Source organism: Muntiacus reevesi, chromosome 1 (assembly GCF_963930625.1).
Source record: "Muntiacus reevesi chromosome 1, mMunRee1.1, whole genome shotgun sequence".
NCBI classification, from domain to species: Eukaryota; Metazoa; Chordata; class Mammalia; order Artiodactyla; family Cervidae; genus Muntiacus; species Muntiacus reevesi.
The window spans coordinates 267,018,247-267,090,335 of NC_089249.1; the positions used below are offsets into that span (position 1 = coordinate 267,018,247).

Sequence of the window (72,089 nt, forward strand, 5' to 3'; positions counted from 1 at the left end):
CAGCCCAACTCTCATATCCATACATGACTACTGGAAAACCATAGCCTTGACTAGACAGACATTTGTTGGCAAAGTAATGTCTCTACTTCTTAATATGCTGTCTAGGTTGGTCAAAACTTTCCTTCCAAGGAGTAAGTGTCTTTTAATTTCATGGCTGCCGTCACCATCTGCAGTGATTTTGGAGCCCAAAAAGATAAAGTCAGCCACTGTTTCCCTTGTTTCCACATCTATTTTTCATGAAGCAATGGGACTGGATGCCATGATCTTAGTTTTCTGAATGTTGAGCTTTAAGCCAACTTTTTCACTCTCCTCTTTCACCTTCATCAAGAGGCTCTTTAGCTCTTCTTCACTTTCTGCCATAAAGGTGGTGTCATCTGCATATCTGAAGTTATTGATATTTCTCCAAGCAATCTTGATTCCAGCTTGTGCTTCATCCAGCCTAGTGTTTCTCATGATGTACTCTCAAGGTCTAGTGGATGTCAGCTCTCTGCCATCTTGGACCTATTTGGTTCTAATCAGGTCATGTGGTGGTGTTGGGTTATATTATTCTTTTAAAGGTTGTGCCCTTGTCATGACCTAGAGGGATGGGATGGTGGGGGGGGGAGGGAGGCAAAAGAGAGAAGGGATATATATATATATATATATGACTGATTTGCATTGTTGTATGGTAGAAACCAGCATAACATTGTAAAGCAATTATCCTCCAAAAAAAGGTTGCACCCTGCCCTCTTCCCTCCTGTTTCACAATGGTCTAAGGTGCAGGCATTGCCTATGGCAGAAATGGTATGTGTTATTTTCTATCCCTGTGCACTAAATTCTGTCCCAAGAGCCTTGTGTCACATTGCACAGTTCAAATAAAGAGGGACAAAAATGTATCTATATCAAAGACCTCAGCACTCTCAACATTTCGGGTGGACTGCTTCGGTGGGGAGTGGGTACAGTTCTGTGAACTGTAGGATGTTTAGGAACTTCTTCGACCTCTGCACACCAGATACCGGTCGTACCCTCTCCTCTCCCCCCAGTTAGGACAACCAAAAAGGAATCTCGACTTCACCAAATTTCCTCTGGGGTTGGGTAAGGGTTGGGGATAGGAAGAGGCATAATTGTCCCTGTTGCAAATCACTGGTCCATACGTATGAACATAGATGTGTATTTATTTGAAATTATTCCAGAAATGTTGCAAATATCCAAACTGACTTCTCTGAAAATTATTGAGATGAAGTCACAGAAAGACTGAATGCTTTTGAAGGTATTCTACAACAAAGTTTCAGTTTGTGTGCAAGTAATAAGAAAAAAAAGAAGTGATTAGGAAAGGGAGTTCTGTCCATTATTATATTTTATGTTTTGTTTTTCAAACTGAAATTTCTATATGCCTTCTATTACTACAGGAGAAAAATCAACAAAAATAATTTTGCCTGAATTTTGTAGGAAGGTAGTTCTCAAGGTCTTCTTTCACCTCTGACATAATGTCTAGGAATGACTAAGTCGTGCTCCTGATTTACATAACATTTCCTTAAGAGCAAGCAGGAACTTTGCAAATACAGATACAGGAGTAGCTTAGAAGAATTTTAACTGTTGATGATTTCTCCTTCTTGAAAGCAGGATCTGAATATTTTAGATTCACATGAAAAACAATTCAGGCTTAAGGGCATTGGAGATTCCACCTAACACTTTCTAATTGAGGACTGGCAAAAAGTTGTATTGAATAGATTACTTGCTATCTGAAAATCTCTGAATTTGATTAGCTGTTGAGATTGCACTGGGGGAAAAAAATCTAGCCTGAAATTTGTTTTTTAAACAGCTCATAACTTGCTTTAACAATGGTAACATTCAATTAGTGTCAGGATTTTAATATCACTGGTCTGACTGAGAGTAGATCTGCTAGGATTTTTATAGTACAAAAAGTTTTCCTTTCTCACTGTCCCCTACCTCATCCTCTCCCCAAGTCAGCACAGCCAAAAAATTGTCCATGTGGCAGACCACTCTTAAAGGCCTCCTGGCAGGAAAAACTCTTGGATTTTGTCCTTTCCCTTCCATGTTCAAATGATTGATCTGTGCTTCAGTTTCCAAATCATTATTGGCAGCTAACTGGAGTTTAGGAAGATTTATTGTTTTTAATTTAAAGCATTGCATTCTGAACATAGATTACAAAATATAATCGTAGACAGAGCTCTTTCTTAAACCCCACGCACTTCAGCACCATCGAACAGTCCAGGAGCTGCTTTATGGTTTTCAGCTTCTCTCCAGGGTATATTTTTCTTTCAAAGAAATATTTACTTGCAGTCCAGCAGGGGTTTATTTGAATCTGAGCTTATAAAAGCTATGGGATCAAGCTAGAATTCCCTGTAGGCACTTTCAGATTTTAAAATTTGGAATTTTTTTTTTTTTTTTTTTAATATGTTGGGGCTTCCCTGGTGGCTGAGCAGTAAAGAATCCACCTGCAATGTAGGATACGCAGGAGACTTGGGTTTGATCCCTGGGCCAGGAAGATCCCCTGGTGAAGGAAATGGCAACCCACTCCAGTATTCTTGCCTGGGAAATTCCATGGACAGAGGAGCCTAGCAGGCTATAGTCCATTGGTCTCAGAAAAAAAAAAAGTTGGATACAACTTAGCAGCTAAACAACAACACTTATTGTTTGTTTGTTTTTTTTTTCATTTATTTTAATTAGTTGGAGGCTAATTACTTTACAATATTGTCGTGGTTTTTGCCATACATTGACATGAATCAGCCATGGATTTACATGTGTTCCCCATCCCAATCCCCCCTCCTGCTTCCCTCTCCAACACTTATTGTTTTAAAGTATTTAATCGGTTGTGCCAAGTCTTAGTTGTGGTATGTGGGATCTTCAATCTTCATTTCAGCATGTGGAATTTTGAGTTGCAGCATGTGAACTCTTGGGCTTCCCTAGTGGCCCAGTGCCTGCAGTGGAGGAGACCCGGGTTCGATCCCTGGGTCGGGAAAATCCCCTGGAGAAGGAAATGGCAACCCACTGCAGTACTCTTGCCTGGAGGATTCCATGGATAGAGGAGCCAGGCAGGCTACAGTCTGTGGGATCGTGAAGAGTTGGACACGACTGTGAGACTAACTTTCACTTTCGTGTGAACTCTTAGTGGCAGTGTGTGGGTTCTAGTTCCCTGACCAGGGATTAAACCCAGGCTCCTGCATTGGGAGCTTGGAGTCTTACCCCCTGGACCACCAGGGAAGTCCCTAAAATTTGGAAAGATTTTGATCACTCTTTGACACCCTTGATCCTTGAAGCTAAACTCTGAAACTTAACCTAGAGATAATCAGAATATCTTGCATTGTGTGCTTTGCACATCAACCTAGCAAAAGCTTGTCACTGTCTCCAGGGGCTGATACTCAGAGGTGCCATACGTGTGATAGCAGGAGAGCATGTGTACAATGTGACTTTCCCCCTAACGCATACAGTCTGTGTCTCACACGGCTGCAGTCCCTGCCACAACCGGGGCAATCAAGTTCTTCCTTCGTAGTGATGTTCATTAAAAGGAAACAAGGTCTTTGCTATGTCATTTGACATTTCACAGGCACTGGGGCTTAGAGAAAAAATACACATAACATTCCACAGGTGGCAAATACTGTCTTGAAATTGAATCCTGGGATTACAGGAAGCCTTAAAAACTCTGGTTCATGATAAGATGCTCACCGAAGCAGAGGCAAAATGTTGCAGTGCAGAGAAAAGACCTGTCCTCTAGTCCTGTGGGAACTGTGTGCACATGTGTGTGTGTATGCATGCATGTGTAAATCTTTTAGCCTTTCTGATTCTGTTTGCTCTTCTATGAATAAAATCATATTCTTAGAATTCCAGATGTCATTGATGGGAAGATGCACCATAATTTTCAGGTAAAATTGAGAATGAAAAAAAAAATGATGCCAAGTAAACCGACAAATCCTTTTATCATTTAGAATTATTAATTATTTTTGTAGTTGAAAGAATTCTTTCTGATTTAGATATAATTTTTTTCTCAAATTTTACTCATGTATACAGAAAAAGGAAAATGGAAATAATTAGGTAAGATATTCCTAACATTTCTTTGGTATTAGCTTTTCAGATTCACTTTTGAATCAGATTTATCAGTGCCTGTTGATGTGGAAGCAGCATTTTTAAAAAGAATATGTTTCTGTTATTATACACTTCCCCCCAAGCTTCTGACATCTATTAACAAGTTTTTACGCTGTAGCTTTTTTCATCTTACCAAAAGGTATCAACGGGAAGTTTCCAGAAAAAAGAACAACTCAAGTGGGTCTGAAATGATATGGGTTTGGAATTTTCCAGTCTGCCATCAGAAATAAGTAAAAGTGTATACAATTGCATCCTGTTCCCTTTTTGACTAACAAAAATTGCAAAATACTATCCAATTTCAAAGTTGCTAAAATGTGAAATAAAAGTATGTTTCTTAAAATGTTGATTTAAAAAAACAAATGAGGTGGCTCTGAGTTTGTAAAATGACTTAGCAAATTTTAAACATTATGCCTATGTAATGCTTTTTTATTTAGTTATTTCCATGTTCACTTGCAATAATAAGAGAGGTAGCCATGAAGAATATTATGCCTGTTAGGTTTTGGAAGAGAAATATCAGACTCAGAGTTCAAGGTTGCTCTTTGGGGAGTGTTATTTTTAGGGATCCCCAGCCAGAGCCTCAGAAATTCCAAAGTATTTACATTCTTTTAGGGAAGACGTGTGTTAAAAACATAAACAGCCTGAAAACAAGGATATATTAATCTATGAGTAGTCAATAACACCTTGGGTTAAGGTTGTTTATCAGAATAATTATGAAATTGACAGTCCAGTTAGAGAGGAACTAATCCATAGACATGTAATAATAAGGGAATAATTGGAAAGTAATACACCTTAATGGTTTTGAGATGGACAACTGATTCTGGAAATCTTTTCCATATATATCAATTCATATTTTCAGGATGTTTAAAGAAAATAATTATGTATGTAAAAAAAAATGAGGCTATAGTAGCACAGTGGATAAAGAATAAGTGGTTTCCTTAACATGACTTTTGGAAATTTCCTATACTTGCTTTATCTCTCACCCTCCCTATCCACAGTGGTGATGATAAACATATGTACATGCGTCCACGTGCATGCCTTTCACTTTGTTCTCTGTGACTTCCATCGTGGTTGTCAAATGAATGGTGCTGTTTCTGGTGTCACATCTAGACACAATAACACTGAAGACAAGAAGATAGGATGTTTCTTTCTTCTGTTTTACTTTAAGGGAGAGGAAAAATGAGCCAGATGCCTCATGGCTCATTGATGAGAGCTGAATCATGTTCTCTTTCTTAACCCATCACTGGCAAGAGGAGAGGTTTCTTGTGATCTCCTTCCCAACTAGAATTCATTCCGGAATCACTTGTAAGGGATGGATGCCCTGAGTAGATAGGAATTCTGTCAACACAGAAATAAGTGGGAATGCTTATAAATTAGACCACTTAACAGTAATGCTGTATTATCCCATGAGATTTTTAGAAAGCTAAATGAAAAAAAAAAAAAGAAAGTTAAATTATATGACTCCTGTAAAGTACTTAGTAATAATGATGGCAATGACAAACACTTTTGTGATGCTTAGTGTGTGTAGTACCTTGTCCTAAATTTATATATAAATGTGTATACATATATATATATATATGGAGAAGGACATGGCAACCCACTCCAGTGTTCTTGCCTAGAGAATCCCCATGGACAGAGGAGCCGATGGGCTACAGTCCAGGGGATCACAAAGAGTTGGACACGACTGAGCGGCTAAGCACACGCACACACACACACACACACATATATATATATGCACATATGCATATGCATATATATATATATATATAGGCATACATATACAGCTTTTTATACATAGCAATTCTTACAAAAACCCACAAGGCACTTGTATTATTGTTATCTCTGTTTTACAGATGTGGAAACTGGGCACAAAGAGGTTAAATAACTTGCCCAGGTTTCACAGTTTTTAAGTGGCTTCACCAGCTTTAGAATCCTGCAGTCTGGTCCAAGAGTGCATGTGCTTAATCATAATCTTAAAAAATAGAAGAGTTCAATCCCTGTTAACTGTTTCTGGCTTCTCCTTGGACCTAGGTTCCTCCAGCAAACTTTATAGTGTTTTCTTGTCTTCTTGTTCTGAAGGAGAGATAGATACATTTTTAAAAATATAATAGAAGAGATTTGAATATAAATTTAATGGAAGTGTTTTTCAAGCTTTATATCATTACCTATAAGGGGGCCAAAAAATTCTTTGATAGGTAATGACCAATATTAAACACACACACACACACACACACACATAGTAGGATAGAATAAACCAGTGAAATGGAATAAAAATGACACGGTATACTCCATAAAATAACTTTTGTCCATGTTTCAATTATATGTCTGCTCTGCATATGTTCTAGGTTGCCAAGTTAAATGTATTTCTTATTTTAGATTGCTGTCAAAAAACGTTGGAAAAACCTACTCTATAAAATCTTGCTACTCAAAGTGTGAACCAATCACTTTGCAACGTTTGAGATCTCCTTAGAAATGTTAATCTCAGGTTCCACCCTAGACCCGTCTAGACCTTAGAGTTGGTCTCTGCAATTTCACAGGACTTCCAGGCGACTCTCATTTCCTGTTTGGAGGTCAAGGAACTCTGTTCTGGGGACTTCCCTTGTGGTCCGGTGGTTAAGAATCCACCTTCCAATGCTGGGGATGCAAGTTCAATCCCTGGTCAGGAAACTAAGATCTCACATGCTGCAGAGCAACTAAGCCTGCACTGCATCAACCGAGTTCACACATGTGGAGCCCAGGCACCACAGCCAGAGCGGTGGTCACACACCGTAACAAGAGCCCATGTGCCGCCACCGGGACCCCGTGAAAGCGAAAGCCGCTCAGTCGTGTCTGACTCTCTGCGACCCCACGGACTATACAGTCCATGGAATTCTCCAGGCCAGAACAGAATCCTGGAGCGGGTAGCCTTTCCCTTCTCCAGGGGATCTTCCCAACCCAGGAATCGGACCCAGGGCTCCAGCATTGCAGGCAGATTCTTTACCAGCTGAGTCACATGCAGCCAAATAAGTAAAATATATATATATATATATATATATATTTTTTTTTTTTTTTAAAGGAGCCCTATTCTGGAACTGGCCATCTTCTGCCTAATGACGTCTGTGAGGGCTCGTCTCAGCTGTGGGGGAGAGGAGACATGAGGGTAGTTTGAAAATGATGATTCAGATGGTCTGCTCCTCTGGCTCCTTGAAGATGACTTCTCTAAAGGATGAGTGGGAAAAATGGCTCACTGACTTTCTTTTTTCCTTCTTTCCTCCCCCTATCCTTCTTTCCTTCTGTTGGACTGAACACTGATTTTTTTTTTTTCTGACTAGTTCATTTTACACACACACATGCCCACACTCCATATACACACATTTTCAGGTTCTCTTGAAAAATTTGGAAAATCTGACAATACAAGGGGCAATATTTCTAATAGCAACACACCTGTGGTGCTGAGTAGCCCCCGTGCACTTTGAACAGAGCAGACTGATCCTCAGTCGTCTCCAAGCCCCTCCGTCCACAGCCGACTCACGCGTGGTACCTGCTTGGACCCTGGTGGCATTTGATTTTGTATTACCTGCACTGCATTATTCCGGTGTTAAGCTTTCTTCATAGATCTTAATCTGCAGTCATTAGATCTTCTGTGGACTTGCCCACTGAAAATGACTTTTAAAAAATTAGGCTTCTGACCCCTGAATCAGCAAGAGAGTTTAGTTAAGAGTGTATTATCACCACCATGACAAAAAGACGTGATTCTGGATCTCTTGTGTTTACAATTGTTTTTATGCTGTTGACTCTCATTCGACTGCTAGGAAAATGAGACCCCGGCTTTTTTCGGTGGTTTTTACAATTGTTTCCTTAATTCTTCTCATTGGAATTTTGGTCTTCCTGAGGCAGGAGGTAGATGGGCCCCAGGCTGAACAGCTGAAGTTTCTCCCCAGTGGACAAAGACTCCAAAAATAGCAAGAAGGGGAAGAGTGCAGCCCTGCCCAGATAAGAGATAAAACACTACATATTCCTCATTCTTGAGGTCAAGACCTTCCTGACTACAGGTGTGCAGAAGGGTTTCCTGGAGGTCAAATGAGAAGGGCCATAACCTCATAGTAAGTGATGTTATCCTACCCATAGTCCTTTTCACTAGAATCCAGACAAACCAAACATGGACTCAGAATCAACAAAGCAAGATAATTGGCCAAAGGAAACCTAGGAGAAATGCTCCATAAAAGTAATTCAAACTACCACAAGGGCGCCACTCTCTGAGCCCCTGTCTACCCACATGTACTGTACTTTTTCTTCCTAACAAATACTTTACTTGCTTCACTACTTTCCATCTCTATGTAGAAATTCATTTCCACACAGCTGACACACGAGGGCCTTATCACTGGCCACTGGTCCCTGGTGGTCGAGCGGCCAGGATTCAGCGCCCTCACTACTGCAGCCTGATCTCAGCCTCTCTGGCAGGGAATTGAAATCCTGCTTCAAGTTGCTGCAGGCCACCTGAGATCACTTCTAATACATGTCCTTGCTTTGCTTCTTCAATTGTTCATTCCGTTCTGTTTATTTTATCAGAGACTTTAGTTTGTTCTTTGAGGACAAATTTATGTAATTTCTGTTTAATGTACTCAGAGTAAAATGCCTCAGGCTGTGGGATGGGCCGGCACTTACAGAGAAACAGTGTTGGAGGGTTAGGACAAATGCTCCTACAAAGCATTTGTGGGATGAATTGGGTTGGATACAATTCATAAATACAAAAGGAGAAGGTCTGAATTTTCTCTTGTGAATAACAGTTTTTTCATTGTAATGGGCTTAGCGTTCCTTTCTGTAAGAAAGATGTTTCTGGTTGCAAGTATTTGAAGGCCAGGCTCACACTGCCTATGAAAGAAATTTACCAACTCATAGAACCAAAAAGTTCAAGAGGTCAGGCTTCAGGTGTCATCTGATCAAGGTTCCCTCTCTATTTCGCTTCTCTCTCTCAGGTCTGCCCCTCTCTCTGAGTCTGCTTCCTTTTTAGCCTGCCTTCCTACACAGTAAATAAATAGTTGAAACAATTCCACACACAACAACTTAATGTTGAGGGAATATCTGTCTTGACAACACTGTTGAGAGCAAGGAATTTTCCCAGAAATTCCCACAAAATTCTTCTTCACAAAATTCCATCTGGTCAGCATCAGATCATTTATACATCCTTGAAGGAGTCACTGTGGTCAAGGTAACAAGACCAAGCTAACCAAGGCTTTGTCTTCATTAAGTTCATTCGTGTGCTGTGCTAAGCTGCCTCATTCGTGTCCGACTCATTGAGATCCTATGGACTGTAACCTGCCAAGCTCCTCTGTCCGTGGGGTTTTCCAGGCAAGAATACTGGAGTGGGTTGCCATGCCCTTCTCCAGGGGATCTTCCCAATCCAGGGATTGAAGCTGTAGCTCTTGTGTCTCCTGCATTGACAGGTGGGTTCATTACCACTAGCGCCACCTCATACCTCATGGCTAAGAGGTCTGCAGTAACAAAATAAGGTAGACTGGCTGACTTAAACCACGGAAGTTAATTTTCTCACAGTTCTACATGTTGGGGAGTCCAAGATCAGGGTACTAGCGTGGCTGGGTTCTGTGGAGAGCTTTCTTCTGGGTTTGCAGAAGACTGCCTTTTTGCTGTTTCTCCACATGCACAGAGAGAGAAGGAGGTGGGGGGAAGAGAGAGGAAGGGAGAGACACACGATGAGACCTCTCATCCTTACAAGGCCTTAGTCCTCTCAGAACAGGGCCCTACCCTTAAGACCTCGTTTACCTTTAATATCCTTCTGAAGACCCTGTCTTCAGATGCATGACTTGGATTTTATGGCTTCAACACAAGAACTGGAGAGGGCAGGGCGCATTCAGTACATAGCAGTGTCTAAATGTTAACTATTGCCTGGTGTTTTTTGAGCATCTGTCCTGGAACAGCTGGATCAGGCATTATGAAGGTTGAGAGTAGGGTGGGGTGGGATAAAATACTCACAGGGGAGCTAAGACCAGGATATCATAAACTAGAATAAATGCTGAGGAAACTCCAGAGTATCAGGGATCCATGAGGGCTTGGAATGATCCAGAAATGAAAATGGGGGAAAATGGGATTTTAAAATGGGTGGAAAGAAGTAAGAATTGGGTGAGAGGATGAAAACCTAGATGAGGAGGGTAGCAACAGGAATGGAAGAACAGGGATATGGACCCTGGAGATCTTACTGAGAAGACGGAGAAAACTTCATAGAGCTTACTGGCATGGGGAAAACCTCAGTAACTGAGGCAAGGAGTCAATGGGTGAGGAGAGCAATTCTTTTTAACAGACATCAGAAATTCCAGATAAAGGAAAGGTAATAAGGGTGGGGGCAGGTTAGGTACATGAGGAAAGACGAGTTCTTTTTGGAAATGCCAACTTTTAGGAACTGAAGACTTTACTGAGTAAAATGTCTGTAACGTCTTTGGAATAAGAGCAAAGAGATGGGGGAAAGTAGGATCGGAGATAATGGTAATTTGAGTCACTATCATAGAGTTGATAGTTGAAGCTAGGGAAATGAAAGATTTCTTTGAGAAAATATGTAGAGAGATGTATGGAAAGCAAAGGACTATTAGCCATCTTCATTGCCCTGAGGGATCTAGCAACAGCAAATGGGCTAGTGGTGTAATGCTATTGAAATTTTAATGGGTTTAGTTCTGATTTTTCTCAGGGTACACACTTAGTGCCACATATAATGAATATTTGTTGTTTGACTTAATGATTGAATGACTAAATTTTAGAAGTTTCAAATCCAAAATGCCTTGTGGGCATCAGGGAAGATTTGGAAGTCAAGGAGCTTTCCCACCTCCACTGAACTGAGTGCTGTGAGCATTATTTGTTACTCAACCCTGTGACTCAGACGGTAAAGAATCTGCCTGTGATGCAGGAGACCAGGGTTCGATCCCTGGGTTGGGAAGATCCTCTGAAGAAGGGAATGACATTTCACTCCAATATTCTTGCCTAGAGAGTTTGATGGACAGAGAAGCCTGGCGGGCTACAGTTCGTGGGGTTGCAAAGAGTCGGACATGACCGAGCAACTCACACACCCATGCACACACATACACACACTGAAGAAGTGATTAGCTAAAAAAGGGATTAATTAGTTCAGTTTTCAAAGGAGTCATCTGACTATGAGACCAGTCCAGGTACATTCACTGAGACATTCTCAGCGGGCAGGGAGCCTGGGAGAGAATAGCACAGAGGCGCTGGGCTATGACCTAGTTTTCCCCTTGGAGTCAGGTCCCGTCTCCTGGGCCCGCCGTGGACTCTCCCCGTGGCAGTTCCACTCTCACTGACCTTTCTCCTGTACCAGCAGCTGCTGCTGACAGTCGGGCTCTGGCTCCCTCAGTGAAGGCAACACTTAGTGGTCTGCCTGAAACTTCCTACTTGTCCCCTCAGAGCTCAGGGCCGCCTACAATTGCACCCAACCACTTCTGCCTTCCTACTTGCAACGTTTAGCACTATAGTGTCTAGTTCTTGAGGGGTCCTTGTGAGGATGAATGAATTTTATGCTGACTGGGGGCTTTCTGAAGACAAAGCCTCGGTTCAGATAAAGGGTTCACTGATAATATGTGCAGCGTTACAGCAAAATCCCAGGGCTTTAAATGTACACAATCCTGGATGTGAGTCACAGGTCTTTAATGGGATAGATGTGTGGTTTGAGACAGTTGCTCAAAATTTTCTCTCTCTCTTTTAAAATAATTTTTATTTCTCTATTTTTGACTGTGTCGGGTCTCCGTTGCTATGAATTGGCATTCTCTAGTTGTGGTGAGGGGGTGCTACTCTATTTGCGGTGCATGGCTTCTTATGGTGGTGGTTTCTCTTGATGCAGAGCGTAGGCTCCAGGGCACACGGACTTGGGTTCTAGGGCCCAGGCTCAGTAGTTGAAATACTCAGGATTTAAAATACCGGGCTCTAGGGCGCAGGCCTAGTTGCTCCATGGCATCTTCTTGGTCCAGAAATTGGATCATGTCTCCTGCATTGGGCAGGTGGATTCTTTACCCCTGAGCCAACAGGGAGGGCCTTGATCAAACTTTCTTGAAGACAGTTTCCCCAACTAAAAACTACGACATGTAATAGCTATCTTTGAAAGTGGCTATAAGGATGAATAAGACAATGTACATAAAGAGAGCTTGCAGGGTACCTGACACATTGTAGGAGCTTCATAGGTTGGTATTTGAAAGACAGGCCAAAGAAAAGCACACGTGTACCATTTCTACACTTCACAAATCATTCCACGTGGGCTTAGGGAAAAGATGAAGGCAGACAGACGTACAATCTTTCCCCTAGTTTAGGAATGTGACCAGGTTCTACCTGGTCAGAGTGTTTCAATTTCTATCATGTTATTTTGTAAGCTAGTTCTTCAGCGTATGGAAGAATGGTACCTTAGAGAATGAAACGAGTTAATAGATTTTCCTCAAATTGGAGCAATTTTCTTCTTTATTGAATCAGGAAAGCTAACTGTCAAAGAGGCATAGAGTGGTGTAGTTAATGCCCTAAGGTAACAAAACTCTATTATGTTGTATTCCATTAGCACCAAGCGAAGGGTATTTTTGAAGGAAATTTCACTGTGTAATAAGGGGAAATTGTAGCTCAAACTTTATCCTGCATTTTCCCGGGTTTTTCTACTTTGTACCGTAGTAGCATTGTCCCAGATAGAAATATCCTAGGTGCACTTTTTCCCCTTGAAATAATCTAGTGTTAACACTAAATTGAAGATTATCTTTGAAGTAAACTACCTTAAGATGAACAGAGAAATACTCAATTTCCCTTGACTTATCATCTATCTCCCTCCCTCCTTTTATGGAAGCCAGGGTCACTAGTGTCTTCACCCTAAATAAGCAGGCAGGTGACCTTGCAGCTGCTCCTGTGTGTGTGCATGCTAAGTCACTTCAGTCATGTCCAACTCTTTGTTGCCCTATGGACTGTAGCCTGCCTCTGTCCATGGAATTCTACAGTCAAGAATACCAGAGTGAGTTTCCATTCCCTTCTCCATGGGATCTTCCTGACCCAGGCATCGAACCCTGGTTTCCTGCATTACAGGCAGATTCTTTACCATCTGAGCCATATCTCGGAAGCAGCTGCTCCTGAGTATTAGCCAAATCTTCTCCAGAAGAAGTTCTACTCTATTCTGACTCATACCAACTCAGACTCAGTGGCTCTTTCTATAAATTAATGTTTGCTCTCATAAATCTTACAAAACTGAATATATTTCTCATTTAGTAGTCATATATTAAAAATTTAAAAATTATTCCTCAGAGCATTAGGAATATGTATTAAAACAGCTCAATAGTAGATAAAAACACAAATTTTTGTGCGAGAATTGAGAATTCTAGTTACTTTAAATAAGAAAGGCTAATCCCTTAATAATCAAATCACATAGTCTGAGTATGTGGTACTCTGAGAGCAGGGTCACACCTGAGTTCCTACCCACTGGGTAAGAAAGAGGTTTGTCTACAAGAAACTGCAAAAGTCCTGGAAAAGTTTCACTTTTACTGTTGAAGAATGAAGAAACTGAGGTACCAGTCTGTGGCCTATCAGAAAGTGCGGTGCAGGAGGTGAGTGGCAGATGAGCTAGCAAAGCTTCTTCTGCCACTCTTCATTGCTCCAGGGAAGATCCCCTGGAGGGCATGGCAATCCACTCCAGCATTCTTGCCTGGAGAAGCCCACGAACAGAAGAGCTTGGTGGAATACGGTCCACAGGGTAGCAAAGAGTCAGCCATGACCGAATAACTGAATGTGCACACACAATGCACTACATACTACTACAAACTATTTTTGAGGGTGAAATTCAATTGTACAAGTTTTAAAAGCTACAGTATTGTTTTTGTAACAATATAAAATCTTAGAAACCCTAGAGTCCGAACACAAGGTATTTTCACTCCATTATATCAGGTAACCCAAGTAGAAAGGTATTGTTGGAAGTGTCCCCAAAGAGTTCTTTTTCTTAAATGAGGAAACAGGAAATGGGGGCACCAGAAAACTCAAATGACTTGTTCAAGTTCATTCACCTTCTTGGTGTCTGTGGATCACAATTTAGGTTTCTTACCTCTCAGATGAATTCTTGCCTACCACAGCCTCTCAACAGGCCCCCCAAAAGTGGTAGCCTTTCCTTAAAAATGATATATTGTGATGATGGTTTCATTTTTGGTGTGAAGGAAGGTGTTATGGGTTGAATTTTGTCTCCTAAAAAGATATGCTGAAGACCCGATCCCCAACATCTCAGAAAGTGAGCTTATTTGGAAAAGGCTTATAGCACCACAATTTGAAAGCATCAATTCCTAGGTGCTCAGCCTTCTTTACGGTCCAACTCTCACATCTGTACATGACTACTAGAAAAACCATAGCTTTGACAATATGGACCTTTGTTGGCAGGGCTTCCCTGGTGGCTCAGATGGTAAAGAATATGCCTGCGATGAGGGAGACCCAGGTTCGATCCCTCGGTTGGCAAGATCCCCTGGAGAAGGAAATGGCACCCCACTCCAATATTCTTGGAATATTGGCCTAGAATATTCCACGGACAGAGGAATCTGGTGGGCTACAGTCCATGGGCTTGCAGAATCAGACACAACTGAGTGACTAACAGAAACTGGGCTAGGTGAGTCCTTAATCCGATATGACTGTGTCCTAATGAGAAAAGAGAGTCAGAGAGAATGCCATACGAAGGGAGAGAGACACATAGGGAGATGATGGCCATTAGGTAACAGTGGCAGACATTCCAGTGAGGCATCTGCAAGCCAAGGTAGCCCCAAGACTGCCTCCTACCACCAGAAGCAAGAAGAAGAGAGAAAAGATTTTCTTCTTTGGGCTTCAGATGAAACATGGCCCTGCCATCATTTTGTACTTCTAGCCTCCAGAACTGTGAGCGAATTAACTGTGGTTGTTTTAAGTCTCCTGGTTTGTGGTACTTTGTTAAGGCAGCTATAGGAAATGAATACACTTGGCAGTGTAACATGGCAATTTATTTGGCTTTTCCGGATCAGTCTGCTCAAGGACTCATAAAAGCTCTGCAGTCTGCGGCATTTGTCTACGGGTTCCCTACACAGCATGCACTCCCATGGCTATTTCTTCTCTAGGGTTTTGTAGGATTGGTTTTCCAAATGGAAGGAAAAATAGTGAAGGGGAGGGAACATTTTCTCCTCTGCTTTTTGTAATTTTGGAAGGCAGCTATGTGTACCACTATACCACCAACGCTGCTATTGTAATTTTGGAATTGACGATTTGGAGAACAGCCTGTGTGATTTTATTGTTGTAGTATGGTCTGGGTATGCTTTTATAGGCTGCCAGCATACTGTTTGTTTGCATGATCCTCGTGCTGAATTTGAGTTTCCTATTATTTTCCTAATTAGTCTAAACATCTTGGGTACACTTTGTGGGATTCAGACCTGTCAAAACGTCTAGATTATCAAAGTGGGCCTTGCACTAGAAGATGGAGATGCTGATTTTCTAAAAAAAAAGAAAAAAAGAGAGCAGAAACTGGCTCATTCTAGCATTTTTTTTTTGCATTTATATCATTGTGTAAGCTATTAATTCATTTAACAAAAATGACTTAAATCTGAATTCCTATATTCAATAAGGATCAGATAGCTTTTGGCAAAAATTCATATCATCTAAAACAGTAACAGAGTAATACTTTGACTTTCACTATTTGTATCATTACCATTGGATCTATGAGTTGGCAAAATTAACACCATCTTATAGGATTAAAAACTAGGAGAGTATATTTTAATCTTTCACATTCTTCTGTTCACTGGTAAGACTATGTAACTGGGAAACAGACCTCTAAATTATACAAAATGATGTTCTCATTGTTTTAACTTTATTAGTGTTCCCAGAGACTTACCAGTCAGTGCCCAGAGGTAATGATTATTGTGTTTAGACTGGAAATTAATGTTGAGAACTTATGTAAGTCTTGAATTTAGAACTAGCAAAAGTCCACTTCCAGTTGACTTAGCTATGACTTATCAGTTATTTTTTAAAATAATTTTCTTGATTAGGGAACACATTTTCTTATCTGTAAAAGGTTTATTTTGGCTGTACTGGGTCTTCATTGCTGTGTAGGTTTTTCTCTCGCTGCGGCGAGCAGGGGCTACGCTCTTCTTGTGGTATTCGGGCTTCTCCTGTTGCGGTGCATGGGCTCTAGAGTGTGCGGGCTTCAGTAGTTGTGGCCTGTGGGCTCAGTAGTTGTGGCTTGTGGGCTCGAGAACCCAGGCTCAGTAGTTGTGGTGCATGAGCTTCATTGTTCCAAGGCATGTGAGATCTCCCAGGACCAAGGATCAAACCTGAATCTCCTGCATTGTAGGCAAATTCTTTAGCACTGAGCCACCAGGGAAGCCCCAGAAACTTCTTAATCTAGGTGTGAATCGCATCAAACTATATACTTTTGACATATAAATGCTAGGAACTATTCTAAAGCAACTTTATTGCTTTTTGGCTCTGTATAATATCTTGACATTATTTGCGTACGTTGGCATTTGTGAAGCTAGTTTGAAAAAAAGTTCTTTTATATTTACCTTTGTGCTGTTCCACAGTCAGACAGCGTTACTGGTTCCCTTTCCATTTGGGCATGTGCTTTTGGATTTTTAAAATACTAGTTGTCCTGGACTTTTCCATATTCGTGTATATACATCTTCTGGTTATTTTCCTAAAAATGTTTTTTCATTGTAAGATTTCAGACTTACAATCCTCAAAAGTCAAAATAAAATTTATCAAGTTTTTTTTTCTCATGACTTGAAAAATGTATTTCCCCTCTGTATTGATTTATATCATGAAAAGGCAAAATCAGTCATGGAAGAGCTTTGAGAAATGCTGATTGTAGATGTGAGGGTTCTAAAGGTATAGTAACTGCTAGCATCTCCGTAATTACAAAGATCTGTCTCAAAAATATCAAGCCATGAATACGCTGTGGGATTTGAAATGGCAGGTTTATTTTTCACTTCTTAAGTGCCCCAAATCCTCAACTCAATTACACCTTGGTATTCATGAGAACAAATTTGCCTATTGCTTCCATTTTATACTTTTGTTTCATGGGCTGGTTTCTCAAACTGTTGTCCTTACAAATTACCTGGGAGTCATGTCAACAGGTGCTTTGGGTCAATACTCTGAGACAGATCTTGATATTTTCCTCTTCTCAGATGATGCCATTATTGCTGCTTTGAACAACACTTTAACAGTAAAAATATAGTGATCTTTCCCTGTGGCTTAGCTGGTGAAGAATCCGCCTGCAGTGTGGGAGACCTGGGTTCAATCCCTGAGTTGGGAAGATCCCCTGGAGAAGGGAATGGCTACCCACTCCAGTATTCTGGCCTGGAGAATTCCATGGACTGTATTGTCTATGGGGTTGCAGAGTGGGACATAACTGAACGACTTTCACTTTTTTCTCTTCTGGAAACCAAGTTTTCAGAAATTTGGGAAATCCATTCTAGGTAGCATGGAACATGACCAAGGTACTGGTCAATTAGGAGTTTCCCTGACAAATGTCTTGGGGGCTTAAGGTAACATTTCTTCTGTGAGCTATAAAAGCTGAGGCCATCTTTCCTGACCCATCTAACAGAGAATGAGTCTGATAAGACAGACTAATGGTAATACAAACAAGGTGAGTGAACAGAGCTAAGTGTATCCTTATAGTATTTGGATTTCTGGATCCAAATGTGCTTAATACAGTTCATCTCTGGAATTACTATTTAACATGTTTTATTTAAGCTAGTCTGAGTTTCTCCCTGTTACAATTTTCAAAAGTCCTGATAAATATACCAATGTTGACCATTCAATAAATTAATGACACAGGTAACTTGCTAAGTAAGCTGAAACTCTAATACTTTGGCCACCTGATGCAAAGAACTGACTCATTGGAAAAGACCCTGATGCTGGGAAAGATTGAGGGCAGGAGAAGGGGATGACAGAGGATGAGATAATTGGATGGCTTCACCGACTCAATGGACATGAGTTTGAGTAAACTCCGGGAGTTGGTGATGGACAGGGAGGCCTGGCCTGCTGTAGTCCATGGTGTCACAGAGTCAGACACGACTGAGCGACTAACCTGAACTGAGATGATATAAGAAAAGATTAGACCCAGGCAACTCACTTTTATGTAACTTGAGGCATGTACTGAACTAGAAGTATTCAAATGCAAATTTAGAAGTAACATGGTTAATTTCCAACGTTTCAGCAACTGACATCGAGCATCATTACTTTTTCACTCTGTAGATGAAGAAATCAAAATTCCATCTTGTACAAAGTTTTATCTAAAGTCAAAGAACCCAGAACACAGATGTTCCCTTCTCATGATTCCTCTCCTAGTCATTTTTACTTCCTTATTGTATTAAAATATTGTGCAGACTGCTTTTACATAACAAGGATGATAGTGTGTTGCTATAAAATCGATTGTATATGTCTCTTAATGTCTCTTTGTAACACACTTCTTCCATGTATATATACATTTTACAATAGGGGAGAATCATATAGTAATGTACATATACAACTTGATAGCTCATCCAAGAGTATATAAACACTGTTAAAGAAGATAACTTCTACGTGATTCCAAATGTTACTTCTTAATGTTACAAATCACTATAAAATCCAGACATTCTTTGAGGAAAAAAAAATGTTTTAACATTTAGAAGAATTGTTTTAACATTAGATTAATACAATTTCTAAATTTATGTGCTCTTGAAATACTAGAAACTTGGGACACATCAGAGAGAGGAATTAGTACCTGAAAAGTGAAAACATAGCTGGTTCAATTTGGTTCATATATACATGGAAACATATATCAAACTTTTAAATTTTATAAAAAAAGCATCTATCACTTAACGAATTAAGTAAAACAATGATAATTTATATTAAAAATTCCTCTACGCCTCTCAAGATCTAGAAACAATTCTTATCCAGCATGGCTTAAAATAAGAATTTAATTGTAGTCTTTTTTTTAACTTTTTGGCCACGCCACATGGCTTGGAGGATCTCAGTTCTTCGACTAGGGTTGAACCTGGGCCACAGCATTGAAAGGGCCTAATTCTAACCACTAGACCACCATGGAACTCCCTAATTGTAGTCTTAATAGTGTTTGCATGTATGATGAGTTACTGAAATGATTAAAATTCAAATAAATCTCCAAACAATTTTAGAAAAAAGAAAAAAAAAAAAAAAGAAACACTTTTATTTTCCACAAGGAAGAGCAATAGGAAAAATTAAATCATTTCCCACATGTTGTTTTCTTAAAACAGCCTACAAGGACATATTCAGCACCAAATAAAAAAGAAGAAAAAAAGATAATTACAAACAGCCATAGAATATAATCTATAAAGCAAACATTTAATATTGCACTTCATTTTGCTAACATTTTGGATTTTACTTTTCCTAATTGAAAAATCAGGAATCTATCTTTGAATACTGGAATACACCTGTGAAGCTCACATCTTATATCAAGAATTGACCAATATTTAGAAAAGAGTAATGCCTCTAAGTAAGAAAGTAAAGGAATAATGGGGGAAATAAAACTTTATTTGATAAAGTTTTATATATTTAAAATTGTATTACATTTTGTGACCCAGTGCCAATTATTAGAATATTGGTCATTCTTTCCTCATGTGTTATTTATAAGAGTACATGGTGATAAGTATTCCAACGCTATGCATATCAACAATTGTTCCCTAGTCAGTTAGACGTAAGAAGAGAGAAAAGAAAAGGGATTTTCTGACAATCCCCCCCCAACCCCCAACGAAAATAAAACCACCAAATGCCCTTTATGCCAAATATTCCATTAGCTTCTTTTGAGGGGGACATTCACAAAATGATTTAACAACAATAAAAAAATATTTCACCCCCATTTCCTTATTATCTAGTATTAGTTTGCTACGGGAGCCCAAACCCTTTAACCGAATCACTTAAAACGCGATTCATTTTTACATGGGCTTTCTTCACCCTGTCAGCATTTTTCAAACATGAAGTGTCTTCCATGTTTTCTTAAAGGCCACTTATGGAAAAGCCTGTTTGTTTTGTATGAAGCTTTAAGACAGTATTTAACCAGGTCAAGCACCAAGCCAGAGTTACTATTATTTTCAGCCACTTTATTAACTGTGGGATTAAATGGCAGGATAGATGTAAGACCCATTTCACACATATGTTGCAACATCAGAGATGCCGATTTTCATTAAAAAAAACACAAAAAACAAAAAACAGAGCCGTAATCCTTCTAAAATAAAGACATTCAGTACACTTGGTACCTTGGAAAATGCAGTTTTAAGGGTCTTCATGAATGCTGGTATATTTATGAGTCAACTGGAAATTATCTTTCATACATTCTGTAATTTACTGATGTGATCGTTCTTCATAACTATATATACTCAAAGTGAATGATTTCTCTCGTTTAGCAAAATCTTCTTTAGGTTATGGAAAAAACATACTTTTGTTTAAAAAAAAAACCAGAAAAATATAAAAATTACTATTTCAACAAATAGTCTAGTATTTGTGATTTTGACATTCTATACTTTTATAATATACTGGGGCTTTCAAGCTGTCAAGCTTGAGCAGGACAGGAGATGTATAAAATGAGCTCTGTCATAATCTGAACATACATATTCCTGCTCATGGAAATACCCTGCACCAGCAAAAATGATTTCCAACATATGTGTTTTGGAGGTAATTAAGTAACTCTGTATAAAAATAAATGCACTATCTCCTCCTTTGCAGTGACTGGAAAACTTTCATACTTTTAAAATAATAATAAAAAATAACAATAACTTGTAAGAGCAACAGCCCTTAACTCTTTGCTGGTGCCTGCCATACTGCCTATCTTGACTCCATTTCTCAGCTCTGCTAGCTTCTTCTTATATGTAATGATAAGAAGGGAATGCGGGTGGGTTATCACTTTTGTGTATGTCCCTTTTTCAAATTTCCCTCTCCAAAAAGCCAACCAAACAAACAAAAAAATAACTCAACAGTGCAACAAAACACAAATAGCATTCCAACAGTTTGGCAAGTGATGCGTTCACCTGAGATTAAGTGATTTTAGGCAGTCAGTAACAAAATGCTGCTTTGCTGTAATAGTAGAAAGGCAACAAATTCTTAAAAGAAACCAAGAAGGTATACAATCTTGACAAAGTCTCTTATTAGCTTCCTCCTCTCATCTCTTTTCCCACATATCTGTTGCTTATCTACCACAGTAGGCTGCAAACATACAGCAAGAAGGATTGGCTTGAAGGCATTTGATGTTTGTAAATAAATCCACAATAGGATCCAAGCTGAAGAGGTGATACATGGTCAGCCTAGTAGGACAATTCTGAGCATGTGCATACGCAGGTAAAGTCCAGGCTATATTAAATAATAAAAAAAAATGTCAGTGCATTTTTTTTTCATGTTAAAGTTTCTTTCAAAGCTTTCTTTTGTTCCTTGTTGTGCTCACCACAAACAAGTTTTAAAAGAGTATCAAGAGTCTGGCATAAATGGAAAAAAAAAGCTGTAGTGACATTGAACCGCACAATGTAAGCATTGAGCATGTGCAAATTTTCAAATCAAAAGGAGGAAATCATCCCTCTTTACAACGTGGTGTCTTGACACGTATGACCATAGGCTAAGGAGACTGCTCTTAGTATGTGCCAGTTTTAAAGGAGAAAAGCTTAGATCTTCAAGCAGGTTGGAGCAGTCCCAGAATGTTGCTGTAGGCTTCTAAAGCGTGATCACTGGTTGTTTCATGTTTGCCATTTTTCTGGGCAAAAGCTATTCCACTTCCTCTGAAAACATGTCTCCAAGATACTTCTCTGTCCTCAGCCGGGAAGGGAAGAGATACAGTTCGGAACCCACATCAACTTGATTTAACCAAGTATTCCTTCAGCGAGAGGGGCAAGATGGTCTATCATCGGCTGACTGATCAGGATTTGGATCAATCTAGAAAGGGAAAAAAACAAAAACAAAAACCTGAAAACCGAAATTAACTGATAGCTTTTAGTAAGGATGTAGCAAACAGGCTAATGTTTTGAATGCTGTAATCAGAAATCTGATTACATTGAGAAATGTAATCAGAATGAACATAAAGGGCTTGTATGTGGAAGAAAGAGGATTAGTATCATTTATGAAGTACTTGCTATTCAATTACTAGATTAACAACTACATTGTAAAGGTATGCCAGGATAGTTTTATTTGACAAAAGCTAAGGGTAATATTTTATCAGATAACAGGAGCTTTATTCAGCATTTAATAGAACTTAGGACTTAAATATATACTGGCCAACATTTTCATAGCAATGATTTTCTCCTGTAAAGTTTCCATTTCATCTTGTTACAAAAAAGTCAACTGATGTTTTCCCTAGGCTTTGGGAAGAATGTAGTTGTGTAAACAATGTTCTTGGTGCTTACTTAAGGTGATAGCTCCTAAGAGTAAAGCTCCAGAGAGGGCCTAGGAATAGTGTGCATCAATAAATAAGAATGATGAACCCAAATGCTCCAGAGGCATCCCATTTTGCCTCTTTCTGTAGTGACTTTCATATGCACTTACACTTTTCTTTTTAATGACTATCCTTTATAGAAAAAAAAAAATTCAAAATAGCTTTAATACAATCGAGAACTCCCCCATCCCTAAATGTGGCTAGATGTTAAACAATTAAATCATATCCTGAACTAATTTAGGCTTTTAAAAGTTTTATATTCCTTTATTTAGCTTTAGTTCATTTTAAAAGAAGGTAGAATTTTATGACAAATTGCTTAAAAGTGGATACTTAAGATTGCCATTCTTTAAAAATGCCTGTTGTACAACTAGGAAGCCTCAGATCAAATCACAAACGAGGGACTTATTAATAAGCAAGACAGAAATGTCAAAATAAAAATGTAGTGACAGTATTTCTAAAAAGTGGGAGGATACTTTTAGCATTTAATGAAAAATTTCATGAACTGAAATAGTGAAACAAAAAAACTATGTCCAAACAAGAATTTGCAGAGAACAGAACAGATTTTGGAACATCCTATAATCAATGAATACAGTGGATTTCATATTAATCACATCCAAAGGAAAACTGACTCTTCTAGTCATGGTATTAAGGCGGAAAAAAATAAAAGCAACTTGTTGAAGAGTGAAACAACCCTCTTGTTTCTTGGGAGTAGTATTTCACTGCAAAATAGCTGTCTAAACTATAGCAACCAAAAAGCAAAAGCTGATTCTAATGATTCAAAAAATTATCTGGTAATATATTATTATCAAGACCAATTCTAGAAGTCTCTTACAATGCATACTACATATATGCATATATATATATATATATATATATATATATATATATATTCTGAAGTATCCTGAAATTGCTGGATTTCTTCCCAACTCCTTTCCTTTGCGTATATTTTTCTTCCTGCCTGGAATATTCTACATTTGAAAAAACTTACTTTTTAAGAATCAGCTTAACAATCACCTTCTCGGGGAAGCCCCTCCTGATTCTCAAGACCCAATAAGCTGCTCCTTAAATGAACTGTGCATTCCTATCACGTTGTTATGTAATATTTTGCTTCTAAGTTTGTTTTTTTCTCACCAGTCTATATGCTTCTCCCAAATAAGGGCCATGTTTTATTCATATAAGTGCTCAGTTACTTGAGATGAATAAAAATAATCTAACAGTGTAGGAATGCTGTTTAAGTACGTTACTGCAAATGTTATTTTCCCCTATCACTGAGAATGTTGAAATACGAAAATTAAAAAGGATGACGAGTAAGATAAATTCTAGCTATTTAATCAATGGCTGCAAATGCTAGTTCTACAGATGCTTTAAAATATTTATTCCTTTAACTAACATGTTACAAGCATGGGGTTAGATCATTATCTTTATTTATCCAATAATATAAGAGACCAGTCCAATGTCTGGGTGAGACTGTATTGACAATCGTGACCTAACTTTTAATCTGTTGTTCAAAATTATTTACTTCTCTCTTACTATGATATCAAAACCTAATTGTATTTTCAGAAACTCTGCAATACTGCTTACTAAAGAGTCAGCCCATTTTGTACTTGAGGGTGTGATGCTTACCTCTGAATAAAGAGGTGGCGGCAAGAAACGAAACTCTTGAATATATGCAAACAGTGGTCCTTGAAGTGCTCTCTCAAAGTCATCACAAGCACTTGCTGGTGCAAGATTGTTCCGTCTTTGTTCCTCTGTTACCACTTCTGCATAGCTGGGTGGTGCTGAAGGAAAAAGATACACGCAATTCGAACAGCATGTTCTTATGCATGTCAAAATACACAGAATAGAAGGTATTAAAAAGGAATGTCAAAGTAAAATAATAATAATCTGTCTTGTGATTAAAACTAGGGGGATATACATTTTAAACCTAACATTAGGGGCACACCCCACTCTTCAATGCAGACAAATTTTATCTAATCATGAAATATCAGAAGCAAAATTATTTTCTTGCAAATACCAGAGTAAGCTTAGATACACATTATCAAATTATTACCTTCAGGTCTTTCAGGTAGGGATAAACCAAGCCAGTTCATATTCATGCTACACTGACTGCTTACACTTGAGGTTCTGCTTCCAAATGGATGTAGAGGAATGGTACCAATGACAAGTGGCAAATTAAGAAATAAATCCATAGCTCCAGGAATATCCACATATACCTAAACAATGAAAAGAAAGGTTTAGAATGTCAAGTACTATTTCTTTTTTAAAAACGAATAACCCAATCTATTGTCATCTGAGGCCCTCATTTACTTCATTTTTTAATGATATACTTGAAAAGTTTCTCCATTATGTACACTAGTATATGGTGCACTGACCTCAGGTAAAATTAGAAATTATAGTCCAAGTTATACAAAGAATTACATATACCTATATATATCATATATGGAATAAAAAAAAATCATATTCTAGATATGACAAAAATGATACCCTTATGACATTAAGATATCAAAAAACATCCACTCCAAACCCTTAAATCTGTACGTACCATTAGTGAATATTCCACACGGATTATACTACAGTCGAGGATGGAGGGAGAGACTGGTGGAATTTTCAGCAACTTGCCATTCCACGTCTCTGTCTTTCCAGATGATAAGGATTCCCCACGCAAGTTAGCCACAAGCTGTTTGACTTCCTTCATTTTCCCTTTGGCATAGAAGGCCTGTGTTTGGTAAATGGCTGCCTTTGGCACCACCATTCGGGAAGAGCAGTTCTCAATCTCAGCAAATATCTGAATTGATTCACCTACATGAAAAAAAAAAAAAAAAAAATATATATATCTACTGTTAAAAACCAACTAATCAACCCCAAAACAAATGCAGATTCTTGAACTAAAGTTTGAAAGTTCAGTGAACCATGTGGATTAAGAAGCCACCCTAAGAGCGGCAAGTAACTTCTAAAAACCAACTACACATTTACAGCAGCTATTGAAAAAAACAAGACTACATCCCAATTTACAAAAGGAAACTGGATAAGCACAATTTATGACAATTTACCAAAGAATACTGTATCGTCTTTGCATTTAGTAGAAAAAAATGTAAATTCACGCACAACAGTTAAGTGAAGAAAGCCCCGTCTCAGTGGGAGCCCACCGCATACACACCTGGCGTATAGCCCTTCCTTTCGATCTTGGCACTTAAGGATATGGGGCCTGAGGTACAGAACCAGCAACAGAGAGTCTTTTCTTTTGTGCCTGCTTGGGGTGACTGTAAGATATAAATTTAGAGAAAAAGATCAAGGTATGAATTGAGAAAGGAATAAAACTTTTAAAATACAATCCTCAATTCCTGAATAATTTAACATTAAAAGCAATGTTGCTTCTTTTTCTGTAGCAAATATACTTTTCCGTTAACCGATAGCTTTTGATTTATACTGGTATTTCTGTCTTTATACAAGTTTCCATTCAATTAAAGAAAAAAGGGTTTAACGTATTTCATAAACATAGTTTTAGCACACACTACATACACAGTAATTAAAAACCAACTTAAAAAAAAAGGAAAAAACAAAACAAAAAAACCCTTTCCACATTCTATTTAAACTGCCTTTATTAAAAAAAAAAAAAAAAGAGGCAGTTTCAGAAAGCAACTTGGTTATAATCTCAAATGATAACATCTTTGAGAATGTAAAACCCAGAATATAAAAAAAAAGAAAATTCATTTGTAAGATTGATTCTTATTTGTGTAAAGATGTTATTATTTGTTTAAACCAAGTAAAGTTTTTGAATTCAAATTTGAAACTTGTGAAAAAATGCAATTCAAAAAGATTTTCTTTAAAACAGAATTTAAGTTTTTTCATTAAAATAATAATCTCCCCATGATTTGACAACTATCCCTGTATTGGAGTAATGCAATGCAGTACAAATTTTAGATTATAATTTTTCAAGGTAAGTGATATTATTATAGTAATAATCAATATTACTGTTCCTTTTCCACTAAAACTATCCAGGGAACAGATTTATTTTTGTTACTTTTGTTATCTTCTGAGTTAAGAGATATTTCATACCAAATATTGGTCTTATTTTAAATATTTACTTAAATTTATTACAATATCAGAAAATATGAGCATATTCTGCATTAATTGGTATTGCTCTTCACTGTAGTTTGGAAAACATTTACGTAATTTAAAAATAAAGTTACTATTTAAATTGTAAAGAATACATAGTTTAGGTGATTATTCTTTAGTATTTATATGCCAAAAACAGAGAATGAAGAATTCAGTCGATTCTTACCAGTAATGAAGGAGTGTTGATATCTATATGCTCAAAGACTGTAAATTCCTTCTTTAATTTTACTGGTAGAAGCCAAGGCCTGTGCAATTCGGCTTTCACCCAATAGCGCACACTGCCATGTCGGCCTTCGAATGAGGTAGCAAGTGGTCTGTGCAGAATATAAAGATCATATATTAATCTTACACCTCTTTTAAATTAACTGTACAGTAGGTCAGCATAGAAGTGTTAATGTATTATATGTTTATACACCAATGGGGTATCGAAGGCGTAATTTATATTTCCAAAGGGATAAGTCATTGGGGGGGGGGGGAAACCTTCCAAATAATAATAGATAATTGTCAAATACTGCAGAAATTTGGTTAAAAAAAAGCCAGAAGAATACAATTGCTTTAAACTAAGAGGCTACTTTTAATGCTGGTGGCAAAATTATCAAAGTCTGGAAATGAACATTTTTGAAAACATCAAAACTTCAGTTTAAAAATAAAATTAAGAATAGTTTAACTATTTCTCTTGAGAAATTCTAGACTCTGGTTAAACATTCAGATCAAGCTCCCTATGGTGCTCCATTTTTCATTAGCTAAAAATTACTATTTCCTATTATAGCAACTAATTAAGATCCAGAAAAGGTCTGGAATAATCCTTATGGCTTCAAAAGCTTTTTGCATTTCATTAAGTCCACTGATCTCTCAAAAAATGCTTTCCCACTTCCTAATTTACTTATGTTCTAACTCTTTTGGCCATGTTTTCTAACTACATTATAGACTTCAAAAAGAATTTCTTGTTGACCTTTATCAAAAGAATTAGAATTCTTTTTCAACTCTCAGATTGTATTAATTGTGGAAGATTTTGTTTTAGTGAATTTAGTCTCCTTTTCATAATTTCATCAGAAAAATGCACAAGGTTCATTTATTTACAAGGTAGAGTGCTAGTTTTTTTGAGGCGTAGTGGTGTTTACTTTTTGTTTTAAATTTTAGACTTCTGCATTAATTTGTATAGCACAGAGAAATAAAACGCAGGATCTATGCAAGACTTCTACAGTTTATTTTAAATGACTGTGGTTTATCAAAAGAACTAAAAAAATATATATATATTAAATTATCTTCATCCTTTGAAAATATTCAGGCCCAATTGTATTAGCCCTATTGTATTTACAAACTTAAAATATTTCTCTTAGAAAATAATTAGGGTATTATATTAAAAATGTTCTTAGCAATATGATAAATGCTCTGAAAAAATACTCCTTATAAACTCTATCCACATATAGTAAGTACTAGAATTAAAGAACACACAGAATTATGTACATTTGGCACTTGACAAAATCTTCTGTAATGCAAGTTTATCTTTCAGAACAAACATTACAAGTACCACTTTGCATGCTTTAATATCTGTTAAGGCATTATTTTAAAAACTGCTTTTTGCATAATTTCCAGATCTAATACCTTATGATTACATTATGAATATTTTACTTTCCTTCTTCCTTTCATACTATATTCCAGACCTTACTTTAAGATATCTCTGATTGACATTTCCTTTTAAGTCTAGGTCACAATATCTCCTGTGACATTCTTAATAGCTCCTTGCACAGAAGCTAATGAATTCATATTGGAAATACACATTACTTCTCAAGTTAGGATATTGCTAATTATTTTGACCTTCTTAGCTTACCGCTGTTGGTAAGCATCGGTAGAAAGCATAGAACACTTAATTTTTATAAACTACTAAATGACAGACTTGATATGTTCTCTTTTTTCAGCTAATGCTGATGGTAAACTATTAAGTGCTTACCATTTGACTAGCACCTTCCAATTCACTTTAAATGAAATACTTTAAAACACCATATAAATTCTGAGAGCACTAAGAATTGAGGTTTGCTTTCTATAATTTTGCCACTCTAGATTAAAATATAGCTTCCTTTTTTTAGTACATTGTTTTCCTCTAGCAAGTTTCAGTAATGAAAAGGGTTTTTTTAAAAAACTAAAAATATTTAAATGTACAATGTTTCATTTTAAAAGAAAGGATGTTTATGAAAAATGCCTGTTAACAAAATACTTACGTCTGTGGAAGCTCGAAGCTGAATGCATATTCATGCCTTCCTGAATGAATAGTGTTGAAGCCTTCTTCGGAATTATCATCATCTAAAACAAACAGAAAAGGAAAACAAAAAATTTATTAATAAACCTTCACGCTCTCTTCGCGGTGTCAGACCTTTAAAGATGCTCACATAGTTAGGTAAGGCCACAAACTTTGGAGTGAGAGATCTGAATTCTAATTCCAACTTCATCACTTCCTCTTGGTAAAATAAGAGTCCTGTCTTCAGCTGGTTCATCTGTAGAATGGGGATAATTAATATTTATACCCCATAGGTGATTTTTTAACGGAAAACAACCTAAACTGCAAAGCATCTACATCTAATATACTACAGGCTAACATAAGACTCAGACCTCGTATTTCATACTAAGATGTTACCTTTGTCTTCAATCACTTACTTAAATTTATCCTAATAAGCCTATATATAAAACGAGAACTATTTCGTAAACCTTTTAAAAAATGTCAGTTTTGATACAGAAAACGTGAATGTGAAAACTAAAACTATTAGAAAACTGTCAAGTAGATGTTGGGAGTTAAAAAAAAAAATAAGGAACAGTGATTTTAATGTCGGTTTCATAGGCAAAAATAAAAATTCTTACTGAATCTAAAATTATGACCTCAGTCTGTCCTAATACCTAAAAATTCGCATATATATAAGATGTACCTTAGATTTACAATGTGCATGCCTAACGGGAAAGAACAGGTCATACATCCTTGAAAAACGAAGATAAGGATGTTCCCCAATACTTGAAAAAAACAGGATGACCTTTGAGTTTACATCCAATTTCCTTTGAACAAATAGGTGATTTTTCAAAATATCTCAAAAATAAAACACAGGGAAATATGGGAGGGGGTTCTGGATTCTTAACATGCTTTTCTGAAGCGTTCTAACTAGGTAATTTAATTATATAAATGTCTACTAATGCAGTTTCCTTGGTGTAGAAACCTTTATCATTAACTAGGAGACCATCAGAAACGGCTTTTATCATTCAACTTTCCCTTAAAAGAGTAATAAATACACACAAAAAACATGATGCTTCCCTCAGAGGGGGAAAAAAGGTGGCTATATGTGGATACTTTTTATTCAATAACCATCACGACTCAGTCTTCCGTCAGCAGTATTTTTTTCTTCTCCCCCCACCCCCGTGCAAATTCTCTCTCCGGGATTTCGGCCCTGAAAACCGGCTGATGAGTTGGGGGCCATTTAAAACCGCTCCCTCCTGAAGGCGCCCAAAGTTTGCCTCCCTGTCTCTCCTTTTCTTCCCTTCTCGCTCCCTTTTTGTGCCAGCTCAGCAGTCTCATTGAGGCGAGCGGCGGCGGCGGCCGCGCCGTGGTAAACAAGTGCCGGGCTGTCAATCAAGAACTAGACCGGAGCAGGAGAGGACCGGCCTAAACCGGCGCGAGCAGATCCCAGCCGGCCCGCCCGCGCGCCGCCGCCGCCGCCCGCGCGCCCCGCTATACATACGGCATATGTCGCGCGGCGCTCGCACTCGCGCTCGCACAGCCTAACCTGCTGGCGGCGGGCGGGGCCAGCGCGCTGCAGCGCTTCCGCTTTACACGCCCCAGCCGGCGACCGGTTCGATCTGGCTCGGGCCACCCTGACACCTTTACATTTGCGGCAAAGGAAATGGGGGCGGGGGCGTCGAATAGACGCAAAAGCTCGGTGGTGGTGGGGGAACAATGGCGGGGGTGGTGATGGCAGGGAAGACTCGCCGAGGGCCCCCCCCCCCCAAACCCTGCCTTCGATGTTCGTGTCACTTTCCCGTCCCGGCCCGTCCTGGGGGCTCGCTCTCCCCTCAGGGCAAATCAAGGTAGCCCGTCTGGTGACTGCAGAGACCGGGCAACGTGCTTTTGTTTTAGCTAGGAGCGGGGACAAGCGGTCAAAGGAGCTGCCTAACAACTTCCACCTGAAAAACCTGGAAAATGGGGTCCGGCTAACCCGGCCCACCCAACTTCCCCCGTGAACAGAGAACTGTCAGCTAAAAAGTTGCGCCCAGGGCCGCCTGCAAGGCTTGCCTCTCCTTTCTGTTGAAACCTGAAGTCCCTTTTCAGGTCTGCAAGCGGGGTGAGGTAGGGGGGTGGGGGAGAGAATGTTATGTGACAGGAGCCCCGTGCGCTTCCAGAAGCCAGGGCGGGGGCGGGGGGCGGCGGCGGCTCAAGAGAGACCTTTACCGGCGCACGCCGGTTCCAAGCCTCGCCCCAGCCGGCGAGCCCTCACTCCCCACCCGCCTGCGCCCAATCCAATCAGAGCCTGGCATCGCCTTAGCAACAGGCTAACAAACCCGGCTCCGCCTATCGCCGGCCGCCCGGGGCGGGGCCTCAGATACCAGGCTAGTTTGAGAGGTCCCAGTTCTAAAGTCATTGAAACTCTTCCAAGCCGAAGGAAGAGCTCGTCCATGCTTGAAGCGCTTGAGGGGTGTCCCGTGGGGGGTGGGGTGTGGGGCAACACAGTGTTCTTCACTATAAACCGTGGCGCAAGCAATGAAATTTGTGTTTGTCCCCGTAAGTCGTATTATTATTCTTTTACCCCACTGCACACCTCAACTCCTTTAAAACCTGTTTCTTCTAACCCATCTTAAAAAAAGCTACCAGTTTAGGAAGGATCAAATACAAACTCCTGGGCATCCTGTTCAACCAATACCAGGACTGTCATTAGGCAGTTCCATTTCTTATGGCTGTCACTATTTGGAGAGACTAACTAGAAATTATTTCAGGATGCAAATGATCTGTAACTGAAAACGCAATTAAAAGACTAATTTAATCTGAATACGTTAAAAATAATGCGTTCATGCTGTAACTCAAAGCACCCTACTACACTTGCCTTAGTTCAATTAGCACTTCCTCATGAGTGTGTATTTTTTAATTAAAAACAGGTTAAAAATGTGCTCTATTTTTTGAAAAATCGTCAACATTCGAACTAAATACTGCATTAAAAAGGAGAAGCACAAAATTACATAACCAGTTTTCACATTATATTCTTCTTGGGCTAGGAATTAAGTCATCGCCACCACCTGACGCGTGTAACCAATCTGCTGAGAGCAGAACAAGCGCCCCTCCTCACCACCCCCCAGAACTGGTCCGAAACAGGATTGAACCGCTTCTAACAAAGGGTGGAAACTTAGAAAAACAAGCTTAGAGTCTCCTATATTTCCACAATGTAACCATTTAAACAATAGATTGGAAATCTCAGGACCCCCTTTCCCTTTGACAACCCTTTATCTTCCTTTTCTAACCAAAAATCAAATCCAATGAGCCGAATACTTTTCAATTCCATTTGACTGGCAGGGGTTTCATTGAATCCACGTTCCAAAGTTAGGCATGATGCTCGGAAGAGAAAATTTCTGACCCTAATGACTTCTAAAACTGATTTTTAACACATCATCATGATAGGTGTTGTCCTTTAAAGTAGAGAACGCCTGATGTAAATTTCTGAAGGAATTGGAAAGAATAGGGAAAAAACACGTGGGGTGTTGATACCATATGTCAAAATAAGCCACAGAAACCCTTTATTAAAGAACTACGGTCAATTCTTTAAAAGTCTTTTGCGTGTCAGTATTAAAAAATGAAAGACACCTATTAACCCACTTTAAAGTGTTATTTCTTCATTGAAGCTTAGTTTTTAAGATCTCAGGTTGCAGCGTATAAGGGGAAAATCTAATATTGGACTGCAGCTTTTAGCAATTCATTTGAAAACATATAAGTAAAATTACTGAATCGGTTTTAATTTATATGTAAGGTTGAAATGGATTCCAAATGCGTATGGCACAAACCAAGCCAGGTATAGAGGTAGTTGAATAAGTGCAGTTTGCAGTCACTTTGCAGATGCCTGCATGCGTTACGGCTTAACACACGATAAATGTCAAGGAGAATACAAATCTAACTTTGCTAACCTTTATCAAACTGCTATATGTTTCTAGGAGCAGGATTAGTTTAATTCAGAAAAATCGAAAAGGTACTTTCCAAAGAAAGGTCTAATAATTTCTTAACAATGTTAAAAAAAAAACTTACCTCTTTCGTGTCCAATTAAGATGTCTTTATGGTTGAAATATTCTACTTCTTCAGTGTAATTCTGTGTATAGGCAGTATTGGAGCCGGCGTTTCTCGATTCGGTCCAGCGTACTTTCGCATGTCCTCTTGCATGAATTTTAAGAGATTTTACTCTGATTTCCCCCGTAACTTCTAAGTTCACCCTTCCTGAGACTGTATCCCCACTAGAATACACAGGGACATTGCTGTCATTAAGACAGTCAAAGCTTATTGTCAAACTCTTTACCTTTCCCAGCACCATGTTTATAACAAAATCTATAAAAAATATAATGTAAGACAAAAAAAGTCAAGATCACATATACGATGTGATCCTCACTTAACACTGATCGATGTCTTTGCCGTGCAAAAAGCTTGCAGGCAGATCAGCGATTCTTTACAAATAGTTCATTGAGATTTCTTAAAAAGTCAGGGCAGCACAGAGGCTGTTGGCTGCTCCGCGCTCCTGCGAGTCTCAGTGGTCTCCTTACAAAGACGGGCGGCTGGAAGCTGCCAGCTCACTTTAAGAGGCGCTTTGTGAAAAACAACCCCGGTGCGCATGCGCACGCCGCGGCTGCTGTCGGCCCTCCCAGCGCGCCCCCTCCCGCGCCCGGCTCGCTCCCTGGCTCTTTTGCTCGCTCGCGGGTACAGTAGGTGTAAGCCACGGGAGGAAGACACTGGGGCTGCCGGGAGGCTGAACCAGACTTCTCTGCATTGTGGCCTCCTATTGGTAGGCAGGCTACCGTAAACCCTCGATGTGCTAGCCGGAGTCCCTTACCGAGCACACTCTAGTAGAAAGATGATGGCCGAGGGGGCCACCGGGGGACAAGGTTTGGGTGGGGAGCTGTTTGCAAAGGCCAGTAAGGATAAAACTGCTGAGTGACCGGCCCGAAGCGTGCGTTCCCGGCACTGCAGAGTTTTGCCCACTGCCTGGATGGGAGGAGGAAAAAGTGATGTGTGTAGAGAGATGGGGGAAGGGGAGAAACCGGTTGGGCAAGGGCTGGTCGCTGAGCATAATCTTAACGAATTTCAAAAGAAAGAAAATGTAATAAAAACCAGAGAAGAGATAATGTTCAGTAGCCAAGAGCATTCTTGGCTTGGGTTTTTTAAAAAAAGACCAGTGCCTCGTAGGCAGAGTGGAAGTGACCCAGTCGAAACCTTAAAAGAGATTGCAATAAGGAGTAAGGAAGAGAAGCTTCTATAATTTAGTACATATTTTGCTTTCTCCTCCACTGCTTTCTCTTCCATCTCTTAATTTGATAGCAATGAAAAACAACCAAGATGTCTGCTTGATGACACCAGGGGAAAAAGGTTTGACCACTTCCTCGAAGGAAGAAGCCATCCTTTTTTTGAGACACCACCTACAGCTAGATTTGCGGGGTATGACATGATTGCAATTCCTGTGTCCATAGGGTTAAGAATAGGAATTGGTCTAAAAAAGTACCACCTTATAAAAGGCAGCATGACATAGTGTTTTAGCTGACACAATGTTTACAGCAGCATTGAAAAATCATTGTTAGAAGTTAGTGAAGCCCAGAGGATGGTTTTTTTTTTTTTTTAAAGAATGATTTGTTATATAACTAGGACTTAATTCTGTGAAGCTTTAATTTTAATTTTCAGCTTTGGACTGTTCAACATAATAATTCACATAATACATCTATCTTAAGGGCAAGTACATTTGTCTATTGAGAATGTTTTGGTAACAAATTGGAGTGCTTTGGTGTATCACATGGGAAGCAAGGCTTAACAGCATAAAATTATCTAGATTGTATGGAGTCAATGAAATTACCTGTAAGAGAGAAATGGGGAGAAAAGAATATGAATCTCAAATTATGTATACATAACCAAATACTCTTTGGAAGATTTTTGTGTGTAAACCACTTTAAATTATTTTGTGCAGTGTATTTAAATAGGATGAAATTCTAAATCATGACCTGTTGGGCTCATTGGTCTTGCTGTTTTTTTTTTTTTTTAAATCCAGAAACTAAGTTTAATTTGTTGCCTTTAGTTGAAAGGCAGCATTTTGGAGTCAAGAGCATTATATAAATTGCTTACATGGAATATAAATATGCAAACTATTTTGACAGTTAATAGGCTGGACATTTATCTCTGATAGAGCTTAGATGGTTTTGCTTAAAACTATGAATTCGTGTATTTCAGTGGTGGGGAGGGGGAATAGTCTTTTTTCCCTCTTGGATGACACCTGGTGGCTTTTCTAGTTGTTCAAGTACTTGGGATCTTGTACTGGCCTTGATAACTGATACTATTTGGGTTTTTCTTGCCACCTAGTGGTAAAAGTGGTGAATTTGTGTTAGCTTAGCAGTAAAGTCAAACTATTTATCTAGTGTTCAGATGACTTTGGGTGTGGATTTTAAAAGTGAAGTTTATGGTGAGGCCCTTAGTACCAAAGTTATTTTAAATTATTAAGGGCCAGTGAACAATGATTGAATTCTTCAGAATTTTTAGTAAAATTTCTCCTTTACTAAAACCTCTTTACTCTTTACTAAAATCTCTCTTTAGTTGGAGTATAACTTATTTCTGAAAAAATAAGTCAGCTGTTTAAATTAAGACAACTAGAATTCCATTTAACCAAAAAGAATTCTGAAGAATTGTATTTTGTAAAATTGTTTTAGCCCATTAAATGATTCAATCCTGTCATTATATTACATTATTCCTTCTGTGTGACGCTTTTAGGATATTATAAATCATTCTCGTCATTATTTTTCTACTTCTCTCTGTTTTCTTTTTACAGTGTCTTCCTAAATGCTTTAGTAACTGACAAGTTGTCAAGAAATTCTTACCCCTATCACTTTGACTCAAGGTCCTACTCACTTACCCTAATTATAACCTTTATTCTCTTTGGATTCAGTCATGTGATTATTTCTTAAACACCTAAACTTGAGTTTACTTTTTGAGTTTTGTTTTCCTCCTCCTGTTTCTTCAAGCTATAAAACCATCGGGAACAAACAACAAATGAACAACACTGGCACCTCTTAATCCCTGCTTGTGTTTTCATTTCTGTGAAAACACTTGGACTAAGTTTTAACGTTTTGTCTCCTGACTTTTATAACCTCCCCCTTTTAAGACCCCCTATCTCAATATCTACCCAGCTTGAAATGTGGTACTGTAGCCATTGTCTCAGGCTTCTGGACTTGCTGCACTGGGCCCTAATTGAATTTTGTGTTACATTTAAGCTATTCATCTTTACCATCAAGACTCTTTTCCTGCTGCACCCTGGCCAACGTCTCATATGCCGTCTCCTCCTACTCTGCTAACTCTCTTTACTCCTGTCAAGTACATCTTCTGTTCGCACTGTTAACTTGTCTCACAGTGGCCGAAATAGAGTCACAGGCTGCCTTTCTGTGCCCAGAGAAACATCCCACTGCTGTGTTGTCTCCTTTCCCTTCCTCTAACCCCTCTACTAGATTCACTCGGAACAGCTGAGTAAAATTCTGGCTAGGCAGAATAACCAGTTCCTCCTCCCCCTTTTATAGCTTCTTCTGAACTTGTGTAGGAATCTCTTCTTATGGCATTTATTTCTTGAATTTTTTTTTTGCCTGGCTTCATGGCATGTGGGATCTTAGTTCCCTGACCAGGGGTTGAACCTGTGTGCCCTACATTGGAAGCATGGAGTCTTAACCACTGGGCCACCAGGGAAGTCCCTTCTTGGATTTTAAATTCCATGGCTGTTCCACTTTACTGTGCAAAGTTTGAAACTCAAGCTCAACAATTGTGTCAATAATAGACAAATGATAATTGCTTTTAAGATATATAATATTGAGGCCATATGTCGAAATTACTGCAGAGTCTGGAGTTTTCCATGTATAATATCAAAATGCTGAGTATCGTTAAAAGCACGGCATCTCAGCTGAATGTCTTATTGTGTGGTTGTAAGAAAAACTGTATCAGCCATCAGAACCTGTTTCTTAAGGAAAAATATGAAATCCATGCTTACTCCTTATTTTATTTTACACCTGACAGGCTTGAGTGCTGTAGAACTGAGGGAGATTTTGTTTGTTTGTTTTTTGAGTCTTAACTCTGCATTTCAAGATTTTGCAACTGTGGCTTAACGCTAACATCTTCAGGCTGCAACAAATTTGACTTTGATGTGGAGATCAGAGGTAAGATTTGCTATACATAGTATTAGCAAAATGAGTAAGACTTGCTTTTTATATTAGTTAATTATATGGTATGTTTGTTACATTCTTTTTACTTAATAAATGTTTTAATGTCTTATGGATTTTGTGATAAAATTCAGTACCAAATTTGGTTTCTGTTTGCCATCATTAAGAAATAGTGTGATATGTATTATGTAAATGCCATTTAATCTTATTTTTGATTTAATGTAAAATCATTCATAAGTATTCTATTCACAGTATTAATATTCTGTTAATATTTTGGTACATTTCCATCGAGCTGTACATCTAAAAAAGAAAAGCGTTACCAGTTAAGCAATTACAGTGCTTCTTATCAAGTACAATTTTTAAACTTTAAAAAGAAGGAACGTAAGTGTTAGGTATAACAGCATTATAATTCAACATCTGTACACAACTACAAAATAATCCCCACCACAAGTCTAGTTACCATTCATCACCATTCCCTTCCCTGTTCTTACCCACCTTCCAACTGCTTTCCCCTCTGGTAAGATCAGATCTGATCTTATCTCTGTATCTGAGTTTATTTTCATTTTATTTTTTGGTTCACTTGTTTTTTCTTTTTATACTCTACTTATGAGTGAAACCGTAAGATATTTGTCCTTCTTCGTTTGACTTCACTTGACTTCCCAGGTGGCTCAGTGGTAAAGAACCTTCCTGCCATTGCAGGAGACTTGCAGGAGATGCAGGTTTGCTCCCTGGGTCGGGAAGATCCCCTGAAGAAAGAGATGGCAGCCCAGTCCAGGTTCTTTCCTAGAGAATCCCAAGAACAGAGCGGCCTGGTGGGCTGCAGTCCATGGGGTCACAAAGAGTTGGACACGACTGAGCACGCACAGCACACATTTCACTTAGCATAATATTCTCCAGGTTCATTCAGATGGAGAACATAATATTCTCTGTCATTGCAGATGGCTGAATTTCATTTTCATATAGCTAATTATACGCTTCCTATGTATAACACATCTTTATGTGTTATACATTCGTTTACGGACACTTAGGTTGTACTCATATTTTGGCCATTATAAACAATGCTGCAGTGAACATCAGGGTACACGTATGTTTTCAGATTAGTGGTTCTTCAAGTAAATACCCAGAAGTAGAATAGCTGAGTCATACAGTAGTTCTATTCTTAGTCTTTTGAGGAATCGCCCTCCTGTTTTCCACTGTGTCTGCACCAGTTTACAGTTCCACCAATAGTGTATGAGGTTTCCCTTTTCTGTGTCCTCTATAACATTTGTTATTTTGTGTCTCTTTGATAATAGCCATACTGACCGGTGTGGGGTGATATCTCATTGTGGTTTTTGTTTGCCTTTCTTGATAGTGATGTTGAACATCTTTTCATCTGCCTGTTGGCCATCTGTATGTCTTCTTTGGAAAAATATCTATTCAGATCCTCTGCCCATTTTTTTAATCAGGTTGTTTGTTTTTTTTGCTGTTGAGTCCAGTAGAATATTTTGACAACAGATTTGATTAGTGGCTCCAAGAGTATAGTCTGCTTGCTTAGTTTGTAATACTTCAGTTCAGTTCAGTTCAGTTGCTCAGTTGTGTCCGACTCTTTGTGACCCCATGAATCGCAGCACGCCAGGCCTCCCTGTCCATCACCAACTCCCGGAGTTTACTCAAACCCATGTCCATCGAGTTGGTAATGCCATCCAACCATCTCATCCTCTGTCGTCTCCTTCTCCTCCTGCCCCCAATCCCTCCCAGCATCAGGGTCTTTTCCAATGAGTCAACTCTTCGTATGAGGTGGCCAAAGTACTGGAGTTGCAGCTTCAGCATCAGTCTTTCCAACGAACACCCAGGACTGATCTCCTTTAGGATGGACTGGTTCAATCTCCTTGCAGTCCAAGGGACTCTCAAGAGTCTTCTCCAACACCATAGTTCAAAAGCATCAATTTTTTGGCACTCCGCTTTCTTCACAGTCCAACTCTCACATCCATACATGACCACTGGAAAAACCATAGCCTTGACCAGACGGACCTTTGTTGGCAAAGTAATGTCTCTGCTTTTTAATATGCTATCTAGAATCACTGCAGATGGTGATTGTAGCCATGAAATTGTAATACTTAGGACCTGCTAAATTAGATGAGTTGAAAAAGTTTATTCATCCAGGCTCAAGTGGCATCAGGCCTAGAAGAAGGATCAGAAATGTTAAAATCTTTTCCGAACTATTTTCTGGTTTTTGACCAGGCACATCATTTTGTAATGTGGATAAAAGAATTCTAATTATAATAACTAATATTTTCTGATGTATGTTGAGTTTTAGTGGCAAAGTATTAACTGAAAGGAACCAGTTCTCCATTTTTTTTACATCAAATTTATATTGGGCCAACTGGGATTTCATATTAAGTATCTTACTTGAAGTATTTTGCCTTTCTAGTTATCTATATTTTTTTCTTTTAATGTAGAGGATCATTATGAATGATTAAAAAAACCTCAAACTTGTTACTTAACTGCCACTACCTTCTCAATGCTGTTTAATGGAAGCATTTTCCAAAGGTTTGCCTTCTGCTTTATTTACTGTTTTATTTATTAATTTACTGTTAATTATTTTATCATAATTTAAAAACTATAAGAGAGAATTCTTTCTTCTGACCCATCTATAATCAAGTTGGTTTTCATGTTACTGTCATTTCTGTTGTTGGGGAATTTTACTTGCTACCACATTGAAGAAATAGTTGTGATGAAGGAAGTATTCAGTGTGAAAAGGTGTGAGGAGAAGGGGCAATTTAAGTTTAGAAGGTTCCTGACCACTTACTGTCTCCAGAATTTTAAGAATTTCAAGTGACCTTTTATTTCAGGGTCAGGAAACAGTTTAGGTGATAGCTAAACCTTAAAATCACACATTCAGTCTATGACCTAGTAAATTCTTATGTGGATCATCAGCATTATATTAGCATTATATTTGTTATTTTTGTAACGTAAATGTCTTTTTTAGTTCATGTATAAACTTCTTAAATTAGTACATTTCAGTGGAAACATGAGGCAACCATAATTTTCTGCCTCAACTTGTTGTAACATTTTTGTGGTCATTTAAGAATTTCCGATTATTTTGCTGCAGAATATCTGATTAAAAAATATTTTGGACTTTGAAACATACATGAAGGATTTGGTTGGCATGGTGGTATACATGTTGTTGTAAAGATGCCCAGAGTGAAGTATCCAAAGCGAGGAACAGAATTAAATTATAGCTAATTTGCAAATTAAAATAATATAATCTGTCTTGGTTTTTAGAAAGTAGAAGTGATGCTTTGATAAAGCCAAAACAATTTTGTAAGGTATAGGTTAAAAACAAAATTTGGAAGCTAAAGTGGATACCCTTCTGTGTGATTGTGTTCTCGGTCGTGTCCGACTCTTTGTGATATCATGGACTACAGCCCACCAGACTCCTCTTTTTGTGAAATTTTCTAGGCTAGAATATTGGAGCGGGTTGTCGTTTTCCTTCTCCAGGGAATCTTCCCAACCCAGGGATTGAACCTGCACCTTTTATGTCTCCTGCATTGGCAGGCGGATTCTTTACCACTGCACCACCTGGGAAGCCCCCAGATATCCTTTTGCTCAATAGTTATAATACTTAAATCATATATTTTGCACTCTTAGAAATAAACACTTTATTTCTATCATGAGTCCCTTGAATAGGAAAATATCTTTTAACTTTAATTTGTTATTTATTATTATTATTTCCTGCTATCATTTGAATTTTTTTTTGGTGAAATTGGGTAAAAGGCCTCAAAAAGGTGAATGTGTGAGAAGAATTGAATTGAGCCCTGCTGCTCCCATAGGTCTTTCTGCAAATAGAGCAGAAAATCTTTTAGAAAAAGTCACTTGATAGATGCGTGACCAGTGGGAGATTATTAGCCTGGATGGTGAAACAGAGTCATGATCCTAAAGAGAATAATACAGGAAAGAACAAAAGGCCCAATTGTTAACTCTTTTTCTAGCACTAGCCTTCCTCAGCCTCACAAACCTTGATGATTTTGTGTTCTAATCACATTTTTTTTTTTCCTGTCTCTGCAATAATGATAACTCCAAATGAAATAAACATTGGCTACTGGCTTGGAGACATGGTGGCTAATAGAGGGCAAAGCTGATAAAGTGAAATGCATAAAAATTTCCAAAACACTGGTAAGAAAGACCCACCAGAGAGTAGTGTGGGGGTGAAGGCCAAGAGATGTGTCTCCTGGTGAATGTGGGGGACGGTGAAGGAGAGGAAAGTGGTGGGGGACAGGCAGTCCAGAGATGCATCAGTGGTCAGACTCATGTTCAAAGAATGAATGTGGTGCAGGCATGTCTGGTAATGACCACAGGTCAGGCCAGCTTTTCAGGAGACTGGAAAACCTGGCTGATATCAGAAGACAGGGGTGACGATGGAGTGGGTTTTTCTTTTATAGGGATGTGGGACATGCATACATTGGCCAAGAAGTCTAGAAACCACCAGCTTGTACGCTGAGTGGGGTGTGAGAAGGAGATTATCTTTATAACAGCCAGAATACAAGTATATCTTATGTGCTTTCTAGTCTTATTTGGTCCTCTTAACAGCCTGATGAGGTAAATACTGTTATATCCATTTGATAAGCAAGGAAACAAGCTTGGAATGATAAAGTAAGTTGTCCAAACTTATACAGCTGGTAAAAGATGATGCTAGGATTTGAACCTGTGCTAAGTTACTAGGCCGTACTACAAGCAAGTCAGCAGGCTTATTTATCAGTTCCTCCTCCAAGAAGGCTCCTGTCACCATCCTCTCCTCTGCTAGCTTGGATTATGTATTTCTCTTCTTCGTACACAACACCTTATAAAAACACTATTCCTTAACAATTTTTTATATAGTTTGTACATTAATTATCTCCTCTACATTATTCCAGGCCTCTCAAGGGCACACTCCATGTTTTATCTAGTGCTCAAGTGTTAGTAATTTTTATATCTTCAGCACTTAGCATAGTGCCTGGCACATGGTACACACTCAATAAATATTTACTGATATGTGATCAATTGATAATGGAGTGTTATCTTTAAGCAGTTTTCCATTGTAAGATTGTAGAATCTTATGGGAAGTTTTTCTAGACAACCACATGAGACTGAAGAATTAAAAATAAGATTTAAGTTTCAAACCATCATTTTATAAATATATGCTGATTGCCACACAGTCACTATCATGATGTATTATCCAATACCAGTTAAAGCAAATAAGGATTACTAGTCTTTGCTAAAGTTTTGTGGTTATAAAGTAATAATTATATTAAAATATGATTATTAATGGTATATTCTCTTAGGGCATTTTCCTAGTTATATTACATTATTTACAACTGATGAACAAAGAGTCTTCTGGCTTGCTTTTGATTGCTTAGGAAAAAAATGCAGTTGTGTGCCATAGCAGAGAGCAAAATACCAGATTGTAAAAATTTAGGAATGTTAAATGAAACTTGTAATATTGTTTACCTGAATTCTTGACACAGTTTCACAGCTGACATTTATTAAAGTATTCTGAACAGATTTGTGAGTAGGCAACAGGTTTATTTCAAAGGTTTCAATTATACAGTATTTTATTTGCTACATATATTTAGGTTATATAGAGATGATATCACTCTTAGAAATTAAAATCACTAAAAGCACTTCTGAAGACCAACATTTATTCATAGGTTTGGTAAATTCAACAGTTATGTGAAACCCTAGTCGTTAATAAAATACCTATTATTTTAAAATGATTTTACATATACTGTTGACCCTTGACCTTGAGGGCTACAGACAACCTCCCCCTCCCCTGTGTGTATAATCCGTGTATAACTTTACAGTCAGTCCTGCATTTCCTAGGTTTCTCGAAATCCAAGGTTCTGCAGCCTCCTGATTCGGCCAACCTCAGACAAACTCAGATTGCCTAGCCTGTAGTATGTATTCAGTGAAAAAAGTCCACATATCCATGCAGTTCAAACCCATGTTGCTCAAGGGTCAACTATACTTTTAAATATGTTTTTTATTTTTAAAGATGTGAAATAATTAAGTGGAATATGACACAATATTTGCTATGAGAAGCAGATATTTATGCATTTATGACTCAAGATGTGACATTCCAGATATCCACAAGATATCAGAAAGCTTGAGCAATGGTTAGTGCCGTGGATTAAATTTGTTTGTATAAATTTAACTCTGATAATATGAATTACTTTCCTTTAATAATGAAAAGAAAAGCTTTAGGGATGTGGTTATTGTATTATATGCTTTACTAAACAAAAGGTATCTATGATTAAACAGTACAATTAACAAAGATAAAACAATGACAGTTAAATTTAGAGGGTACTCAATGAATAGAAATATACAGTCTTGTAATTCTGAATTTTCACTTCTAGAAGCCATAATGTTTAGCTTAAAATTTATAAAAGACACACTATAAGGTAGCTTCAAAATACCTACATATTTTTCTTCACAGTTATGAAATTCAAAAGACTTTTAAATGTCATATTCAATGTTTAATCTGTCAGTATAGGACTCATTAATTGTTGTTGTTGAATTGTTATTCTTTTTTATTTCAGTAGGGCTTTCTTTCCCAAAATACTGTTTAGTTGTTAATAAACAACTCTTTTAAGTGATTGAAAACATTGTTTTCCACAAATTTATACATTTGACTCCCAAATACGTTTAAAGTGTATCTATGCACTATATTTGCTACATTACATATATGAAGAATTTGCTGTGGGAACTTGTCTATACTCACTAGAACAGAGAGGAAAGAAATACCCCTTCCTGAGAAGAGCTAATCCTTTTTTGGTGTTATCTCGTTTCCCAGAAGATAACTTTCTGTAAAGACATGTGTTTTCTTTAAAAAAAAAAAAAAAAGGAAATAAAATTAAAGAGAACTCTGTCATAGAGACTTGTTATATTTGTGTTAAGAAATAATCTTGGTCAAGAGCAACTTGCTCAAGGTCGCACTGTCAATAGCAGAGTTATCTGTACAGAAATACAGTTTAAGAGGTAATATAAACAAATAGTTATACTAGAGATATGTATGCAATAGAAAGAGTTGCTAATAGGATTGGTATAGTGTTAGGGAGCATCTAGCAAAGGTAGTGAATTCTGATCCAGTGCTTAGGCAGAACTTTCCAGAAAAGTTGAGATTCACTAGTGAGGAGAGGAAAATTGGGGGAATGCTTAATGATCAAGCTACAGAAGTAAACAGAGGCCAGCTTTTCAGAGCCTTACAGTGAGGATGTGTTATGTATGTCAATTATTGTCGGGGCTTCCTTGGTGGCACTAGTGGTAAGGAACTCACCTGCCAATACAGTTGTTCAGTTGCTAACTCATGTCTGTCTCTGTGCAACCCCGTGAACTGCAGCATGCCAGGCTTCCCTGTTCTTCACCATCTCCCAGGGTTTGCTCAAACTCATGTCCATTGAGTCAGTGATGGCATCCAACCATTTCATCTTCTGTTGTCCCCTTCACCTGCCTTTGGTCTTTTCCATCACCAGTGTCTTTTCCAATAAGTCAGCTCTTCGAATCAGGTAGTCAAAGTATTGGAGCTTAAGCTTCAGCACCAGTCCTTCTAATGAATATTCAGGGTTGATTTCCTTTAGGATTGACGGTTTAATCTCCTTGCAGTCCAAGGATCTCTCAATATTCTTCTCCAGTACCACAATGTGAAAGCATCAATTCTTGAGCACTCAGCCTTTCTTCTTTATGGTCCAGTTATCCCATCCATACATGACTATCGGAAAAACCATAGCTTTGACTATACATTCTTCAGCACTCAGCCTCTTCTTCTTTATGGTCCAGTTATCCCATCCATACATGACTATCGGAAAAACTATAACTTTGACTATATGGACCTTTGTTGGCAAAGTGATGTCTCTGCTTTTTAATACGCTGTCTAGGTTTGTGATAGCTTTTCTTCCAAGGAGCAAGCATCTTTTAATTTCATGGCTGCAGTGATTTTGAAGCCCAAGAAAATAAAGTCTGTCACTGTTCCCATATTTCCCCATCTATTTGCCTTGAAATGATGGGATTTGATACCATTATCTTTGTTTTTTGAATGTTGAGTTTTAAGGCAGCTTTTTCAGTGTACTCTTTCACCTTCATCAAAATGCTCTTTAATTCCTCTTCACTTCCTGCAAAGAGTTGGACATGACTGAGCACACATACAGTATTGATTGTATTGGTTGGGACACTTGAGAATGAAAAGGAGGCCACTAATGTCTGTTTCGGTACAACAGAAATGAAAACCACTCTGGGCAAACCAGGATGTATGATAACATGGGGAGTTTGGACTTTAGGAGCAATAAAGAGTACCTAAGGGTTTTTAAAGGAAAATAACGTGATCAGATTTGTGTTTTAGTGATAGAATAACTCAGACTGATGTGTGGGAAATGCATTGAAGGAGGTTTGAGCTTATTTTACGAGACTGACGTTTAGTAATGCAGGAGAGAGAGGATGCTGGCCAGAATTCAGAGAAGTAGAGAGAAATGAATTAAGATCAAGATATATTCAGGGTGTAGAATCACTGGAGCTTGATGTGTGATTGGATGTGGGTTCTGTGGGAGACATATTAATTGGACATGTAACTGAGGGAAGGAGAGTAAAGGATGACACTAACTTAGTCAACTTGATTAATGAATGGTGCAGCCATTCACTGAAATGAGGAACATGAGAAGGACTAAGGATGACAGTGAATTTGTATTTGTTTAGTTTTATATTTGTTCATTTAGAATTTTTTTGATTTTTACAAGTTTGAAGCAATGACAAATTGATAGAGAATTTATAGGCACGAAAAAGTACAAAGACTTTCTTTCCTGAACCATTGGGAAGTAATTTGTCTGTGTGCTGGTTTACTATCCCTAAATCCTTTACTATGTGTTTCCTATAAGTAAGGATTTTTGCTTTTATAACCATAACACAACTGTGGAAATCAGGTCATTGACATTCTACATTGACTACCATCAAATCCCAATGAAGTTTGTTGTCTTAATACTATACTTTAGGACAAAAAGATATAGTTCAAAATCACCTGTTGCGTATAGTTGTCATGACTTTTTAGTGTCCTTCAGTTGGGAGCAGCAACACAATCTTTTCCTGGTTTTTAATGACCTTGACATTATGAAAATTCTAGATCAGTTCTTTTATGGACTGTACCTCTGGGCCTTTTCCATTCTGGGTTCTAGAAGAGAATTTAGCTATAACATCCTAAAGCATCTATTGTATGAAAAAATTAACTTCTCTCAATACACCAAAACTGTTATGAACCATTCTTGAGAGAGTTGAGTTGAGGAAATCGTCACTACGTTTCTGTGGTTCAGTTTAAAAAAGCTAAATTATTAGATTTTGACAGAAATACCTCAGAAGTGATGCTGTTTTCTTCTCATTGAATCCTGTTAGATGATAAACAATTTTGATTTGACCCATTACTAGTGGTTACTTGATTAAGGATGTGTCTGTCAAGATTCTCAGCAATTGAGTTTTTTTTCTTTGGGTAGTTAATATTTTGTGGGGAAGTTCTTTGAGAGTTTGCATGTATATCGTTGGTCATTAAGCTTTCAATATACACATTTATAGTTCTTTGTTGTTTTTGTTCAGTTGCTCAGTCATGTCCGACTATTTGCAACCCCATGAACTGCAGCATGCCAAGCTTCTCTTCCTTTACCATCTCCCAGAGCTCCATTGAGTTGGTGATGCCATCCAGTCATTTCGTCCTCTGTCGTCCCCTTCTCCTGCCTTCAGTCTTTGGCAGCATCAGTGTCTTTTCCAGTGAGTCAGTTCTTCACCTCAGGTCGCCAAAGTATTGGAGCTTCAGCTTCAGCATCAGTCCTTCCAATGAATATTCATAGTTGATTACCTTTAGAATTCACTGGTTGGATCTCCTTGCAGTCCAAGGGACTCTCGAGAGTCTTCTCCAACACCACAGTTCTATTTATAGTTCTGTTGAGCCTTAATTCATTACTATCATTATTTATCTTGGTGTTCACATTTTTCCCAATTTAGCTAGTGAGAACTCCTTCCAGGTAGCTTGTGTGTCTCTTGCATTTTTCCATCACTTTTTGACTATTTTCTTTCTAGCACAAGATATTAAAAAGTTCATCTTGTACTTTCCCTCCCCTAGCTCTGGAATTAGCTATTTTAGACCTGAGTCTTTTTAGCAGAGAATAATATTTAGAAAACAGGATCTGTACATTAGGTATGCTCTTTGCTTTTGGAGTATGGTACTTGAAGCCTGTCTCAGCGAAGAGAGTAGGATAAATATGCATGTATATAGGAATGTAGATACACACCTTTGTGTTTTATCTGTGTGTCTGGCCATGAATGTATACTGATCCCATCAGTTCTAATCTCGCACCTCAGAGTTTCTTCTTATTTTCTTCCTTTCTATATATGATACTCTTTTGTGATGAGAAACGTGGCTCCCATTGGCTTTCTTAGATTTACTTGTTTATTCATTCTCCCTGTTTGTAATGAATCTTTCCTTCCCACTGCCATCCCTTCTCTCATAAAGATGTTCTCTTCTGCATGGGCTCAGACCTCCACATCAGACTGCCCCCTGCATAGATGTATCCTCACCCTGTAGGCTTGGCCTGTCCACACTGGACTGACCTTTGTGTGATGTTGTCTTCCTCCTCTGCCAGGTGGGGTCTGACTTGCATGCTGCTCCTATTGTTTCCTCCTTCTGTGTCCTTCCTTCCACAAGCAGGGCAGATATAGGACGATTTGAATTTAGTTGTGAGTAGAGAAAGGACAGTAGCTGAAAGGTGGCTCATTCAGGAAAGAATTGTTTTTTGTAAGATGCCCATTTGGAGGGTGAGGTTAAAGATATAGAAGGGACAGAGATAATTGACAAGGCTACTTCTCCCAGAAGGTAGAGAAGAATAAGACCTAGAGCATAATCCTAAGGATTAAAGTACAAGACTCTTTTCCCACTCCAGCAGAGAATGGGGGGGAAGAATGGGTTTAATACAGACTTCTTTGAGAGTTTGCCACCTGGAAGGGGAGTGAATTTCCATGCTATGGCTTTTGCTTTCTTTTTTGGAGATTGTTGAGCAGTGATTTAGTTGGAGATTTGAGTAAAGTAGAGAGAGTTCTAAAATCATTGTAGAAAAAGAGAACTGAAATGAGCAAAAACACAGGAAGATTTCTGAGTGGTATGGCAAGTCTAATTGAAAATAGAAACTGAAAATGAATGAAGACGCTAGCCTGAACAGTTGTAGTATTTTCTCAGCAGTCCTAGTAATAGGAGTGGAGAAGGCAGTTTTTATCAGTTAAATAGTTAAATAGACATGATGCAAGTTGAAGATACTGACTAGAGAGAGCCTGACATGAAGGAAATAAATATTGAATGTTGAAGAGTTCTTTTAAAAAATTTATTGAAATATAGTTGATTTACAATGTTGTATTAGTTTGAGGTGTACAGCAAAGTGATTCAATTTTATATATATGATTATGTAGATTTGAATTCTTTCCCATTATAGGTTATTATATTAAGCATAGTTCCCTGTGCTATATAGTATGTCCTTGTTGGCTATTTTTTAAAAATGTAATTAATTAATTATTTTTGGCTTCAACTAGTCTTCGTTGTGGCATGGCATTGGGGCTGTAGTTGCAACTCTTAGACTCAGATGCTCCAAAGCATGTGGGATCTTAGTTCCCTGACCAGGGATTGAACCCGTGTCCGCTGAATTGCAGGGCAGATTCTCAACCACTGGGTCACCAGGGAAGTCCCAGCTGTTTATATATATTTGTTGTTGTTGTTCAGTCACTAAGTTGTGTCTGATTCTTTGCAACCCCATGGACTGCAGCATGTAAGACTTCCCTGTGCTTGACTATCTCCTGGAGTTTGCTCGAACTCGTGTCCATTGAGTCAGTGATGCCATCCAACCATCTCATTCTTTGTCACCCCTTCTTCTTTCGCAGCATCAGGGTCTTTTCCAGTGAGCCAGCTCTTTGCATCAGGTGGCGAAAGTATTGGAGTTTCAGCTTCAGCATCAGTCCTTCCAATTAATATTCAGGGTTAATTTCCTTTAGGATTGACTGGTTCAATCTCCTTGCTGTCCAAGGGACTCTGAAGAGTCTTCTCCAGCACTGCAATTTGAATGCATCAGTTCTTCAGCACTCAGCCTTCTTTATGGTCCAATTCTTCCATCTGTACATGACTAAAGGAACAACCATCGCTTTGATTAGATGGACCTTTGTTGGCAAAGTGATGTCTCTGCTTTTTAATATGCTGTCTAGGCTTGTGATAGCTTTTCTTCCAAGGAGCAAGCATCTTGTAATTTCATAGCCGTGGTCACCATCCAAAGTGAATTTGAAGTCCAAGAAAATAAAATCTGCCACTGTTTCCTCATCTATTGTCTATGAAGTGATGCACTTGGATGCCATGATCTTCGTTTTTTGAATGTTGAGTTTTAAGCCAGACTTTTCACTCTCCTTTTTCATCCTCATCAAGAGGCTCTTTAGTTCCTCTTTGCTTTTGCCATTAGAGTGGTATCATCTGCATGTTTGAGGTTGTTGATATTTCTTCTGGCAATCTTGATTCTAGCTCATGATTTATCAAGCCTGGCATTTTGCATGATGTACTCTGCATATAAGTTAAATAAGCAGGGTGACAAAACACAGCCTTGATGTCCTCCTTCCCCTATTTGGGATATGGGTAGTTCCTCAAAAGAAAACAAATGTGCTGTTAATTGAAGGAAGAGAATGCATGCTGTGGCAGCAGAAACATGTTTAGCAGTAGTAGACTGCTTGTGTGGTATTGAATTTATATAGGATAAAGCATGATTTGATACAGAAAGGAAGATGATAAAATATATTTTTTAACTTTTATTTTTTTAATCACAAATAATAAATCTACATTATAAAAATAATTAAAACTACCGCCCTTTCCTATATCTTTAGTGACTGCAAATCAGTGAGCAAGATATGACAACAAAAGGGAGAAGTTGGTAGAAGGTGATAGATTGATTTGAAAATCATGGTTTGGATATTTTCTGTGGTTCAGGTCCGTCATGTACACTGTGGATATGAACCACATAATGAGAGTTTGTTCTCTTGCTCATAAGTTAAAGTACAAAACAGTGCATTGAGAACTTTGAAGTCAGTACCAAGGTTGATTTTAATAAAAATGTCCCCTTTTGGAAAAGACATAGGTAACTATTATATTCAACTTATACAATAAAATATTGTATGATTTTTTTCCCTAAAATCTCTTTCCATAATCCCTACATTTATGAACTGACTTGTTTTCATTATCATTGTTCCTTTCATTGTCCATTATTCTTGAGACACTGTGTAACCTTCTTCCTCTCAAAACAGCCCCTCCCAGCCTACTTTCCAAAGTCAACATTTAAGTGTAAACAGTTTATTGAATAGACTGTACTTTGTGGATATTAACACAGTGATGTTTTTATTTTTCTCCAATCACAATTCCCAGTAGTGCTGTATAGAATCTCCCAAGACAATTTCTTGGGTTCATTCCACAACTTTCTCATCACTTTCAGTTATTAAAAAAACAAAGCCAAACCAGTCTAATCTCACTCCTGTGTAAAAATCCAATCTCGAATCTGATTCAAATATAATCCTTTCAATTCCCTCTGCTATCATCTAACTCCTTTGTGTGGAGGGTGGGGGAAGGAAGGAAGAATATGAGAGATGTCAGGGGGTGCCACTGGAGATGAAGAGAGCTCCTCCCCACAAGACCGTGCCTGATTCTGTTGCTGCCTGTGGCCTCTGAGGATGTGGTGGTCTCTTCACAACTTTGTTCAATTTTTAGAGTTGTTTAGCTTTACCTTGGGCTACCACATCACTAAGGATGACCTCCAGAGGGAGCATTTATGTCTTCCCGGAGTCTTGCCTTTGATCCACATCCTAACCATATTTCCTCTCTTCTCTATTTTCCTTCCTAAGGTGTCAAGGGCTTCCAGGTGGCACTAGTGGTAAAGAACCTGCCTGCCAATGCAGGAGACGTAAGAGACGCGGGTTTGATCCCTGGGTGGGGAAGATCCCCTGGAGAAGGGCATGGCAACCCACTCTAGTATTCTTGCCTGGAGAATCTCATGGACAGAGGAGTCTGGTGGGCTACAGTCCATGGGGTCGCAAAGAGTCAGATATGACTTAGCAACTTGGCATGCATGCACACTAGGCGTCAGCCATGCAAGTCCTTGTCTGCACCCTTTGAAAGATGAGGAAACCTGGAATAGGTTGGAGACTTCCTCACCTTCTTTTTAAGTTCTCTATAACATAGTCTCTTTTTATTCCACTTTCCTGGGCTCAGCCAGCAAGTCCTTGCCTTTCAAAAGACAGGCACAACCTTTGGTGTTCAGATATGTTCCCAAATTCCAGAAGACGGAAGTCAAATTCTTCCCCAGATTCCCTCATGGGACTCACTGCACTTTGAAGGCAGGCATCAGGTTGGTTCCTGACTCTGCAAGTCTTCAGCCAAGTAGCAGGCTTTCAAGCTTTGCTCCTTGCCAGCACTCACATTGAAATTGAAATTCCATTGAATTTCCATTGAAATTCCTCATTCACTTGGCTTCAGGGGGTTGGTGGTTGGTAGTGGTTTAGTTTCCAAGTTGTGTCCAACTCTTGTAACCCCATGGAATGTAGCCTGCCAGACTCCTCTGTTCTCTGTCCATGGGATTTCCAAGCAAGAGTACTGGAGTGGGTTGCCATTTCCTTCTCCAGGGGATCGTCCTGACCCAGGGATCAAACCCTGGTCTCTTGCATTGCAAGTGGATTCTTTACTGAGTCACCAGGGACGGCCTTCAGAGGCTTGAGGGGAAATATTTTTCTGGCCACCTAGGACTGAGTTATCGGTTAGGAGGAGCAGAGATGGTTACTATGCCTCTGAGGATGTCCTTTGGGAGACTTTGGACCCTAGTAGTTGGAGAGGCCTTTAAAAGCATGAAATCCTTGTGCCTTTTTGTTATCACTTTTCAGTGAGAATAACTAATTTCAAGACAACAGGAAAAATCCAATTCAACATTCTGTTATAAAACTGAATAGTAACCTTTATTCTTAGTTGATACTGCAGTTTACAATGATAAGAAAAACATGCAAACTCTAGCCCATAAGTTATGGCAAACCAGTTCTTTTCGGTGCCTCAGATTTTTAGTTAGCTGTGTTTAAAATGGCATTGATTCTCCAGTCATCAGAAGTATTACTTACGAATAATAATGTAGTTTTTTTTTCTGGCTTCCTATTGGAATATGGCAGGTGACAGTGAGGGAGAGGAGTTAGGCCTATTATTAAATCATTGGTCAGTGAAAAATACAGCTCAGTGACAATGTTTAACTATTTTTATTAGAAGTTCTTTCAATATAATAAGCAGAATCAGCATCAATTAAAAAAGAAATAGATCTTCATTTAAGACCTTTGAAAGACAATTTAAAAAATTTAAGTAGGTGTTAAAATGTATTTGTTAATCTTGCACCCCATAGTCCCCTTAAGAGAGGTTTGAATATGGAAGTATTTTAGGTTCTGGCTTAAATATGAAGATGGTTTTAAGCATTCCCAGTGGCTAACAAATATAATGATTATCATTCCCAGAGTGGTACTGTCTTCAGACTTTCTCAGCTGAATTCTTTTCTGAGTGACAGTTCTGCTATCCATATCTTTCTTGTTAAAAATTCAATAATGGACTAGGTTAATTAGAGATAGGTAATCTTACCTTATAGTAATCATCCTTCTCTCAGAATAAATTAACCTTTTTAGCTCCTATTTTCTGGAATTCCCAGCTTCTGCAGACTGTCTTCTCAAGGCATTAAATAGCCTCATAAAACTTTAAACTCATTTGAATTTAGAAATCCCCATCACTGATAGAATTATTAAACGTGATAATCAGAGATTTACTCTGAGATCATTGAAGGTAACCCTAATTCAGGCGTGTCACAGCCTTGTTCTTCCTAGCTGTGTGATCTGGGGAGATTCAGTGATCCTCTCTGGGTCTTCATTTCCTGACTTAGAGAACAGGGATAAGTTATAACCACTTCAACTTGTGGAAATCCAATGGGATAACACCTCCAGTAGATTCCTAGAGTCTTGCTGAAATGTTTGAGATTGTGAGAATTGTTTTGAAATGTGATCAAGTCAGAGGACTTTACTTTTTCCAGTGTTGGTGTTAACTGATCCACGATATCATGGAGTCTTTTTCCCTGGCTCCCCTGTATCCTTGGCAGGGAGAAAAATAATGGTGAAGAATTATGTGAGAGAGGATTCTCTCCACTTGTGGCTCCCACAAGTCTTTGTTATATGTGTGGCCCAGGGACCAAATGTGTCAGTCCATCAGAGACTAGAGCTCGTTGGGCCATCTATGCTAGAGATTCATGGCATCCTGTGACAACCGCACTGAAAATTACCATGCCCTGAAATAAATCTATTGACAATTTGTACATATAGGTTCCTCTGCTTTTTTTTAAAAAGGCAAAATATTGCAGCGAGTTTCATCAGAAGTAATTTGGGATCTATTCAAACATTTAGCTTTAATTAGGAAGCAGGAAAATATGTTAGAACTAGATCCCATTTGGACAGGATTTGTTTATCCTTCTCATTTTGAGTTTGAGCCCCAAATCCTAGTTTTGACTGGTTCTTAAGTGTTTTCTCCAAATTTGGGCAGAGCCTTTGACCTAATACAGATTTAACTTAGTCCAGTGTTGGATAAGAAGGATGGTGGGCTATGCATATCAGCCCCCCGCAATGAAGAGCAGGAGAAAGTCACAGGGTAGGTTATGCTGCCTGTGTGGACAGAGGGCACCATTAGTGGGTGTGTGAGTGAGTTCTTCATGACGTGGAAGAAATCCCATTCCTTAGAGCGGCTCCTGAGCAAAGAATGGATGTATTTTTAAAAATGCTTTGACAAACTACTGGGGAATAGTTGCTAGTACTTGGCTTCCCACATAGGGCCCTTTGTTTTGGTCACTTCCCTAAAGAGTTGGTAAGCAGATTTGCAGGTAGTATTAAGGAGAGGGCTGAGTCTGGGAGTATTTATGAGGAGAACGGAATAAGAGATCCTGAGGAATGCTGGGGGCAGTGAGGAACCAGTTTGTTGGGCCCTTTAGAGAGGGAGTAAAGGAAAGTAACCACTTGGTTTAAGAGAAACTTTGAAAAACAAGCATGTTTAATAAAGAGATTTTTAAAATTAAATTTTCAAATAGAAGATAGAAACGCATGTTTCAACACAAGTATAAAAACATGGACCATAAAGTTTCATTAATAGCCTGGTCCCTAGTGTTCACCCGTCTCTCCACCGGGGGACAACTGGTTTTTTTTTTTTTTTTTTTTTAATGTAAGCTTGCAAATTTCTTTATATACATAAAAACAAATATGAATATTGATTTTTATCTTCCTCATCTGCTTTTTTTTAACACCAAATATAGGTTATTACATTGTTTTGTACCTTAATTTTTTTTTCACTGTACTATGTATTTTTAATGGACTTCCCAGGAGGATCAGTGGTAAAGAATCCACCTGCCAATGCAGAAGATGTGGGTTCAGTCCCTGGGACAGGAAGATCTGGAGGAGGAAGTGGCAACCCACTCTAGTATTCTTGCCTGGAAAATCCCATGGACAGAGGAGCCTGGCAGGCTACAGTCTCCAGGATCACAAAGACTCAGACATGACTGAGCATGCATGCACAACAACAAATATGTTCTGCACATCTTTCTTGTCACCACATAGAGAACTTTATGATTCTTTTTATTGTCCTGCTGCATTCCATTCTATTGATATATCATAATTAATCTAACCTATTTGTGGACATTGGGTTATTTCTAGTTGTTTGAATTTATAATATTGAGTAAACTTACATAGAGGTTGGGGCTTCCCAGGTGGCGCTAGTGGTTAAGAACCTGCCTGCCAGTGCAGGGGACATAGGAGATGCAGGTTTGATCCCTGGATTGGGAAGATTCCCTGGAGAAGAAAATGGCAACCCACTCCTGTATTCATGCCTGGAGAATTCCATGGACAGAGGAGCCTGGTGGGCTACAGTCCATGGGGTCACACAGAGTTTTACATGACTGAAACAACTAGAGCCAGACATCCTGGAATGTGAAGTCAAATGGGCCTTAGGAAGCATCACTATGAACAAAGCTAGTGGAATTCCATTTGAGCTATTTCAAATCCTAAAAGATGATGCTGTGAAAGTGCTGCACTCAATATGCCAGCAAATTTGGGAAACTCAGCAGTGGCCACAGAACTGGAAAAGGTCGTTTTCATTCCAATCCCTAAGAAAGGCAATCCCAAAGAATGCTCAAACTACCGCACATTTGCCCTTATCTCACATGCTTGTAAAGTAATGCTCTAAATTCTTCAAGCCAGGCTTCAGCAATACATGAACTGTGAACTTCCAGATGTTTAAGCTGGTTTTAGAAAAGGTAGAGGAATCAGAGATCAAATTGCCAACATCCGCTGGATCATTGAAAAAGCAAGAGCGTTCCAGAAAAACATCTATTTCTGCTTTATTGACTATGCCAAAGCCTTTGTGTGGATCACAATAAACTGTGAAAAATTCTGAAAGAGATGGGAATACCAGACCACCTGACCTGCCTCTTGAGAAACCTGTATGCAGGTCAGAAAGCAACAGTTAGTACTGCATATGGAACAACAGACTGGTTCCAAATAGCAAAAGGAGTACGTCAAGGCTGTATATTGTCACTCTGCTTATTTAACTTATATGCAGAGTGCATCCGGAGAAGGCAGTGGCACCCCACTCCAGTACCCTTGCCTGGAAAATCCCATGGACGGCGGAGCCTGGTAGGCTACAGCGTATGGGGTTGCTAGGAGTCAGACACGACTGAACTTAACTGAAGCAACTTAGCATGCCGTTTCACATAGAACTTATTTTGCATTAGCACAAAGATACCCACAGAAAGAATTCCCAGTGTTTGTATTGTTGGAAAACATATATGCAGTTAATTTTTGATTGACTTTGCTACATTTCCCTCCTAAGGAGTTGTACCAATGTATACTCCCAACAGAAGTAAATGAAGGCCCTTGTTTTTCCAAAGTTTTGCCAATGCAATGTATGTATGTAAAAATGTATTTTTACATTTCCACAAGCCTGGTAAGTAACAAATAGCATCTTGTCTAGGGTTTTTTTTTTTTTTAATCAAGTTCAGTTTTTCAAAAACTTCAAACTATCTCAAACTTATAGAAAAGTTTTTTTTCCCTATTTAATAGTAAGTTGCTGACATCATACTCCTGCACTCTGGAAAACCTTAGGTATATATTTTACAAACAAGTATATTCTTTTTATAACCAAAATAAAACCATCAATCTCAGGGCATTAGCTTTGCTACATAACTACCATCTAACCCTCAGATTCCATTTATGTTTAGCTTATTATCCATAATGTGTCCTTTATAGAAAAAATATCCAGTAAGAATCATGTGTTGTGCTTAGCTGCTGGGCCTCTTTAACCTTTTTCAATCTGAAATGGTTCCTTCCGCTTTCTTTACCTTTCATGATGTTGAAAGGCCAGATATTTTGTAAAATTTCTCTTAATTTGGGTTTGCCTGATGTTTCCTTTTGACTCAACTCAGATAACACATCTTTGGCAGGGATATCACAGAAGCAACGCTGTGTTCTCATTGTAACCTATCAGATGGTGTATAATTTTGAGTTACTGCATTAATGATGATGTTCATTCTGGTCATCTGATTGAAGTTGTGGCTGCCAGGATTCTCCATTGTAAATTTAATCTTTTCCTTTTGCAATTGCTAATGTCTTTGGGTAGGGTCCTTTTGAAATTATGTAAATATCTTTTTCAATATTAGAATTTCTTTTTATTTCTTTTAATTATTGTGAACTCATTGGTTTCTATTATATTCAATAGATCATAATCTGTTACTGTCATTATTTATATTGTTGGTCAGATTACCCTAGATTTGATGAGTGGGTGCTCCTTCAAGCTGGCTTCTCTGTCCTTTTGACTTCCTTCTATCATTCTGTGAGCATTCCCTTGTTTTCTGATTCAAAGAGATGTTCCAGGGCTACCTTGTACTTTTTCTGACCCAGACTTGGAATCACTGGTTTCTTCAAGAAAGCTTTGAGCAGACGGTGGTGTATGGAAGTTAAGATCTGGTGCTAGGTGTGCTTCTTCCTATTGGGGTGTCTCTGTTCCTAGGCCACCTGAACAGACACATATCCACGTCTATGTTTGTTTATTTACTTCTATAGTGAAAATTATGAGTCTATACCATGCTTTCAATTCTTACCTGACACCACAGGATCGATTTTATTTTTCTCCCTTTGCATATTTTTAATTCCCTTCTCTGACAGTGAGAAGCTAGCTCTCATTATCCTTACAGATTTCCCTAATTGATCATTCCCTGTGTGTTATCCTTACAGATTTCCCTAATTGATCATTCCCTGTGTGTAAACGTCTCACGCACTGCTTCACTCCCACATAAAGACTTGCCACTCTGCACTCCGCCTCCCCCATCTCCCAAAGAAGTTCTTGTTCCTCCTCAAGCTTCTGAGTGCAGTTTTAATTTATATTCTTTTTGTTGTGGGTGAGGTTGAGCAATTTTTAACGAAGAATGCCAATATAAACCCTATCTTCATTCCCTATACAAAATGTTCAGTAAAATCAACATTGCCCAATAGTATTTTTGAGTGAATTATTTAGTAGTACTTGAATCAGAGCTGAGTTTTATGTTCAGCTGCACAGAGTGAGTGCAGTTATTTAAATCATTTATTCACTTAACAAATTATTTGTTGAAATCAAATCACTGTACATTTCAGCCACTCTTCTAGGCACCAAGGATCACATGGTAAAAAAAAGAGAGACAAATCGTCTTCCCTCATAGAATTTATATTTTTAACGGTGGAGTCAAATAATGAGCAAGTTAACCTATCAGCTTAGGATGTAATTTCCAGTAGTGGAAAAGCTAAAAAGAGAATAAAGCATAGTGACAACATTTGCTGTTGTAGGTGCCAGAGCAGCAGGGAAGCCTCAATGGACACGCAGTGACAGAACGAAAGAAATGTTTTGTGCATAGATCCCCAAGGATCAGCATTTGGTAAATCACGTCCACCTGGAAAGAACAAGCCAATTTCTGGGTTTCAGAGCCTGGATCAGAGAGCCAGACCAGATAAGAAGGAAGCTACTCCATAGTCTGTAGACATCTTGCTAATTAACTTTGGAGTCACTTCCCACATGTAGGCCTGTGCAATACTGCCTTCTGAACTTCAGTTCTAGCAAAAACATGAGAGGCAGCAACTTCATAAGTAACCAAAAAAATCTTTGTCTTGAAATTCTTTTAAACCTATTTCTAATCTTGATGACATCATTCTTGCAGGTTAGGAGATATTACTTCCTTCTTACAGGTGAGGAAACTGAGACTTTTAAAGATCAATAACTTACTCAGTATTATGCAGCTAGTAAGACATTCAGCAGTGATTCATTCCAAAGCCCAGCTCTTCCAGCTGTTGACAACAGACTCAGTTCTGTTATTTTTTGGTAAGTGCTTTGCAGAGGCAGTTCCCCTATGATGTAAACTAGGGCTCTAAATAAACCAGGATTCTCTAGACAATGGGCCTCCTGCTAAAAATTAATATCCTCCTGTCATGTAGATCTGTTTCCATTTCAATTACACTAAAATATAAACAAATTTTTATTCACCTTTTTAGGTTGAGACATTATCCTCTAATGTTAAGAATCCAGGGTATATTTGATGATTAGTTATATACTTCCAATAAACTAAAAGTATACATCCTTATAAGAAATAAAAATGCATAATATTATTTCACAGCAAGTAGAACTACCCCACCTGATTCTCTTATAAATGTATGTCTCTGTACTATATTTTACCAATGAGATCACAGATAAATTCACCCAATCAACTCAGCAAACCCTGATCACAGGTCAATTACTTAAATATATTTACTTGTATTAGATATGAAAACTCAGTAATTAAACTGTAGAGATGGTTAATATTACACTTGAAAGCATCAGATAATTAATAAAACAAACTGTTCATAATTGGGGAACAAGTTAACAATATTATATCCATCAAAAATCAAGTTTTAAAAAAACCCAGAAAAGGTAATAAGAGCAAAAAAGTTGAATTGCTTTGTTTATAATGAGAAAGACATGTCACTGTGGAAAAATGAAATTTGCCTCTTCTGGGCTTTAACCTAAACGTGGGAGAGTGTTATCTTACCGGTCATTTGTGGTCACTTGGGAGTTCTTGTCTGGAATGCTGTATTGAGTGACTGTGAATACTAATCAGGTTGTTTATCGGTCGCGCGGTCGTGTCTGACTCTGTGACCCCATGGACTGCAACATGCACTCCAGGCTTCCCTGTCCTTCACTATCTCCCTGAGTTTGCTCAGACTCATGTCCATTGAGTCTATGATGCCATCATCCAACCATCACATCCTCTGTCTTGCTTGGAAAGGTGAATGAGTGGTGGCTTTCATTTTGCCTGGGGCTGCACAGATCTTGAAGTCACTGCCAAACTAACTGCAGTGGCAACTGCAGAACACAAAATAAGCAGTAGACCTAGAAATGCTGGACACCCAAACTTAATGTATAGTCAAGTAAATGGTTTAGTCTAGCACCTACCAGCCTTTAAGAAGAGCTTGTCAATACACTCTTTCCTATTGAAAGGAAAGAGTTGGGGAAGTCTCCAGTGCTGGGAGAAAAGAAATCAAGACTGTGTGAGGCGATGGTCTGAGAGATGGAGGCGTTGCTAGGGTTTTCAACAGCTGTGGCCTCTACCAGCTGGCACCCAGACCCTGGTTACAGCCCAGACAGGAGAGGCGTGTGGGAGTGGCCAGGAATTCTGCATAGGAAAACTAATAAATCATGCCATAAGTAGCAGCATTAGGTGAAAAGAAAAAGAATCACTTGGTAGTATCTTTTTCAGCACAGAAGCATAATGTATGTACATTTTTGGGGAGTGATATTCAAGAAACTGTTGGTACTTGGGTATGGGTGGGGAATAGGTGTTCTATAAGCCTGATTTTTCACTATGTACCTTCTTGTACTGTTTGAAATGTTAAATCTTGCATGTGTACTTTTTAATTGTAAAGAACAAGTTTAAAGTTAAGACTTTCATTTTCTATATATAGACGTCTTAACAGTGGTGTGGTCACTCATCTAGAGCCAGACATCCTGGAGTGTGAAGTCAAGTGGACGTTAGGAAGCATTACTATGAACAAAGCCAATGGAGGTGATGACATTTAGTTGAGCTATTTCAAATCCTAAAAGATGATGCTATTAAAGTGCTGCACTCATTATGGTAGCACATTTGGAAAACAGCATTGGCCACAGGACTGGAAAAAGGTCAGTTTTCTTCTAATCCCAAGGAAGAGCAATGTCAGAGAATGTTCAAATTATCGTACAGTTGCACTCATCTCACATGCTAGCAAGATTATGCTCAAAATCCCTCAAGCTAGGCTTCAGCAGTACTTGATCTGACAATTGTAGATGTATAAGCTGGATTTAGAAAAGGCAGAGGAATCAGAGATCAAACTGCCAGCATACGCTGGATCATAGAAAAAGCAAGGGAATTCCAAAAAAACATCTACTTCCGCTTCATTGACTATGCTAAAGCCTGTGACTACATGAATGACGGCAAACTGTGGAATATTCCTAATGAGATGGTAATACCAGACCACTTTATCTGCTTCCTGAGAAGCCCGTGTGAAGAACAAGGAGCAGCAGTTAGAACCGGACATGAAACAATGGACTAGTTCAGAATTGGGAAAGGAGTACGTCAAGGCTGTGTATTGTCACCCTGCTTATTTAACTTCTATGGAGAGTGAAGTGAAAGTTGTTCAGTCGTGTCTGACTCTTTGTGACCCCATGGACTATATACAGTCCATGGAATTCTCCAGGCCAGAATACTGGAGTGGGTAGCCTTTTCCTTCTCCAGGGGATCTTTCCAACCCAGGGATCAAACCCAGGTCTCCCACATTGCGGGCGAATTCTTTACCAGCTGAACCACAAGCCAAGCCCAACAACACTGGAGTGGGTCGCTTATTCCTTCTCCAGTGGATCTTCCCGACCTAGGAATCAAACCAGGGTCTCCTGCATTGCCGGTGGATTCTTTACCAACTGAGCTATCAGAGAACATCATGCAGGGTACATCATGCGAAATGCCAGGCTGGATGAAGCACAAGCTGGAATCAAGATTACCGGGAGAAATATCAATAACCTCAGATATGCAGATGATACCACTTCACTGGCAGAATGTGAAGAGAAGATAAAGAGCCTCCTGATGAAGGTGAAAAAGGAGAGTGAAAAAGCTGGCTTAAAGCTTAGCATTCAAAAAACAAAGATCACAGCATCCAGTCCCATCACTTCATGGCAAATAGATGGGGAAAATGTGGAGACAGTGTCAGATTTCATTTTCTTGGACTCCAGAGTCCCTGTGGATAGTGACTGCAGCCTTAAAATACACTTGCTTCTTGGAAGAATAGCTACAACAAACAGTGTATTAAAAAGCAGAGATATCACTTTGCTGACAAAGGTCCTTATAGTCCATATGGTTTTTCCGATAGTCATGTATGAATGTGAGAGTTGGATCATAAAGAAAGCTGAGCACCAAAGAATTGATGCTTTTGAATTGTGGTGTTGGAGAAGAGTCTTGAGAGTCCCTTGAACTGCAAGGAGATCCAGTCAGTCAATCCTAAAGGAAATCATCACTGATTATTTATTGGAAGGATTTATGTTGAAGCTCCAATACTTTGGCCACCTGATGCAAAGAGCCAACTGATTGGGAAAGACTCTGATGCTGGGAAAGATTGAAGGCAGGAAAAGGGGACCACAGAAGATGAGAATGGTTGGATGGCATCACCAACTCAATGGACATGAGTTTGCGCAAACTCAGGGAGATAGTGAAGGACAGGGAAGCCTGGTGTGCTGCAGATCATGGGGTTGCAAAGAGTTGGACATGACTTAATGACTGAACAACAGGTAAATATCCACTCAGGGCAGACATTTTTCCAAAATATTGTTTCACCTATTGAAATAGAAATTTTCATTGGCAAATTCTGGAAGTAAGCTGTTGCTAACAGAATGATCCTTAGCATTTTCAATATGTATGTTTGATTACTTAAATCTGTATAAAATTATCTGTAGTCAATCAGGATCTATAATAATTTATAGTTTATAATAGTGAAATAATGTATAATATGTGGTGGATCTGATTTAATCCTCATTTTTAATTCAGTTCTTTGGATTAAACTGAAACTAACTCACAATAGTGACTTAATTTATCACTTATAAAGCCTGTGACACATTTCAGCCAATCATAAGCACAGACTTTTTTGGTAATATTGATTTTTATTTATTTGACTGTGCTGGGTCTTAATTGTGGCATGCAGGATCTTTTGTTGCTTAGTTGTGGCTTGTGAACTTTTAGTTGTGACATGTGGAATTTAGTCCCCTGACCAGGGATTGAATCCCCTGCTTCGGGAGCATGGAGTCTTAGCCTCTGGTCACCAGGAAGTCCCACAAGCATAGACTTTTAAAATGGCATATGAGTGGCCAACAGTGGCTTTAAAATGAATAATAATATATAACATTCTTGTTTATTAAAATCATGTATATCTGTTTTAGGATACTTGGAAATTCTAGAAATAGTAAACATTCCCCACCTATAAAATTTCTTTTACACCTACTTCTATGAATGGATTTTCTTGCAGCCTTTTTCCTCTTCAGTCAGTTCAGATCATGTCCGACTCTTTGCGACCCCATGGACTGCAGCACGCCAGGCTTCCATGTCTATCACCACCTCCCGGAGCTTGCTCAAACTCTTGTCCATTGAGTCGGTGATGTCATCCAACCATCTCATCCTCCATGGTCCCCTTCTCCTGCCCTCAATCTTTCCCAGCATCAGGGTTTTTTACAATGAGTCAGTTCTTCGCACGAGGTGGCCAAAGTATTGGAGTTTCAGCTTCAGCATCAGTCCTTCCAATGAATATTCAGGACTTGATTTCCTTTAGGATTGATTGATTTGATCTCCTTGAAGTCCAAGGGACTCTCTAGAGTCTTCAACACCACAGTTCTCATAGATGGAGCTGAGAAAGCTGAGTGCAGGTAGGGAGTGAGACCAGTGGCTGAGTGGGCAGAGAAGAGCCAGAAAGCAGTGGGTTCAGGGGAGACTTTGAACCCTGGGAGAAGGGTCAGTCCAAGCTTAGCATGAGTATATCCAGTCTCCTTGGCTTCTAAACAGTCAAGGAGTTGGAACGCAAAGTGGAATGGAAGAATAGGCAGACCATTCAGTGAAATAGAGCTTTTGGATGGAGAAAAAGGAAATCCCAAATTAAAAAATGAGAAGAGTACCCAAGAAAATAATAATGCATCACAAAGAGGCTTTCTGGAGCCAAAAAAAAAAAAAAACAAACAAACAACAACAACAACAAAAAACAAACAAACAAAAAAAACAACCAAAGCAACCAAATACGTAATTTATTAGAGGAACTTGGGGAGAGGGTGTTTCCACTGTTGAAATCTGACATTTTCTGAAAATCAGTGCCAAGATATTTCTCCAACTGCAGAGTAAACAGATAAATAAATGGACATCTAGGAAGGCAATTAGACACCTAGAAAATGTGTCTAGAAGGTCTACCATGAGACTTATGGTAGTTGCAGAACAGGAAAAAGGAAGTCAGACAGTAATTAAACAAATGAACTCAGTGTCCATAAAATGAAAGAAATGAGTTTGCAGACTATAATATCTCACCGAGTTCCAGGCTGGAGAGATGAGGGAAAACTCTTAGTATGTTATGATAAAATCCCAGAACTCCAGTTATTAATAGGAAATGGTATATGACTTCAGGCAGAAAGAACAAATTCTATAAGGAGACAAATCTCGGACTGTTAAGAGTTCTTTTACCATGCTGGAAGCTAGAAGACAGTGGAGTCACATCTATTCAGTTCAGTTCAGTTCAGTTGCTCAACTGTGTTTGACTCTTTGCAACCCCATGAACCGCAGCATGCCAGGCCTCCCTGTCCATCACCAACACCTGGAGTCTACTCAAACTCATGTCTGTTAAGTTGGTAATGCCATCCAACCATCTCACCCTCTGTCATCCCCTTCTCCTCCTGCCCCCAATCCCTCCCAGCATCAGGGTCTTTTCAAATGAGTCAGCTCTTCTCATCAGGTGGCCAAAGTATTGGAGTTTCAGCTTCAACATCAGTCCTTCCAATGAACACCCAGGACTGATTTCCTTTAGGATGGACTGGTTGGATCTCCTTGCAGTCCAAGGGGCTCTCAAGAGTCTTCTCCAACGCCACAGTTCAAAAGCATCAATTCTTCAGGCTCAGCTTTCTTTATAGTCCAACTCTCACATCCATACATGACCACTGGAAAAACTGCATCTATTGGCACTTTTAAATGCCTTAGAAATATTAATTCATTTATTCTTCACAACAATCCTGTGAGGTAGCTATCATTTTAATCTACTTTTCACCAGTGAGGAAACGGGCTCCGAGAGGTTTAGTGATAGGGCCAGGGTCTCATAGCTAGAACGTGACAGAGCCAGGACTCAACAGAAGTGAAGTGGTCTGGCTCTGGAGGCATGTTGATTTTTTATCACACCAAAATAAAATTAGATTTTTACCTAACATCATGCTCAAAAATATATTTTTGGTACATTAAATCTTAAATGTGCATGAGAAACTTTAAAATTTTTAAAATAAAATATAAGGAAATATCTTTAACTCATAAAATAGTGATTATTATTTTAAATAAGACACAAGATACAAAAAGTACAAACCATAAAGCCAAAGAGATGAAGCCGCCTGGTAGATATTCCTAATATTACTTTGTGTACATTTAGAAAGCATTAAAAAGTAAAAATAGGAGACACAGTTGGAAATAAGATATTTGCAATGCTTATTACTGACTTTCAAAGGAATGGTATTCCAAATATACAAAAAATCCTACAAAATCAATAATAGATCAGCAACCTGATAGAGATATAGATAGATATATGAAAAGGCATTTCATAGAAGGGAAAAACTGGCCACTAACCCAAGAAAAGATGCTTAAACTCAGTTGTAATTCGGAAAAAGAAAGTGAAAAAAAAACCTCATTGCAATACTATTTCACATTCATCAGACTGGCATACGATTTGAAAATTTCGTTAAAATATTTGGTGAGGAAGAGAAACGAAGAACTCATACCACTAATGAGAGCCTGTGTCAGGTCAGTAATGTGCCTCAAAAGGTGGAATTCAGGCAGTCTTGCCTGGGCACAAGGAGATTGGGGCCAGGAGGTTGATGCCAGCATTGCTCATGATACAAGTATAGAAAAATATCTAATTCCAGTAATAAAAGTGTGGATAAGTGATGTGTGTGTGGTAGATAATCTGAATGACCTTTAGTCATATGTGTCAGTGTGTAGCTAAATCCCAACATTATTATGTTGGATGAAAAGGCAAAATGGGGAAGCATCCGCACAATAGAATACTATGTGTATAAAGTTTAAAAATAGGCCAAATAATATTATACTTGTTCATAGGTGCTTAGATAAGTAGTAAAGATATAGCAACATATAGGATTATAATAACATCAAGTTAAGAGTTTATCTCTGGGGTGAAATTATGGTGTCTGGAGATTCACAGGAAATTTAATGTTCTGTTTCATATTTTAAGCTCAGGGAAGGGTACGTAGCTGTTTCTACTGTTACTGTCTGTATGTTTTGATAGGCCTGAAAAAATCTACACTTAAAATGAGGGAAAAATTCACTTGTTATTTTTTGTTCCTCTTTTTATCTTTTGTATTTTTTCCTACCTCCTTTCGAAGACAATGGGCTGCTTTTCTGGGCGCCTGATGTCCTCTGCTAGCGATCAGAAGTTGTTTTGTGCAGTTTGCTCAGCATTCAAATGTTCTTTCAATGAATTTGTAGGGGAGAAAGTGGTCTCCCCCTCCTATTCCTCCGCCATCTTAGCTCCTCCCCCCACTTGTTATTTTCTAAAAACATATGGCAGTAAACATTTTCCAAAATGATTAATGACATTATAATGAACTTGATTGGATTCATCTTTTTTTAAATTTTTATTAGTTGGACGTTAATTACTTCACAACATTGCAGTGGGTTTTGTCATACATTGACATGGATTCATCTTTTAAAAATTAAGGCATCTGTTGAATGGATAAAGACACCGTGGTACATATCTACAATGGAATACTACTCAGCCATAAAAAGGAATGCATTTGAATCTGTTCTAATGAGGTGGATGAAACTAGAGCCCATGATAGAGAGTGAAGTAAGTCAGAAACAGAAATATAAATATCGTATACTGGCACATACATATGGAATCTGAAGAGATGGCACTGATGAATTTATTTTCAGGGCAGCAATGGAGAAACAGACAGAGAACAGACCTATGGACAAGGTGGGAGGAGAGGAGGGAGAAGGGGAGATGTATGGACAGAGCAGCATAGAAGTTTACAATACCGTGTGTAAAACAGACAGCCAGTGGGAATTCACTGTATGAAGCGGGAACTCAAACAGGCTTCTCAACAGGCTGAAGGGTGGGGTGGGCAGGAGATGGGAGGGAGGGGACATGGGTATACCTACGGCTGATTCTTGTTGACGTAGGACAGAAAGCCACAAAATTCTGTAAAGCAATTATCCTCTGAAAATTAAAAAAAAAATTAAGGCATCTCTCAATTTATTTGCAGTGGAGAGGAATGCCCTGTATAAAGAAATATGTTTTAAAAAGTTAACACAGAAAAACTTTTTTTTTTTTTAAGATAAGTATAAAGCATTATTTTACTTCAAAGGACAACACTGTGATTTACAGTTAAGTTAAAATCTTGATGAAAAATGTACTCTTGGCTTCAGTAACTCCTGGTAAATATTCATAGTAATTTAAGTAATGCTGTCTTTCTCCAGAGTGACACATGTATAAATAACTAACCATTTAGTGCTTAAAAGTGAGAAAAAGTGAAAGTCGCTCAGTCATGTCTGACTGCTTTCGATTCCACGGACTGTAGCCTGCCAGGCTTCTCTGCCCATGGACTTCTCCAGGCAAGAATATTGGAGTGGGTTGCCATTTTCTCATCCAGGGGATCTTCCTGACCTGGGATTTAGTGCTTAAGAAATATTGTTTTCATAGGATGATGAGGTTGAATGGATCACAATGAAAGTTAAAACACAAATAAGGTTAGCATTAGATTAGTTTGCTGCATTTCCCTGGGGCCAGCTCTAGGAGATGAAGGTTTCAGTGATAGTCCCAGAACTGTGGAGGGTGTTGAAATGCTTTCTAATTGCCAGTTAAAGCTTTGTTTATATAGCAGTTTTTTCAAGATCCATGGAACATGTTGAGGTGTCAGACCTTCAAGAACTCTGTTATATAAATCACTGAAAGAAAACCTTACCTGATAGGGAGGTGGGAGGTGGCATCGCGGGGGGCGTGTACTAAGTCACTTCAGTCGTGTCGGACTCTGCTATGCTGTGGGCTGTAGCCCGCCAGGAGAGAGCAGGTTTATTTTTAAGGTCTCTTTTTGGCTTCCGTCCACCATGCCTCTCTTCTGTCTGCGTCCTAATCCAGGCTCCTGTGTCTTGCTGGGTTAGGGTAGGTCATTTTGGATGTTCTTTCTTCTACACCCCCCTTCCAGCTTCCCACCCTGATTCTAGTTGGCCTTCTACCCAGAAACATACAGTAGTTACTGGTTTCCCACCAGAGGATATTACTCTGCCTTGTTTTGAAGACGTGCTGACTTTCTCATTCAGCTCAATTTGGACTCTGTTTTCAGGTCAGTTCCTCACAGAAGCTGGCTTGTGACAGAGCTTTCACTGGCCCATAGTAAAAAGATAAAAATATGAAAAATGTGGTTAGAATGGTGTATTCAAATTTTTAAAAATTGAGATTGTTTCTCTTGCTTTTTTTGTGATAAAATGTTCATTCTTTGTAAACTGCTGGTTGTTGATGGCAGAATTTTTGAAAAGATCTTGCTTGGGAAAAGCATAAGTTGACGGGTTTGATGGTTGCCTTCTTTCCACCTCCACACCCCTCTTAGTTCTCCCCACCACAAAAACACGATACAGACACACACATAGACGCACACTTTCTCTCTCTCTCTTTTTCTCTTTCACTCACACACACATACTTTTTTTTTCCCCTCAAATTTTGTTTTGTTTTTGCAGGGTGGGGAAACGATGATCTAGGTTGTTTTACGTTATTCATACTCAATTGTTGTTTATTCCCACTTCTCTGTCCTTTTTCACAGTCATTCCTGTTGTCTCAAATATCCTCTTGCTACTTCAATACAAATTCTACACTTCCTGTAATGCTCAGATCAAATTTCCTCTCCTTCAGCTAATTTTCTTTATCACTTTGTGACAGTTTTATCACTTTATTTATTGGTATGGGTATTGGTTGACATAAGAATTTTGTTTTTTCGAACATGTCTTTTCTCTCCAGCCAGTTTCGATGCCTGCGAAAGAAAGAACTTTGGCATTTCCTTAATACTAGGGAGATTTGGTAAAGCCATAAAAATTCGTATAAAATGGTTTATATTAGTCCTAAATCTGTTGTATATGGTAGAGTAATTTAAGTTATGAATAGCATACAGTGACTCTTCACCAGGTATTTCCAGCATTCTGCTTTGCAGGTCTCCTGGTGTTAGGTGTATCTGTGTGACTGAGTTTGACCATTGAGATGTGAATGAAAGTGGAGTGTTACTCCCAGATGGACACTTTTGAGTAACTATAGGAATATTCCAGTTGGCAGATGATCTTTAGCTTGGCTTCTAGGGGCTTCCCTGGTGGTTCAGACAGTAAAGGATCTGCCTGCAATGCAGGAGACCTGGATTTGATCCCAGGGTTGGGAAGATCCTCTGGAGAAGGAAATGGCAACCCACTCCAGTATTCTTGCCTGGAGAATCCCACAGACAGCCTCCACAGGGTTCACAAAGAGTTGGACATGACCGAGTGACTAACACTTTCACTTTTTTGAGTCCTAGAGTGAGTGTGATGTGAAAGAGAGCCCCAGACAGCCTGCAGTGGACTTGCAGTGTGAGCAAGAAATAAACTTTTGTTTCTTAATCCACTGAGAGTTTGGAGGTTGTAGATAATAACAGCACAACTTAATCTATCAATACAAATATACATTTTGCAAAAATAAAATTTCTAACTTTATTGATAATTTAAAAATTAATCATTTATTATGTTAAATATCTACCATTTCACTATATTCTATTTCTTATATTTAAAAAAGAAGAAAATATTGACACCTGAATCATTTTAATGAGATAAATACCAAAGTCTCAGGATCTCATAGTATCATTCAGAAACATAGAATGGATTTTAAAATATACAGTGAAACACTGAAAGTGGCTAATTGCAACTAAAATACAGATGAGGAAGAAGATTCATATGTAGATTAAAATATTAACAGCAAAGCAAGAATCTGGTAAGATCCCATAAAGGAGTTTTGACCCTTCAGAAATAATTTCCCTTGATTCTTCAAGATGGTTGTGTATGTAAGTAACCACAAGGGTCAGTTAGCAACTGACTCACCTTCTAGACCTAAATTAACTCCGTTGCTTGCCTGCCACAAAGATTTTTGGGAGCTTGGCGCCATCTTCTGGTCAAACTGACTTTTTGGATTCAAAACCTTATAACTTTTCAAGAACTACTGTGATTATACATTCTAGTAAATAGCATTAAGTAAATAAGTAAAATTTTCTCAAATATAAATTTCAGGAACTTCTGCACATAAAATGAATGTATATCTGTACAGTTTTATTTATATGACAGTTGCAATCTTGAATTTTTTTTTTATATACTTTTACTTGTTTTTGAGAACATTACACAGGTAAAACCATCACCTTTTCCTTAATATAAAGAAGAGTGTTTTCCAATTTGTTCAATAATAATTAAATTTATATTTTCACATTTCTGTAAAAACTTGACCTAGAGGTGGTGTGTGTGTGTGTTTCATTTCAGAAACGATTTTTAGAATACAAGAAGGAGAAAGGGAAGGAAGCTGTAAATAACTGTTAATTGTCTGTGTTGTATTCAGCCTTGTGCAAGGTGCTTTTAGACGGTGGTCTCGTTTACTTCCCACCACCCTGCCTTTAAGTAGGCAGTGTTGCCTTGGTTTTACTGCTCAAGAAATAAGTCTAAAAGGTTATGGATGTAAATGCTGATGTTTGGGGAGAAAGCAACTTTAATTTACTAGAATGATTGCAATTGCTCATTTATTAGGCTGTGCCAGGAAAACTGAATTGACAAATTTTTTTTCAATCTTCTTTTTTTGGAACTGAATTTTTGTCATTGTTAATTAGATTCAGTAGATATCTGATATAATTCTGTTTTTAGGATAATGAAAGGCACAGAGTTGTTTGTGTTCTTTCCTGTTACACTTTTGTTCACTGCTGTCTCCAGTATCCAGAGGAAGTAGCAGCCTTAAGTGTAAAGTAGGCATTCAATTTCTGTTTCAACAGAAAGAGAAAAGAAAGGGAGAAATTTAGAGAGAGAAAGGAAAAGAAGGGAAGGCAGGAAGGGAGAGGAGCTAATCCTCTCAGTTCAGTTCAGTCGCTCAGTCATGTCCGACTCTGCGACTCCATGGACTGCAGCACGCCAGGCCTCCCTGTCCATCACCAACTCTTGGAGTTTCCCAAACTCATGTCCATTGAGTCAGTGATGCCGTCCAACCATCTCATCCTCTTTCGTCCCCTTCTCTGCCCCTCAATCTTTCACAGCATCAGGGTCTTTTCAAATGAGTTAGTTTGTCGCATCAGGTGGACAAAGCATTGGAGTTTCAGCTTCAACATCAGTTCTTCCAATGAACACCCAGGACTGATCTCCTTTGGGATGGACTGGTTGGATCTCCTTGCAGTCCAAGGGACTCTCAAGAGTCTTATCCAACTACTTGGCACATAAAAGGCCAAGTAGGGGTGTTGTGGACTTGGGGTGGTGGAAAGTTAGCACTCACTGTAATTTGCTATATGCCATGCACAATTAAAGGGTCCCCTGGTGGCTCATTCGGTCAAGAATCCAGCTGCAATGCAGGAGACCTAGGTTCGATCCCTGGGTTTGGAAGATCCCCTGGAAAAGGAAGTGGCAACCCACTCCAATATTCTTGCCTGGGAAATCCCGTGGACAGAGGAGCCTGTCGGGCTATGGTCCATGGGGTCTCAAGAGTTGAAAATGATTTCGGAACTAAAATTACTACTACTATGCACTATTAAGCACATTATACCCATAATTTCATTAGTCCTAAAACTAACCAAGTGAGCTCTTTATTGTTGTTTTTAATTTCACAAATGAGAAAATTATAGTGTGGTTAAATAATTTACCCAAGGTCACACAGCTCACACAGCTCACAGTCAAGACTTAAATCTTTATCTATCTGACTTATAAGACATATTTTTAAATGGACTGTTTACTCACTCATTTAGCAAACATTTACCGGTATGTCACTCTTGTCAGATAATCTCATATCTTCTCATCCCTTACAATATTAGATAGAAGATAAATACTCCCAGAGTATTTCTTCATTTACCCAAATGCCTTTTTAACATTCTTTACTCTGTCATCTGTACATGTTTCACCTAATTTGCACAAATCAAATTCTAGATTTTAGCCCTCAATTTTTCTTTTCCTGGGTCTCCATTTCCTCTGCAAATTATCAATATAGTTAATAAAGTCAGAAAATTGGGAGTCATCCTTAACTCTTTTCTAAAAACTCTCAAACCCTAATCTCATGTTTTACAAGATTTTGTAAGGCCTGTCCCCTACCCCATCTCTACCTTCATTTCTCTCCTGATGCTTATCTGCTGGTTATGTGGACATTCTAGAAATTTTGAAAACAAATCAAGCTCTTTCTTACAAAAGGATTTGGTATGTGACATCATCTTCCTGAAATGCTTCCTTTATCTTTTCTCTCAGGTCTCAACTTAAATGAAGCCTCTGCAGAGAAATTTGGTCCTGACAAACCATAATTGAATTTTTTTTTAAAAAATTTCTGGGTAGATCCTTTGTTATTCTATCATAGCACTTTACTCATTTTCTTCTTATTGGAATAGTGTAGAATTATTTTTACTTTGTTTCCTTGTTAAATGCATCTCTGTAATAGACTGTAAGGTCTTCACATCTTTAAATTTGTCTGTCTGGTTCTTGCTGCAAATCTGTGAGTACTGGAC

The 72,089-nt window shown here is 38.6% G+C and overlaps 1 protein-coding gene across 4 annotated transcripts; it reads right to left on the reverse strand.

Moving 5' to 3' along the window:
* Nucleotides 1-19,205: 19,205 nt before the first annotated feature.
* Nucleotides 19,206-33,372, reverse strand: ARRDC3 (arrestin domain containing 3). Of its 4 annotated transcripts, none has more exons than XR_010664416.1 (8): nucleotides 32,844-33,372; nucleotides 28,801-28,882; nucleotides 26,748-26,895; nucleotides 25,623-25,725; nucleotides 25,008-25,264; nucleotides 24,516-24,678; nucleotides 24,089-24,281; nucleotides 19,206-21,969 (listed from the first exon to the last, which is right to left on the reverse strand). XR_010664416.1 is itself a non-coding variant. In XM_065944196.1 (8 exons), exons 1-8 carry the CDS (start codon nucleotides 33,121-33,123, stop codon nucleotides 21,913-21,915), a joined length of 1,245 nt encoding a protein of 414 aa, XP_065800268.1. In that variant the 5' UTR covers nucleotides 33,124-33,372; the 3' UTR covers nucleotides 19,206-21,912. The 4 variants fall into 4 exon arrangements, 3 of the variants coding, with proteins under 3 accessions (XP_065800268.1, XP_065801382.1, XP_065801984.1); XM_065944196.1 differs by having other exon boundaries at nucleotides 24,089-24,243; XM_065945310.1 differs by lacking the exon at nucleotides 26,748-26,895 and adding an exon at nucleotides 28,991-29,073 and having other exon boundaries at nucleotides 24,089-24,243; nucleotides 32,844-32,963.
* Nucleotides 33,373-72,089: the final 38,717 nt, after the last annotated feature.

Excerpts from the sequence above, each read along its gene's own strand:
- ARRDC3 (XM_065944196.1), bottom strand. The coding sequence starts at position 33,123 with ATGGTGCTGGGAAAGGTAAAGAGTTTGACAATAAGCTTTGACTGTCTT. Across the intron at positions 26,896-28,800 it reads AGCTTCGAGCTTCCACAGAC|ACCACTTGCTACCTCATTCG; the intron begins GTAAGTATTTTG and ends TATTCTGCACAG. Across the intron at positions 25,265-25,622 it reads AAGGAAGGGCTATACGCCAG|GTGAATCAATTCAGATATTT; the intron begins GTGTGTATGCGG and ends TTTTTCATGTAG.